The sequence below is a fragment of the Mus musculus genome, chromosome X (genome assembly GCF_000001635.26).
Source record: "Mus musculus strain C57BL/6J chromosome X, GRCm38.p6 C57BL/6J".
In the NCBI taxonomy this organism is placed as follows: Eukaryota; Metazoa; Chordata; class Mammalia; order Rodentia; family Muridae; genus Mus; species Mus musculus.
The window spans coordinates 123,095,712-123,167,800 of NC_000086.7; the positions used below are offsets into that span (position 1 = coordinate 123,095,712).

The 72,089-nt window shown below is 38.5% G+C and overlaps 1 protein-coding gene across 5 annotated transcripts; it reads left to right on the plus strand.

The window, feature by feature from the left end:
* Positions 1-7,811: 7,811 nt before the first annotated feature.
* On the plus strand, positions 7,812-49,943 carry Cldn34c1 (claudin 34C1). Of its 5 annotated transcripts, none has more exons than NM_028426.2 (4): positions 7,812-7,926; positions 21,743-21,858; positions 27,187-27,227; positions 46,899-49,943. In NM_028426.2, the coding sequence occupies exons 2-4, from the start codon at positions 21,856-21,858 to the stop codon at positions 47,557-47,559; spliced, it is 705 nt and encodes a 234-aa protein (NP_082702.1). In that variant the 5' UTR covers positions 7,812-7,926; positions 21,743-21,855; the 3' UTR covers positions 47,560-49,943. The 5 variants fall into 5 exon arrangements, with proteins under 5 accessions (NP_082702.1, NP_001297583.1, NP_001297581.1 ...); XM_011247709.3 differs by lacking the exon at positions 7,812-7,926 and adding an exon at positions 7,961-8,427; NM_001310654.1 differs by lacking the exon at positions 27,187-27,227.
* The last annotated feature ends 22,146 nt before the right edge of the window (positions 49,944-72,089 follow it).

A 72,089-nucleotide genomic window follows, 5' to 3' on the forward strand; every position in this document is an offset into this window, starting at 1 on the left:
ACCAGAGATTACCAGATGGTGAAAGGCAAACATAAGAATCTTACTAACAGAAACCAAGACCATTTAGCATCATCAGAATCCAGTATACCCAACACAATGAGTCCTGGATACCCCAACACACCCAAAAAGTAAGATTCAGATTTAAAATCATATCTCATGATGCTGGTAGAGGATTTCAAGAAAGGCATAAATAACTCACTTAAAGAAATATAGGAGAACACTGTTAAAGAGGTAGAAGTCCTTAAAAAGGAAACACAGAAAATCCCTCAAAGAATTACAGGAAAGCACTACTAAACAAGTAGAAGTCCTTAAAGAGGAAACACAAAAATCCCTTAAATAATTACAGAAAAACACAACCAAACAGGTGATGGAATTGAACAAAACCAATCAAGATGAAAAATGGAAGTAGAAACTATAAAGAAAATCTAAAGGGAGACAACACTGGAGATAGAAATCCTAGGAAAGAAATAAGGACTATAGATGCAAGCATCACCAAACGAATACAAGAGATGGAAGAGAGAATCTCAGGTACAGAAGATTCCATAGAAACCATTGACAAAAAAAGAAAATGCAAAATGCAAAAGATCTTAACTCAAAACATCCAGGAAATCTAGGACATAATGAGAAGACCAAACCTAAGGATAATAGGTATAGATGGGAATGAAGATTTTCAACTTAAAGGGCCAGCAAATATCTTCAACAAAATTATTAAAACAAACAAACAAACAAACAAACAAACAAACTTCCTGGGGCTGGAGAGATGGCTCAGTGTTTAAGAGAGCTGACAACTCTTCCAAAGGTCCTGAGTTCAATTCACAACAACCACATGGTGGCTCACAACCATATATAATTTGATCTGATGCACTCTTCTGGTCTGTCTGAAAATAGCTACAGTGTACTCACATAAAATAAATAAATCTAAAAAAAAAAAAATCTTAAAAAAAAACAAAACAAAAAAACAAACTTCTCAAACCTAAAGAAAGACATGACCATGAACATACAAAAAGTCTACAGAACTCCAAATAGACTAGACCAGACAAGAAATTTCTCCTGACACAAAATAATCAGAACAACAAATGCACTAAATAAAGAGAATATTAAAAGCAGTAAGGGAAAAAGTTCAAGTAACATATAAAGCAGACGTATCAGAATTACACCAAATCTCTCTCAAGAGACTATTAAAGCCAGAAGATACTGGACAGATGTTATACAGACCCTAAAAGAACACAAATGGGGATCAATTCATGTCCGGGCCAGCCATGACATCTTCTGCCTGAACATGGTGAACACTGCCAAGGGCCCCAGAGGACTACCCACACCACAGGTCCTCAGGATCACCTCCAGATCCCGGGTGAGTGGAACACAACATCAGTTCCAAAGAATTGCAGAAGGTCTTGTGCCAGAAGGAACAGGGACAAAGGAACCCCACCCAACTAGAGGCTCGGATCCATTCTGGTAGTATCCTGAGCTTATCCCCGTCCCACAGGAAATAAACACAGGACACGCCAGATTCTTCCGTGGTTAACTTTATTTCATAAAATATTGAGGTAGACAAAGAAGGCTCAGAAAGTGTGTGGCTTAAATACTTTTTGGTGACATGTCTAAACTAGGACTGGTAGCTACACCCATGAATCTCATGCACCCTAGGGATAGGCTAAACACCCCAGGGGTTGGGCTAGTGCCCTGGGGGATGGACCGGTGCCCCGGAAATGGGCTGGTGACGTTTGGCGGGTTTTTGCTCTTTGCACATGCACATATAGCTTGTTCTTTGTTTAGGTGGCATAAGGCACTGCGGAGCCAGCACTATCTTATGATGGTAAATGTTATTGTGGCTCTCCACATCTCCCCCTTTATGTTTTAATAAAAATGAGGCTGGTCTAGGCCTCTGTAGTTACGTCCATCTGCTGTGGCTCCTGTTTTAGGTCGTTCCTCCAATGTCACAGCCTTACCCGTTATCGGGTAACCCTATCACCACCGGACCCCATTGTCTTAGGTTGGTCTGTGCACGAGGAAAGTTGCCCGTCTCTGGATACCACAGTGCTGTGTGACTATAACTGCTAAATGGCCTAGGGTGAACTCTACAAAAGAGGCCAGCCAAAAGTGAATTAGTGGGGAAATCATGATCACCCTATCACATGCAATGAGGAAACCTCAGCAATGTACACGGGCTGATCAATGATCCTTGAGTTTCTCTCATCACAATGCAATGTATCCGCAAATTCGTGGAATGCAAAGGCAGAGAACTCAAATGCCAACTAATTCTTGAGAATAGATAGCCAAATTTCAGGGGAGGTGCCTTGCTCTATGGCAGCAAGTGCTTGAGCAATTACCACCTTGTCACGTTTTTGCTGAGATCTGAGTTTGCATACCAGCCATAGAAGAAACACTAGTCCACAACACAGGGTTGCGCCAAACGGAGCCACCCCCACCCATTCTTTGAAGTGAGAAAAATGCAGAGGTAAGTCAAGAGGTGAAGTCTTCAAGGGTCACTGGTTCCACTCTGGTTCCAATAAGGTTCAGGATCTGTATCTGTAGCTTCGTCTGCAACCTTTCCAGCTTCTGCGACCAGTTCCCCTTTCAGATAATTCGATAGATCTGTACTTTTAATAAAAGAATAATTAGTATATCCAACAGGAGTAATGCACATCTGTAAAGTTGATGCCACACAACTCATTTGTATGATCCTGAGGCAATATGAGAATCCACCCTTTGCAGGGTAAGCAATGCCTCAGACGTTTTTTCTGTTATCTGACTTATGGTATCAGCAATATTGACTTGATAGGCCATAGCAATTTCTGTAGTAACCGTGGATGCTGCGGACACTGCAATGGCAGTAACAGTGGTGGCTGTGATTCCAAAATCTCTCTTCTGCCGGACAAGACTCATGATTGGGAACTTCTTTGGATCTGCCTCAACAGGCACAAGGACAAAGGTTGGTAAATGTACCACTAAGGCTAAGAAATTAATTTCATTTCAGCATTGTATCAAAAAACAAGTGGCATTTGTAGAATCTAACCATTCTGTATTATATTGAAATTCAGCCAATATAAAGAAACGTGGAAAATTGAAACAGACTTCTATTGGAGGAGTAGTCATATTTTCGATAACTCTATTAGATGTCACATTATCCAAATGAGTAGAGATATTGGAAAGTGTGGCAGAAACATTCAATATCTCATCAAAGGTTCTAGTCAACAGTGCAAAGGTTGACAAACTGGTACTAGCATCTGCCTCATTACTTAAAATCTATTGGTAATATGGCCAAATATTTTCTTTCTCTGTAGCATCTCCTTTACCATACATAATAGCATAATCTAATGGTAATGACAAAACGAAACCCTTTGTTAATTCTTTTCGAGGAAAAACATTTGATTGACAAGGTGAAAAAACTGTAGGAAATTCGAAGTCTGAATGACCACGGCATGCTGCATATAGCAGTAGCATTGCCAACAGGCTATCGTGATCTTTTGGGAATAGTCACATTTCTCTTTATCCTGATAGTGGTGATGTTTATATATGAAGTTACATTATTTTCAACATCACCTGATCTTGGTTGTGGCCCTTGAGCAATTTGTATTAAAACATTAAATAACACTCTAGAGCTCACTTCATTTTGGATAATGGGATCTGCCCAATTAGCGAAAATCTTTTTCTTTAAAAATATATAGGGTATAAAAGGTTTACCCACATTATGCACAAAGCATAATGTATAATTTAAATGAAAACTAGTGCTCTTATACATCTATGGCTCTTGAGGAGTTTGCTGTGTATAAGGCACGTCTAAAAAACATTCCTTTGCAAAAAATAAAGGCTAGGTAGACGAATTGGACTGTACCTGTAAAGGTACTGGCCATGATCTTACTTTGGCCTACAAGGGTATACTTATCCCGGTTTCAATCATCAGGAGTAAGAGAATCAATCATCTTAGGGTTCATATTGTTCTTTCACAGTCCTTGTCAGTCGCATCGGGACCCAAAGTAGATTTTCTTCACCCTGTGGAAAAAACACAAATAGCTCCCCGGGATCTGATTAAGATAGGATCCGGGCCATACTATTTATTATCAAGGACATTTTTCCATTTGACCATTTCATTGGGTGATTGAGTCCATTGTGCATGCCTTTCAGCTGGTGATCTCCCAGCATCATCCAATTTTAAGAAATTAAAAGCAAATATTGCAAGGGGTAGAGCCATCTTAGTGTCATAGCCTCTATTCCCCCTCTTTGTTTTAAAATTATTGTTTCAAAGTACGATGAGCTCTTTTTGTGATGTCTTGGCCCTGTGAATTATAGGGCAATCTAGTAATATGTTTCACTTGCATTGGTTTGCAAAATTGACTAAATTTAGAAGAGGTATATATAGGACCATTGTCTGTCTTAAGGAGTTTGGGTTTTTCCCAAGCACTCCATGCCTCGAGGCAATGTTGTATAACATGAGAGGCTTTTTCACCTGTTAAAGGTGTGGCAAACATTACACCAGAGCAGGTGTCAATAGAAACATGTAAATATTGATTTCTCCCAAAGGAGGAAATATGCGTGACATCCATTTGCCAGACCTGTAATGGCCTGATGCCACGAGGGTTTATCCCCACATGAGGGACAGGTAAAAATTCACAGCAATTCTGACATTGAGTAACAATTTCTCTAGCTTCTTTTCTAGTTAATGCAAAGCGGCGACGTAAAGTCTCAGCTGTCACATGAAAGCGCTTATGGAATTCTTTTGCTGCTTTTGCCTGGGAAGACAGAGCAACAGCTATAACTTTGGTGGCTTTGTCTGCTAAATCATTTCCCAGAGACATAGGGCCAGGGAGGCCTGAATGTGCCCTAACATGAGTAATATAAACAAGGAATTTTTTATTTAATAAGACAAACTGTATTTGTCGAAAAATATTGGCAACTCTGCTGGAGGGTTTTATTACTCCAGCTGTTTCAAGAATGTTAACTGCATTTACTACATAGGAGGAATCTGATACGATGTTAAGCGGTCCTGGGAATGCCTTAAGAATCTCTAGTACCACTAAACATTCCACAACTTGAGGTGAGGTCTCATTATATTGCGTAGTTACTATCTCATTATTAACCACATAAGCTCCTATACCAGTTTTTGATCCATCCGTATACACCACAATCCCATCTGTGAGTGGGTCCTTAGCTGTTACTTGTGGAAACACTATAGCCTGATTCAGGGCAAACTGTAAAATTGGATGTTTTGAATAATGGTTATTTATTAAGCCAGAATAACTGTATCCAAAAATGGTCCATTCATGTATAGTAGCACACAATATTTGTATTTGTGTAGCAGCATATGGAATAATTATGCTACCAGGCATTTTTCCGAAGTGAGTGATTGAACTTTTAATATCTTTATGGGCCATATTTGCCACCATGGTGGGATAATGCTCTATAGTCTTATTAGGGGATAAATGTGGATGTATCCATACTAAAGGACCATCATGTCACAACACAGCAGTTGGCAAATTTATGGATCGTAATATGCATAGGCACAAAAGTTCTTGCTCATTTATGACTCAACTGTGCCTTTTGGATAGCTGTTTTCCCCTTTCTAAGAGTTTTAGAAGCCTCAGGTGTTAGTTGTCTCAATGAGGTAATGTGTGTTTCTCCTTTTAAAATTTGAAATAAAGGTTTTAATTCTGAAGTAGGGATCCTTAAATAAGGTTTAATCCAATTTATATCTCCTTATAATTTTTTTAAAATCATTCAGTGTCTTTAAATAATTTTTTTATACTAATCTTTTGTGGGGTGACACACCGTAAAGTAATGGTGGCTCCTAAAAAATGACTAACATTAGACTGCTGTACTTTTCTGGTGTAATAATCAAGCCATTATTTTTAAAGTTTCATTAAACAAGCCATAAGCTTGCTGTATATTTTCTTCTTTAGGTTCACAAATTATAATATCATTCATATAGTGACATACCATTAAAGAGGGGAAACCATCTCTAACTGGCTGTAAAGCCTTTTCCACATACAACTGACATATGGCATGGCCACCTCCCATTCCTAGGGGCAATACTCACCATTGATACCCTTACTTAGGCTCCGTACGATTAATAGAAGGCAAGGTAGATTTAGTTTTATCTTTTCCACTTAATGGAATGGAAAAGAAACAATCCTCAACATCCACCACTATAATTCTCCAATCCTTAGGTAGAGCTGAGAGTAGGGAGAGCCCTTTTTGTATAGGACCCATAACTTGCATTTGTGCATTAATGGCTCTTAGGTCATGTAACAATCTCCACTTATCTGATTTCTTCTTTACAAGGAAAATAGGGGAATTCCAGGGTGATTTTGTGGGTTCCACATGTCCCAGGTCTAATTGTTCTAGTACTAATTCTTTAGTTGCTTTTTTAACTGGAGAAACTCTACCTTGTAAGTTGTTTCCAAGGCCTAGTTCAGGTATATATCCATTTCTCTCATCATTTTCTTGCTTCTCTGAGAGTAATCTCTTCCCCATAGATATACAGGTAAAGGGAGTACATAAGGTTGAAAAAGTCCTGACTTTCCTTCTTTATCTTGTCAATGTAAAGATTTTGTACTTATAGGTGGGTAGCCTCATATCCTAATCCTTGTAAGTTATCTGATGATTGATTAACAGGCCAAGAAGCAGGCCACCAGTTTTCCTTCTATTTGTAATTGTAAAGTGGGATGATTATCTAAATCTAAAGATATGTAGGCCACATTAGTTCCTGTAGAACCAAGTCCTTTATCCCCTCTGGGATTCTGGCTACTTGAGAACATGTTATGTAAACAAGGAGGGATTAACAACTGAACAATGTGATCTCCAGGAGAAATGGCCACAATACCTCGGGGTGCAGAACACATAATCTTAACTTGTCCCTCATAATCTGAGTCTATAACTCTGGGATGTATTTAGTTGGCTCAGATGTCCAATCCTGCTGAACCTGGATTGGCTCTCCTAGGTCTTTGGGTGGCCCATGGACACTGTAGTCTGGAATGCTCCATGCATTTGAGTTTTTTGGCTGTTGCACTTTAAGCTAAGGTATTGACCTTTCTGTTATAACTCTGGTTGGTCTGCAATTATCTATTTAATATCTTTCTTTTCCACATTTTGAGCAAATGTCTGGTAATTTCTTTTTAAACCTATTCTTTTTATCCTTTGTACACTGTTTATGCACCTGACCTGTTTTCTTGTTGTTTAGAATGACTCCAACCCGAGTTCCCAATTTAAGCTATCCTTCTGTTACAAGCAAAAGGCTGCCTGCCCCTTTAAGAGCTGTAGCTGACTCCCAGCCACAGCGCCTTTTGTTGTGTAAATTGAGGCTGCTTTTTAAACAAGAAAGTTTTATTTTTCAACATGAAAAACAGAACAACAGTCATGTATTCATTCAAACGAAGAACATCGACAGATGACATGGACAATTTGTTTTGGTGCACCAAAAACAGACAATAGACAGACAGAGAATATAACTCGGTGTCTCAAATGGACACAGAAATCCCAACTAGAGCTAAGCTGCACAGTGGCTGTTTACTCTCGTTCAGCTGTTCTACCCACTGGTCTAGCTCCTTGGTGAATGCCTTGTCGTCTATGGCGGTGAGCTGCTCATCTCCGCCGCCTCCCCCTCCGCTGATCCCCTGGCGGGACCGCTAAGCTGCAGAGAGCGCAGCCCGCGCCCCGCCCAAGCCCAGCCATTATCTTCGGGTCCCTGCTGTTTGCCTCTAAGTCTGTGGCGGTTCCGTAGCTGTAGTGCCTGGCGGCCCCAGCCCCGCCCACGCGCTTCTGTCGCACCGCCCCCTGCGCTGTTGTCAGAGCGCGGGACACAGTGAGGGAGGGGGGAATGGGCGAGCGGTCGCGCCGTTGGGAGGAGCAGTCCGGACCCATGCCCGTGCAGGCAGGACATGGGGAGAGCACGCAGCGACAGGCATCTGGCTTTCTGAGCCCTGGGATTTGGTGAGCGAACACTCGGAGTGGGATGGTTCGGCGCGCGCTGAGACCCGCTATCCCGGCCCCCGCCCACCTTTCCCAGCGGGCCTTTCCAGCGGTCCCGGGGCGGTCTTGGTGTACTGCCATGGTGGGTGGAGGTGCGCTTGGGGCCTGGTCGCTGGCCAGGGGGGGCAGTCCCCCGCCGACCCCAGCCTGGCCCTGCCCGCGAGCCCGCCACCAGAGCACGGGACGCAGGAAAAGGGGGCGGGGAATGACGCGCGGGTGGAGGAGTTTTCGCTGTGCGCCGCCAGCACAGTTGGACGTGCGCCTTTCTTTTTTGCTCCTTACCTTTGGACAAAAGCCTTAAAAGGGCGGATACTTAGGAGCTTAGGGTGGGGCCTTCTGAAAAAAGAAAACTCTTAAAATGAAAACAGTAACAGACAGGATGCAAGGGAAGAGCAAGGCAAGCACCAGTGCACCTCAGAGGCCGCCCGCACTCACCATCTGCACTCGCCTTTCCTCTGGATGGTATCTTTCTTTTTTATAGTGAGCTGCCTGATATTCTAACTCCTCTTCCTCAGAGGAACTAAACTCATCTGATTTTAAACTATCAAGCTTCAAAGCCTCTAGTTCCTTTACCAGATAACGGCTTTTCTTTTCCTGAACTTTCTCCTTATCTCTTTTCTCTCTCCAGGAATTTATTCCCAAACTTTTCACTTCCTCGGACTCAAGGTCTTTGGAAGGGCTTTGCTTCCTGTGCACATTTTTCCTTTTTAGAGCTCTTAACCTTTCGTACCACTCCGTTTCTGCCATACTGTCTTGTAACTATTCCAATATTCCCTGCCCTGTTATTATTGCTGGACTGCATCTCTCGTTCTCCAGGCATAATCTCACCAGTTTCCGTAATGGCATGGTCCCTGCCTTTAATTTCCCATTCTGTTGTTCCTTAGCTAAGTCTTCCCTTAATTTCTCCCAAGAGGAAAGAGTTAACGACCCTGAACACGGGTACCAAGGTGATATATGTTCAATTTCTCTGATGAATGTCTCTAAGGTTCTTGTAGAGATTTTTATCTCACACTGCTTTAAGACAGACTGCAGCGCTGTAATCACAGAATGTGAAGTTCCCATACTGCTCCTTTATCTACAGGAGAGGCTTAAATATGGGACAAGCACTGCGGCTTATCTACATCCATCTGACAGTGCTTAACAGCAGTTAAAATTTTTTAGCACCACTTCTGGTGAGTGCAGGATCAAACCAGGAGAAATAGGGTTAACACAGCCAGCTCGAGAACAAAAGGCTTTCAGTGCTGCCTTCCAGTTAAGGGGAGGGATTAAGAAGGATCAAAGTTACTCACAGTATCCTCTAGGAGTTGAATCCACCATGGTTCTGAACCTGCTCCGGTTGGTCTGGTCGGAGGGTCTCCTCTCTGGTGCTGCGCCTTGTTAAGGTGTTTTTCCCCAGGATTCGAGCACCAAGTATCCTGAGCTTATCCCTGTCCCGCAGGAAATAAACACAGGACACGCCAGATTCTTCCGTGGTTAACTTTACTTCATAAAATATTGAGGTAGACAAAGAAGGCTCAGAAAGTGTGTGGCTTAAATACTTTTTGGTGACATGTCTAAACTAGGATTGGTAGCTACACCCACGAATCTCATGCACCCTAGGGATAGGCACACCTAGAAGCTCCTTCATTGGAGGCCCTTGTTCCATCCAATAGATGACTGTCAGCATCTACTTTTGTATTTGCCAGGCACTGGCAGAGCCTCACAAGAGATAGCTATATCAGGGTCCTGTCAGAAAAATCTTTCTGCCTTATGCAATAGTGTCTGAATTTGGTGGTTGATTATGGGATGGATCCCTGGGTGGAACAGTCTCTGAATGATCCTTACTTCTGTCTCAGCTCTGAACTTCGTCTCTGTAACTTTTCCATGGGTGTTTTGTTCCCCATTCTAAGGAGCAAAATATCCACACTTTGTTCTTCCTTATTCTTGAGTTTCATGTTTATTGCAAAGTGTATCTTGTGTATTCTAGGTTCCTGGGCAAATATCCACTTATCAGTGAATATATATCAAGTGACTTCTTTTGTGATTGGGTTACCTCACTCAGGATGATACCCTCCAGATACATCCACTTGCCTGAGAATTTCATAAATTCATTGTTTTTAATAGTTGAGTAGTACTCCATTGTGCAAATGTACCACATTTTCTGTATCCATTCCTCTGTTGAGGGACATCTGAGTTCTTTTCAGCTTCTGGCTATTATAAATAAGGCTGATATGAACATAGTAGAGTGTGTGTCCTTATTACAAGTTGGAACATCTTCTGGGTATATGCCCAGGAGAGGAATTGTTGGATCCACTGGAAGTACTATGTCTAGTTTTCTGAGGAACCACCAGACTGATTTCTAGAGTGTTTGTATCAGCTTGTAATCCCACCAGCAATGCAGTGTTCCTCTTTCTCCACATCCTAGCCAGCATCTACTGTCACCTGAATTTTTGATCTTAGCCATTCTGACTGGTGTGAGGTGGAATCTCAGGGCTGTTTTGATTTGCATTCCCTGATAATTAAGGATGTTGAACATTTTTTCAGGTGCTTCTCAGCCATTCGAAATTCCTCAGTTGAGAATTCTTTGTTTAGCTCTGTACCCCATTTTAATGGGGTTATTTGAATTTCTGGATTTCATCTTCTTGAACTCTGAATATATTGGATATTAGTCCCCTATCAGATTTAGGACTGGTATAAATTCTTTCCCAATCTGTTGGTGGCCTTTTTGTTTTACTGACAGTATCTTTTGCCCTATAGAAGCTTTGCAATTTTATGAAATCCCATTTGTCGACTCTTGATCTTACAGCACAGGCCATTGCTGTTCTGTTTAGGATTATTTCTCCTGTGTCCATATCTTCAAGGTTTTTCCCCACTTTCTCCTGTATAAATTTAAATGCCTCTCGTTTTATGTGGAGTTCTTTGATCCACTTAGACTTGAGCTTTGTACAAGGAGATAAGAACGGATCAAATCTCATTCTTCTACATGATAACCGCCAGTTGTGCCAGCTCCATTTTTTGAAAATGCTGTCTCTTTTCCACTGGATGGTTTTAGCTCCCTTGTCAAAGATCAAGTAACCATAGGTGTGTTGGTGTATTTCTGGGTCTTTAATTCTATTCCATTGATCTACCTGTCTCTTACTGTACTAGTACCATGCAGTTTTTAATCACAATTGCTCTGTAGTACAGCTTTAGGTCAGGCATGATGATTCCCCCAGAGGTTCTTTTATTGTCGAGAATATTTTTAAGACATAGCTTTCATAGTAAAGTTTTGCTTTGGGGTTTTGCCTCCGGGTATAAGAAGTTAGAGTACCTAGTATAGGAATCACATATAACTATATGAAAATATAATTTAATTTAAGGAGAGTAATGAAAAGAAGATAAAATTAATTATAGTAAAGAATAATCAATTCTTTTAAACCAGATGCATTCCTATTTTTCTCTCCATGAAATTTTAGTCATAAATATATACAGTTATAGACTATAAGTGATTAAAATGTTTTGATTCTACATCACTGTGAAAGTTGGAAAAAATTCACATATTCAGTATCTTAATAAATCTATTGCTATTGCCATTTTTGATATATATGAATAAGTTTTGTCACTGATAATAGTTCTAAAGCAAATAAAATATAAAAATCAAATTTGAATGCTCTATTATGTTAGGAATCAGTAATGCGTATCCATAAATATATATAAATTAAAGCTATCATTATTCTTGGCTTTAAGAAAACTTCCAATGATATTTGACTTTTATGATAAATAATTAGTTTTAAAAATAATTATTTTCTTTTTGTTCCTTTTTTCTTTTCTTTTCTTTTCATTTCTTTTCTTTTCTTTCTTTCTTTCCTTCCTTCTTTCTTTTTTTTTTTTTTTTTTTTTTTTTCCGGGACAGGGTTTCTCTGTGCAGCCCTGGCTGTCCTGGAACTCATTCTGTAGACCAGGCTGGCCTTGAACTCAGAAATCCACCTGCCCCTGCCTCCCGAGTGCTGGGATTAAAGGCATGTGCCACCAATGCCTGGCTCTCTTTTTTGTTTAATTGTAACTTTCTAGTATGCTTAATTACAACTCAGTATAGAAAAATAATGTCAGCACATAATTTCATGTCCATATTAAGTAGACATTAATATTCTTTTACATACTTCTATGATATCATGTTTAGAGACATTTCAATCATAAATTTATAATTTATTAGAATAAAATTAGTTGAGTAAATGGGTAACAAAGCATGAATTTGGGAAAAATTAATGTGAAATTTCAAATTGTTTCATTTTTTTAATTAGATATTTTCTTTACTTACTTTTCAAATGTTATCCCCTTTCTTACTTTCCCCTCTGAAAAATCCCCTATTTTCTACCTCCTCCCCTCTTCCCCAACCCATCCTCTCTGATTCTTGGTCCTGCCATTCCCCTATACTGAACATAGAATGTTCACAGGACCTAGGGTCTCCCCTCCCATTGATGACTGACTAATCCATCCTCTGCTACATATACAGCTACAGCAACAAGTTCTACCATGTGTTTTCTTTGATTGGTGATTTAGTTCTAAGGAGCTTTGGGGGTAATGGCTAGTTCATATTGATGTTCCTCCTATGGGACTTCAAACCCCTTTAACTCCTTGGGAACTTTCTCTCGCTCCTTCATTGGGGACCCTGTGCTCTGTCCAATGGATGATCGTGAGCGTCCACTTCTGTATTTGCCAGGCACTGGAAGAGCCCCTCAGGAGACAGTTTTATCAGGTTCCTGTCAGCAAGCTCTTGTTAGCATTTAGATTTCGTGGTTGTTTGTGGGGTAGATCCCCATGTGGGGCAGTCTCTGGATGGTTTTTCCTTCAGTCTCAGCTCTGAACTTTGTCTTTGTAACTCCTTCCATGGGTATTTTTGTTTCCCCTTCTAAGAAGCATTCTGAGCTTCTGGGCTAATATCCACTTATCACTGAATGCATATCATGTGTGTTCTTTTGTGAGTTTTAAAAAGCTTGCTTATATGGTTTTTAAAAATATCAATAATGACCTAAAATAGTCATAGTAGTTATAATTGTTCATAATATAGAGACTTGTGAACCCTTTTTAAAACACTGCAATTTATATTATGAACAGATTTTGCTTCTATTTAAAATATTAGGGAAAATTTTTATGTCACCCTTAAATTATTAAAGGAAGGCATGCTACTTTCAAAATTCTTTTAGGAATATCTGGAAAGATGGCTCAATATTTAAGATAATTTGATACTTTTGAAGAAAAGCTAGATTTGTCTTTTAGTAGCAACATATTGCTCACACCACTTTTAATTCCAGTTAAAAGGGATTTGCTACCCTCTTTTGACATCTTTGGGTTCAAGGCACACATGTGGTGCACACACACACACACACACACACACACACACACACACACGTAGGTGTTGGTGTAGGTGTAGATAATATAGATGTGAAATTTCAAATTGTTTCATTTTTTTAATTAGATATTTTCTTTACTTACTTTTCAAATATTATCCCCTTTCTTACTTTCCCCTCTGAAAAATCCATTTGGTGTTAAGAGCTCTGTCAGACGTTGTGTAGGAGCTTGGAAGATAATGTTGAAAACAGTGCAGAAGATGGAGGCCTGGCTTGTGAAATTTCAGAGGGAAAATTAAAGACTTTTCAGGGCCATTGTTACTTTAGTTGTGAAGATTCTGTGGTTCTGGTTAGCTGGGGCTGAAGAATCAGCTGTGATTAACAAGATACCAGGACTACTAAAGCAAAAACTTTGCATTACTGGGACTATTGATGCTGGTTAGCTGGAGCTAAGAAATTAGCAGTGATTAAGAAGAGACCAGCATCATTGGGGTGACATCTTCTGGGTAGTGTTTTCTGAAAGCACAAAGAGGCTGTGTTCCAGAGATAGCCAAGGTTGTACCTTGTGCTGTGGCTGGACTTGGTAATGTGTAAGAGTCACCCAGGTGGTACTGGTTTTGAAGGCATGAAAAGGTCATGCAGAGCAGCTGAGGCTCGGCACTGTGAGAGGCCATGGAAGGCCATTAAGTGAAGGTGCAGCCTCAGTTGAAATTGACAGCCCAGGACTGAAGGGGACATGCAGGGTTTTGGAGATGCCAGTACCATGAGATGACCACCAAGAGCAGCAGCAGTGGAATACAGGCATCTGGAGCCTAGAGGACGACGTGTGTGCTACAAACAGCATGGTTCGAGAAGCGACCCAAGCCCTTGGAGGAACCTAGAAGATCATGAGTTGGATCCCAGACATTGGACAGTTGGAGATTGATTTTTGCTTTTGATTGTGACTGTGCCATGATATTTTCCTCTTGAAGGAAGAAACTATTTAGTGGATCCCACAGTTAAGAGACTTTTAATTGTAAAAAACTTTTTATTTTAAAAGAGATGAATATTTTAAAGAGATTGAAAATTTAAGAATATGTAAAGACTGTGGGACGTTTAAAGTTATTTAGATCTTGGGGATGAATAAGAACTAAGGGTTGAGGCTTACTAGTGATGTGTTTGTGTGTCAAGTTGACAAGGGGTCAATTGTACTGGCTAGTTTTGTGTCAACTTGACACAGCTGGAGTTGAGGAAATGCCTCCATGAGATCCAACTGTAAGGCATTTTCTCAATTAGTGATCAAGGGGGAAAGGCCCTTTGTAGGTGGAACCATCTCTGGGCTGGTAGTCTTAGGTTCTATAAGAGAGCAGGCTGAGCAAGCCAGGAGAAGCAAGCCAGTAAGGAACATCCCTCTATGGCTTCTTCATCAGCTCCTGCTTTCTGACCTGCTTGAGTTCCAGTCCTGACTTCTTTGGTGATGAACAGCAGTATGGAAGTGTAAGCCAAATAAACCCTTTCCTCCCCAACTTGCTTCTTGGTCATGATGTTTGTGCAGGAATAGAAACCCTGACTAAGACAGACATCTAGCTTAAAAGTTATCTGAGGTTAGGTGCTTCTCTGTCATTTGGTATTCCTCAGTTGAAAATTCTTTGCTTAGCTCTGTACCCCACTTTACAATAGGGTTACTTGGTTCTCTGGAGTCTGACTCTTGACGACTTAGTGTATATTGGATATTAGCCCTCAATGGATGAAGGATTGGTAAAGATCTTTTTCCAATCTGTTGGTTGCCTTTTTGTCCTATTGACAGTGTCCTTTGCCTTACAGAAGCTTTGATGTTTTATGAGGTCCCATTTGTCAATTCTTGATCTTAGAGCATAAGTCATTAGTGTTCTGTTCAGGAAATTTCCCCCTGTGTCCATGTGCTCTAGATTCTTCACCACGTTTTCTTCTATTAGTTTCAGTGTACCTGGTTTTATGTGGAGGTCCCTGATTCACTTGCACTTGAGCTTTGTACAAAAAGTTAAGAATGGATCAATTTGCATTCTTCTACATGCTAATGGCTAATTGAGCAAGCACCATTTATTGAATATGCTGTTTTTTTTCCCACTGAATAGTTTTGCATCCATTCTCCAAGATAAGGTGACCATAGGTATGTGGGATCATTTCTGCATCTTCAATTCTATTCCATTGATCTACCTGCCTGTCACTGTACCAATACCCTGCAGTTTTTATCACAATTGTTCTGTAGTACCTCTTGAGGTCAGGGGTGGTGATTCCACCAGAAGTTCATTTATTGTTGAGAATAGTTTTTACTATCTGAGGTTTATTTTGTTATTCCTGATGAATTTACAAATTGCTCTCTCTTTCTCCGTCAAGTCTTGAGTTGGGATTTTGATGGGGATTCAAAATCCTTAGTCATCATGGAAATAAAAATCAAAACAACCCTGAGATTCCACCTCTCACCAGTAAGAATGGCTAAGATCGAAAACTCCGGTAAGAGCAAATGCTGGCAAGGATGTGGAGAAAGAAGAAAACTTGTCCATTGCTGGTGGCATTTCAAGCTGGTACAACCACTCTGGAAATCATTTTGGTGATTCCTCTGAAAACTGGACATTGTACTACCAGAAGATCCAACAATACCACTCCTAGGAATATACCCAGAAGATGCTCTAACATGTAAAAAAGACAAATGTTCCACTATGTTCCCAGCAGCCTTATTTATATTAACCAGAAGCTGGAAAGATCCAAGATGTACCTCTACAGAGGAATGAATACAGAAAATGTGGTATATTTATGCAATGGGGTACTACACAGCTCTTTTTTGTTTTGTTTTGTTTTGTTTTTGTTGTTTTTTTTTTGTTTTTTGTTTTTTGGGTTTTTTTTGGGGGGAGGGGTTCGAGACATGGTTTCTCTGTATATCCCTGGCTGTCCCCTGGAACTCACTTTGTAGACCAGGCTGGCCTCAAACTCTGAAATCTGCCTGCTTCTGCTTCCCAAATGCTGGGATGAACGGCGTGCACCACCATGCTCAGCTCATGTGTAAATGTGTTTTGTTTTTTTCTTGTTACACAGCTCTTAAAAGCAATGAGTTTACGAAATTCTTAGGCAAATGGATGGATCTGGAGGATATCATTCTAAGTGAGGTAACACAATTACAAAAGAACTTACACATGATATACACTCACTGTTAAGTGCATATTAGACCAGAAGCTCAGAATACCCAAGATACAATTAATAAACCACATGAAACTCAAGAAGAAGAAAGACCAAAGTGTGGATACGTTGATCATTCTTAGAAGTGGTGATAAAGTACCCATGGAAGAAGTTACAGAGACAAAGTGTAGAGCAGAGACTGAAGGAATCACCATCCAGAGATTGCCCGACCTGGGGATCCATCCCATAAACAATCACCAAACCCGGACACTATTGTGGATGCCAATAAGATCTTGCTGACAGGTGCCTGATATAGCTGTCTCCTGAGACGCTTTTCCAATACCTGACAAATACATAAGTGGATGCTCACAGCCATCCATTGGACTGAGCACAAGGTCCCCAGTGAAGGAGCTAGAGAAAGGACCCAAGGAGATGAAGGGGTTTGCAGCCACATAGGAAAAACAACAATATGAATTGAACAGTACACCCATAGCTCCCAGGGACTAAACCACCATCCAAAGAGTAGACATGGTGGGACTTGTGGCTCCATCTGCATATATAGAAGAGGATGGCCTAGTCAGTCATCAATGGGAGGAGAGGCCCTTGGTCCTGTGAAGGCTCTTTTTCCCCAGTGTAGGGTAATACCAGGGCTAGGAGCCACGAGTGAGTGGGTTGATGAGCAGGAGGAGGTGGCGGGATTTGGGGGTTTTGGACGTGAAGCCTGGAAAGGGGCTAACATTTGAAGTGTAAATTAAGATAATATTTAATTTAAAACTTTAAAAGTTGTTCTTCTATGGGTCTTTTATTACATTGACAGCTAGGCTAACTGCAGCTTGACAGCTAGAGAAAAAACAACCAGCTCCTAATCCCAAGTAAACTACCACCATATTAGCTCTTTAGTCAATTCATTAGCTAGTTAAGGATTCTACATCTCTTATCAAAAAGACAAACAGGTTTGACTTCCCCACAGGCTTCATGATAAAAGACACAACAGTTTTAGATGTAATCTTTCCCAGATGTTACATTTTGTTACTCTCTTATCTAAAAATATCAGTTTGCAGTGATGGCTTCCCAATGATCAACTACTTATATCTCATGGTAAATAATTGGATGGAAAAAGATGTAAACTTTATGCAAGGTCTGAGAATAAGAAAGCTTAAGATATGAGGGTCTAAGAATATATTTGAAGGTCTAGGAAGATGTTTTGAGTTTGGTATTTATAAAACATAAAGTTTGGAGGACATATAAACCTAGGGTGTTTATAAAATAATTGATTTGTTACAAAATGCTTCAAATTTCTTCTCCTTACTATGCCACAGTTATATTAAGACTTCAAGAGTTCAGAATCCTAATATTAGTCAGTGGAGTTATGATAAATTAGCCTAACTCTAAACATTCTACTATTCACTTTTATAATCACAAGTTCAAAATTTTATATTTTCTTTGGTTGTATTTTAACTATAATCTTAAGGTGTATCTCATGCTAAATTTATAGGATCAACTGTCATAATTACAAATTCAAGTTTCTTTTGCTTGTCTCTAAAATATAAAATAGAAAAAAGGACTCTCCATCTTCTCTGTCTGTCTCTCTATCTGTCTCTGTCTTTGTCTCTCTGTCTCTCTGTCTTTCTGTCTCTCTGTCTCTCTGTCTTTCTGTCTGTCTGTCTCTCTCTCTCTCTCTCTCTCTCTCTCCCCCTTTTGAACCAAACCTGTTTCCTTCTTCCTTTCTCTCCCCCTTCTTCCCTCCCTCCTTTTCAACCCCTCCCACATCATTTTCCTTCTCACCAATAAACCTTGTTTATATTAGGTCTGTCTAATGGCTTCATTTCTCAGAGGGAATACATTTGTATCGGCCTGCCCAGTTGCTTCTTTCTGCCACTTTACTGCTACCATTTTATAAAACACAACAATCCTGCCTTTATAAATAAGGTGTAGAACAATTGAAGAAGGCATATATCATCAAAGTCAAGCATCCTCAGTCATTCACACATATACACATTCTCTTGTATACACTCATGGAATCATGCACACAGACAGGCATGCACGTTGAAAATACACTCAGTAAAAAATAAAATAAAATGGAAGTCATTTATTATTATCAGGTGGTGATTCCACAAATATCAGGAAGTAAAAAACAATAGAGGAAAAACAGTCATTTCTGGAGGAACTAATAAGAAAAAGATACAGTTTTGGATATCTAGGACATTGCTTTAGAGAGAAGAATGATTATTGGTAAGTGAAAAATAAGACTGATTCAGCAGGGGCCTATTAAGGGCATGAAGTTTTATTGCCTTCATGGAGTTCTGTAATTGAGTGGTGAGATGTGTTATTTCTTTTAGCTAGTAGAGTCTATTAGATCTAAATGATATAGGTTAACAAATTTGCGTGTATGAAAGCCTAACAGAATCAAGAAGGAATGAGGTCAGGATGAAACACACATAGTATCTGTCTAGGATATTCAAAAGCAAATGTGTCAATATTTGTGCCAAGCTAGAGTTCTTAGGGAAGCCAATATTAATAGAAAATTAAATATTGTGCTAGTAAGTTTTTTAAAAGATAAAAATTGAAGTAACAATTGACAGAAATAAAAATTATTTAATTAGAACAGGTGAAAATATTATGCTTGATATATAGAAGTGTATACTTATTCACCACAAATCTGAAGTACATTTCTTTCCTGAAAATAAAAGTATAGCTGGAAAGGAGATTGTTAATGCATAGGATAAAATAGTTAATCTCTATTTTCAATTTGAGATCTATAGTCAGCTAGAAGATAAATCTCTAATCATAGGTGTAAGGAATTGTATTCATTATGTTAATTGAGGTATGAAAAAATGTTCATAATACATGGTAGCATTTACTGGAATAAAATTCTAAACTGTATAAAAAGGACAAAGTGAACTGTTCATAAATATTTATTTCTGTCTGCTGCATTGACAGCAGGGTCAATATAACAAGCTAATTGTAGCTCTTTCTAGCTGGTATCCCATATCAAGATGAACTACACCCCCTGCAACTCTGAGTGAAATAAGCTTTATCATTTTTTTCAGATTAATCTATTATAAAATAGGAAAAGAAGCAAGAATAGATATTTGGTTTCTATAAATAAGGTTGTTACTGTGGCAAAACTGACCTTGTGGTGGCTCTACAATATTTGGAAATGGTTTACTAGAGGAGTGTAGAAAAGTTTGGGATTTCTGCCTATAGAACATACCAAAAGATCTAAGCAGAGCTTAGTGGTCAGATCAGGTAGAACTTGGACAATAATGAGTGCTAAGAGAAATGTAGACAATTGAATCCTGGTGTCTATTGCCATGATAAAATGCTACGACCAAAATCAACTTGGAGAAGAATAGTTTATTTCATCTTACAACTCTCAAATAAAACTTGATAAACTGAATGGAGACAAAAGAGAAACTTAAAGCCAGAACCTTGAATAGGGAACTGAAGGAGAAGACACATAGAAGACTTCTACTTACTACCTTTCATTTCAAGACTAGCTTCTCATTGCTTTCTCTGTTTTCTAGGACCAGGTTTCAGGAGTAGCACTGCCTTTAGCAGGACTGACCCTTACACATCAATCATTAGTAAAGAAAACGCCAGTATAGACTCATCTACATCAATCTGATCAAGTTATTTTCTCAGTTGAGGTTCCTCTCCCAAATAACTCTAACTTCTGTCAAGTTGACAACAATTAGGTAGAACACTTTTCTCATGAGGTTTCAGAAGATTACAAGCACTATAATATAAGGGTGATTAGCGACCATCTGATATTTTGAACAAGAATCTGGTTTTAATGTGCTTATTTCCTGAAAACTTGAATAAAGTATAGTGTAAGGAAACAAAATAATTTATTTGGCAGAGGACATTTTAAGATGAGAAAATATTGAAGGTTGTACTGAGAAATCATATTTAATTGTTACAGAGATCAGCAAAATTAAAGATAAACTCTCAACATTGCACTGTGCCAGCATGTATGATGTCCTGATAGAAAAATTCCTCCCATCAGAAGCCCATCTTATAGTGAATCAAATATATTTGAAGAAAGTAAGGATAAACTTAAAGGGTTTCCTGTTTCTCAAAACTAATTGCATAGTGAAGTTTCTTCAATACCGTTGTCACAGAGAAGCTGTCATACTCATTTTGCGAGAGGGACAACATAGATCTCAAGCTAGAAAATAAACTTGGCAGCATCTTTCACAGGTACAAGTGTTTCAGTCTTAGTCTTATAAGAATCATGATTTAGGGTAATATATAGTCTTATTTCTTTGTTTTGTTTTAAATGAGAATGTCCCCTTATAGCCTCAGATTGTGGAACACTTGGACCCAAGTTGTTGACACTGCTGGGAATGTTTCAGCAGTATATCTGGAGGAAGTAAGTCACTGGAAGCAAAGTTTGAGAGCTTAATATCTCATACAATAGTCAGTTCATTGTCTTTTTACTTTATTTATACTTGCACTTGTGGATATGGTCTCTCAGCTGTCTGCTTCTACTAATATGCTCACGGCCATTGTCTTACTGTAATGATTGGTAATCCCACTGAAAGAGTATAAGGCCATCAACACAAACATGTTTCTTTTCAAATTAAGCAAAATTTATTTTCTTTTAAACATGGCTATCTCCCTAAAGTGAGATTTGAAAGAACAGTCCTGAAAATAGGATATGTAGGTCATTATAATCCCCAAATTAAAAGGGTAAAGGTTTTCCAAGAATTGGAGGATTAGATTAGCAATCAATAATTGGAATCTCACTATGAATAAGACAAAATATCAGCATATAGATTTGGAAAAGGTCTTCATCAAACCTTCATCTAACAGAGGGCTGATAGCTAAAATACATAAAAATCTCAAGAAATTAAATAACAACAAACCAAGTAACAATTTAAAGAGAAGTACAGAGTTAAACAGAATTCTCAACATAGGAATCTCTAATGACTGAGAGGTTCTTCAAGAAATGTTCAACATCCTGAGTCATCATAAAAATGCAAATTACAATGACTCTGGGTTTCTTTCACTTGTCAAAGTGGCTAAAATCAATAACAGAAGTGGCATCTCATGATGGCAAAGATGTAGACCATAGGAATATTTCTCTATTGCTTGAGGAAATGCAAACTTGTACAACCACTTTGCAAATCAATGGGAATAATTCTACTTCAAAGCTCCTGGTTATATACTCAAAGGATACTCCATCCTACCACACAGCACTTGATCATATATGTTCATGGCAGCTCTATTCATAATAGACAAAAACTGGAAACAACCTAGATGTCCCTTTACAAAAATAGAGTTAAAGCTAAGGATAAAGAAATAACGATAAAGGAGATGTATTATATTTACAGAATGGAATACTACACAGCTACTAAAAACAAGGACATCTTGAAATTTGCAGTCAGATGCATGGAACGAGAAAAGGTCATCCTGAGTGATGTAAACCAGATCCAGAAATACAAACATGGTATGTACTCACTTATAATTATTTATTTAATTATTAGCCATAAAGTACAGTATAACCATGCTACAATCCACAATTCCAAAGAAGCTACTTAAAAAAAGAAGTATCTAAGGATGCGTGTTTGAATATCACTGAGAATGGGAAATAAAATAGACATTTGGGATGGATGGGGAAAGAGAACTGGGAGGAACTAGGGGTTGGGAGTATAACAGGAGGGATCAAGTATGGGGAGGTCAGAAGGAGAGAGAACTGGAAGATAGGACTCAGAGATTGGTGGGTAGGCTATCTCTGGGATGAACTAGAAAACTACCAAAAGAAAAACTCCTAGGAAATTATGAAGGTGAACCTAAGATTCCTAGCAAACAGGGGATAAAATATCTAAAATGACTACCTCCTATAATCAGGCTAGAGTTCCAATGAAGGAATAGGGATAACAACACAAAGAAAAATTTTGACTAACAATTTTTCCTGCCTAGAGGATGTACAGAAATAAACATGGAGGAAGGACAGTAAGCACATATAATGTACTTCTTATTTTAATAAGGGTTTAAGGTCCCCTCTAGCCCACCACCCACTAAAGGTAGTCGGAAATAATGGTTATTAGGATATTATTCTATAAAATACTTTTGATAATAGTATTTTATATAGTGAACTATATAATATAGAAAATTTTACTGGTTAGGGGTGTATTTCTGTGAAAAACATTACCATGTTTTTGTTTTGTTTTGTGTATTTTTTTTTTTTTAATTTTTGTTTGTTTTTTGTAGAAATGGAGTATTTGGAACTTTGGAGTAGAAAAGTAGTTGAATGATGCAAGCAGAGCATAAAAGTCTTTTCTAGGAGGAGACTGGAAGGCAGTAAATTCTGATAACAAATCAAATTATAGAGAAAAAAACAAAGACTTAAACAACTGGGCTCCTGGTCATTCTTGTGATATTTTGCCAAAGTATTTGAGGTTTCCTCCTTTTATCCTAAGAATATTCCAACTGCTAAGTAAAAAAAGAACTGAACTGATTTCTTTGGCAAAAAGAAAGTTTCAAGAAAACATACTTCTGATTCTGTGGCATGGTTGTGACTTATGATGCTTATGTATATTTAGAATAAAAACGAGTGAGTGGTGAAGAAAGACATAAAAATTTACAGTTTAAAGAGAAATAAACAGTGAGAAGCTTAATGTTGTAGCCCAGAAAATGTTAGGAAAGTGGTTTTAATTGTTAAGGAGATTAACACCAGTAAGAAGAGGGTTTTGTTTTGTACTGGAACAATGGGAAAAGGAAAGAAAAGACCACACTAAACTAAGCTTCCAACTTTTGAAAGAGATCAGAAGATTTGTGTTCCTAGAAAGGAACTGAATAAAAGAAAGAAAGAAAGAAAGAAAGAAAGAAAGAAAGAAAGAAAGAAAGAAAGAAAGAAAAAAAGCATGTCATTGGCACTCAATGGGGTCACATTGTATTCAAAAGATTCTATACTTAAATCCATGAGTACAGGAATCAAGGGGTCATGGGTTCTTCCTCCATCATTACAATAGCATTAAAACCAAGCATTTTTAATCCCTCAAGCAAGAAAAACACCAGTAACCCAAAGTTTGAGCCAAATTTGAAGTGAGTTTTATTAAATACTAGCCAGGAAAATCTTCAATGGCCAGGTTCAAAGCTGGGGTTCCAAAAAAAAAAAAAAAAAAAAAAAGGCAGTATGTGTTTATAATGAAAAAACTCCCCAAGGCTTCAAGGCTTCATGCTTCATACTTCCTGTCTTCATCCAATGGAGAGACAGCATATATCCTGACTCACATCCTGCCTACTTACCTCTTGTTTATGTGGGATTTAGCATATCTTGTGCAGTTAGGGCAACAAAACTTGTTTATAGAAGTGAAAACATATTGCTTGTTATCTCCCTTGAAGGTGGCATTCCAGGAATTTGTTTCTCCTTGGACAAGTGAGGCTTACATGTTAGAAGCATTTTTGTTTTATAGATATCTTAAGCACAGAAATTAAAACTTAAAACAAAACTTTAGCCCTCACACATTTATAGCAGTGAGAGTAACTGTATGAAAGCACAAAGAAGTCTCTGAAAGTCATTAAATGAAACAATGAAAGTAATGCTAACATTACTATTAGAAACCCCAGATGGTGGAGGTGACAGATCTATAGATATCTGACAGTAGGAGATAAAATAAGTGAATGGTGTCAGCCCAAGGGAGAGGTCAAAAACCTTTGAAATTATACATAGATCTACAGAATCCTGTGATGTCCCTGCTGATTACAGTTTTGCTTTGGCTCATCATTTATTTCCTTTCTATGCCTCTATTCTTCCTTTTGGAAATAATAACCAATATCCTGGGCCATTATATGTTGGAATATATAATTTGCTTTTTGGCTTTAGAGTCAGTTACAATTAACAGATTGCCTTGAATATCAGAAGAGACTTTGGATATTTGAGGTGGTTTGGTGACTTTAAATTTGGATTAAACACATTTTTATACTATGATATGATCATAAGGAACATGAAGCGGGGCACAGATTCAGCATACAGTGGAATCCAGGAACATATAACATGTTTGGAGTCACTGCAAGATATTTCTGAAAGAGCATTTTTGTAAAGCTGTGTGATGGGGCAAGATATAGCAAAAATATTTTCATCTTGTATTATCATTTAGATTTAACTAGAATGGAAAATCCCAAAGATAATTACCCATCCCTATTCTATAAATCAAAGGTCAGGATACCTTTGCTAACTTATCTTTTGCTAAACAACCTGATTTTATGGACCCCCTTCTACCTGTTTGTATGGACCCCCTTCCACCTAATTGCTTGTCTTAGCTTATATTAAAACTGCTTGCTTTTATAAAACCCTGTGTGACTGCTGAGAGTGATACCAGACCATGATTTCTGCATTTAAAAACCTTGTGTTCTAGACACTGAGGGCCATACTTAGATCCTCAGGTGCCTGCTGTAGTTGCAGCTAGCTGGAATGAAGTCTTCAAATGGCTATAAATTGTATCTGAGTGGTCATTTCTAATGGGCTACCAATATATTTTAGAGGTCCCAACTGAAATCCTAGAGAATGGGCCTGACACATAGAGGCCTTGGGAGATCTGAGAGTTCTCAAGAGTTGACAACTACCAGAATTTCTCTTTAGAGGCTAAGCTCTAGGGTTCAAAGTCTTAACCAAAATATCTCTGCTCTATATTCTTCAAGACAAACACCTAAGCTACAACCAAGATTAAGAAAACAATTTCTAACAACTGTATTTCAGGTACCCTGCAAATACCTACTCCCACATCAACCTGTGAGTAGTTGAATATTGCTAGCTATGAATAACAGGATTTGTCAAGACAGTCAAGCATCTTTATGCCAATATTAGTGATGTGTGGCATTTAGAATGAAGTGAGACTGAGAAGAACTTTAGCACCTTTAAAAATTCCTAGGTTTCTGTCCTGGTCCTGGTTCTTACAGATATTACTAAGCCACTTGTATAAATATAAGGCCAGAAATCATTGCCTAAAATTTCCTCATACAATCTCTGGGACATGGGAAAAGACAGACATCAAGTATGTTCAGAGACTTGACCTAGTCACAACCAGATTGCTAACATATATAAGGTCATGACTGTCTCTAGTAAAAGAAGCTTAGGAATTAATATTAGGGCATGAAGTGTTCCTGACAGCCTCATAGTCTGTTGCTACTCTATTGAGCAGATGGCCCAACACATGGATGTCTAACACTAATGTGACTCAATACCAAGCCCTGCTTCTTGATAAAGTTTAGATTTGTTTCCACAAGATCTCAGCCATAAATCCTGCCAGTCCCCTGACAGACAATGACTTTATTGGTCCCATGAATAGTTATATTGTGGTGACTGATCTGATAGCAGGCCTGATCTTACTGACTTGCCACTCACAATACCAGATGAATTATTACTCACACATGGGAGTAGTTTTACCCAAGATGATATCAAGTATATTTCAGCAACAGGACTGGCCCAAGATAAGTCAATCTGAGCACAATCTTTAAGCAGGGGAACCTCAGCTCACTGAACTGAACCTTTATCTTTGACCAAAGCATTCCACTTTGCAGAGAAATTTTAATCATGGAGCTCGGCTGCTCTGATAAGGGATCACTTCCATAGACCTTCTAGGTCTGTATGATCCTGCCAGAATGAAAATATCCCCTAGACTATATATAGTATGATCTGGCTGGAATACAGACACACCCTTAGTACAAATCTTTAATTTCTGACAGTGAAGTTAAGATTAATTTATAGAATAAAGTAGCCATGTTTTAAAGTGACATCCAATTGAGAGGCAGTTAAATAAATCAGAGAAAGGTTTGATAGAATAAGTCAGAGATGGAATATTCCCAACTCTCAGAACAAAACACTAAAATGAGTCTACTTAAAAGCAGAGAGAGTGTTGGTGTGTGTGTCATATGTGGTATGTCGTGTTTGGAGTTTGGTTTGGTGTTTGGTGTGAGCTGCATAGTATATGTGTACGACAGTTTTACTGAGACAGTTTTACAGAGATACACTGCAGAGAGAACAAAATAGACACAGGTGAAGACAGAATGAGCCAGAGAATAAAAAGTAACTTGAAGATTAGAATATATTGCTAATGTTAGCATGACGTCATGCAGAACAATCCAGTCAAAAGGTGAGAGAAGCTCTATTGAATCATTCAGCTTCAAATATTAGATTGTAAGGAAGCTAGAAGCTTCTAGGCATAGGCCTAGAGATAGTTGGAACAGAAAAGGAAATGTTCTTATATCAGCCCAAGTCATATATTAGCTTACGTTGGTTGCAACTCTCATTTCATTACTTCATCTGAAGAAATAAAAGTGTATTGATGCACTGGAGAATAGACAAAACCATTACCATATATGTAGATACCCAAATGCTTTCATTTTACCATGGCCCATGTCCACAGAGTTTTACGCAGGGAAAGAAGATTGTTAACCTCAGCAGGAAAAATAATCAAAAATAGAGAAGAAAACCATAGCAACTATTGGAAGTTTTCAGATTACCCAAGAAAGACATCATATCATCCCAAAACCTACCCCCCCCCAAAAGAGATTCTATGTAAAATGGTCTATGTTATCCTCTAGGTATATACCCATAAAAGAGATGGGAAAGAACCTATAATAGCCAAGAGTCATTGTTAACAAAGGTTAATTTTATTCTTGATCAGGGCAGGTATAGTCACTGCAACTGCCATAGCCATTCAACTGCCTTAGCACTGATTATTGATAATGATCCTAGTCTCTAGAATCTGAATTGAAGGAACTTTTTAAAAGTTGAATATATTTTTAATACCTTTTTTGGTATTGTTTTGCCCAGTTTATCAGCAAGAGAGCTGCAAGAAATAGGACCCTTGCTGGGTGAGTATGTAGGGTCTGTAACTTCCCATGGAGTCCTATTACCTTCTATGAACAGGAAATGAGGTGGTATTCCAGTACTTCGTCCCAGTCGAGTTTCCAGCAGGTTTCCTGGAAGTTCGGTACACCATTGCTCTAAGGAAGGGTGAGGGAAAACTTACACATGCTGTCTGACAGTCCCCTTGAGTACAGACATTGCCAACTGCTTTAAAGAAGGAAAGAAAGGAAGCCATGAGATATAAGTGAAAGAAAGTGGAATAGAGAAAGAAAGGGAAAAAGAACAGTTAAATGGAAAAATGTAATGAATGATAGAACAAAAGAAGATGGAGAAAATGTAAAAAAAGAATTGTTGATATGGAGTGAAAAAGAAAAGAATATAAATGTGAGAGAGAAAAGAAAGGGAAGAAGGAAGGAAGGAAAGAAGGGAGGGAGGGAGGGAGGAAGGAAGGTGACGAGTATCAGATGATTGGTATCAGTCTATTTTTACCAGGTCCTCATAACTATAATCATTAGCTGCTCCATTAATTTTTATTCTGATCTTGTTAACTGTGGCATTGTGTATCCTCACCTTCATGACTAACTATTCACTCCTTGAACAAGATGAGTCAGTAATTTGACTTATACCCATAGAAGGGGTGGGGGAATGTGACAAGGTCAAACAAAACTAAAGGTCAACATATCCTAGATAACTTATCTTATGTTAAACTGCCTGTTTGTGGGAATCCCCTCTAGTTAGCCACTTAGCTTCTGTTAAAGCTGATTCCTTTAAATTCCATGCTTTTGTAATTACATCTGTCTGCTGAGAGAGATGCCTGGACATGGTTTCTGCTTTTAAAATCCCCATTTTCTGGACACTTGGCTCCATACTTCCTTTAATCTGATCATTTCTTGTGTGTCAAATTCCTCCATTTGTTTTGTTTATTTAGTTTGGTTTCTTAAATTTATTTATATATTTATTTGTATTCTAGCCTTTGCCACCCTCCATGCCCCCCTCCCAAAATACCTCACCTCTGTCGCAAAGAGGATGTTCCTTCAACACAAGGATTCCCCACTACCAGGGACCTCAGTCTCCAGAGGATTCTCTGGGCTTATTTTCTCCCACAGAGGACAGAACAGGGAGTCCTCTGCTATATATGTACTAGAATCCTCTGGCCAGCTCCTGTATACTGCCTAGTTAGTGACACACTGTCTGGGAGCTCCCAGGGGTCTTAGCAAGTTGAGCCTTTTTGTCTTTCTATGCTTCTTCCTTCCTTCTCCTAATTCAAACATAGAGGTCCCAACTTCAGTCCAAGGATTCAGTGTAAGCATATGCATCTGTCTCAGTCAACTGTTGGTCTAGACTCTCAGAGGACACCCTTGATCAGCCCCTAAGCACATCATAGCATCAGTAATATTTTCAGGCCTTGGTATCTCCCATGAGGTGGATCCCTAGTTGGGCCTGTCACTGGAGCTCACTTCCAACAGTCTCCTCTCCGTTTTTTTTTTTCCATTTTTATTAGATAGTTTTTTTAAATTTACATTCCAAATGCTATCCCTTTTCCAGGTATCTCCTCCAAAAATTCCTTATCCATCTGTCCTGCCCCTGCTCAACAACCATCCACTCCTGCTAATGGGCCCTGACATTCACCTACACTGGAAAAAAGAGCCTTCACAGGACCAAGGACTTCTTCCATTGATGACCAACTAGGCCATCCTCTGCTACATATGCACCTGGAGCCATGAGTCCCACTTTTGTACCCTTTGTTTGGTGGTCCCTGGGAGCTATGGGTATACTGATCAGTTCATATTATTGTTTCTCCTATGGGTCTGGAAATTCCTTTAGCTCCTTGGGTACTTTCTCTATCTCCCTCATTGAGGACCCTGTGCTCAGACCAATGAATGGCTGTGAGCATCCACTTCTGTATTCATGAGACATTAGAAGATCCTCTCAGTAGACATCTATATCAAGTACCTGTCAGCAAGCACTTGTTGGGATCCACACTAGTGTCTGAGTTTAGAGATTGTATATGGGATGGATCCCCAGGTGGGGAAGTCTATGGGTGGTGACTCCTTCAGTCTCTGCTCTACACTTTGTCTCTGTAATTCCTTCCATGGGTATTTTGTTCCTCATTCTAAGAAGACTTGAATTATCCTCACTTTGGTCTTTAATTGTTTCCCAACCAAAATAAGAAACCCAGGACCAGATGGGTTTAGTGCAGAGTTATATCAGTCCTTCAAAGGAGACCAAATATCAATACTCTTCAAACTATACCACAAAATAGAAACAGAAGGTACTCTACCCAATTTGTTCTATGAAGCCACAAATATTCTGATGCCTATACCAAACATAGACCTACAAAGAATATTTCAGACCAGTTTCCCTTATGAATATCAATAGAAAATTCTCAATAACATTCTCCCAAATGAAATGCAAGAACACATCAAAATGATCATCCATCATGATTCAGTAGGCTTCATCCCAGGAAAATCCATTAATGTATCCCACAAAATATATAAATTAAAAAAAAATGTGGCTCACAGTCGGCTATTGGATGGATCACATGGCCCCCAATGAAGGAGCTAGAGAAAGTACCAAAGAAGCTAAAGGGATCTGCAACCCTATAGGTGGAACAACATTATGAACTAACCAGTACCCCGGAGCTCTTGACTCTAGCTGCATATGCATCAAAAGATGGCCTAGTCGGCCATCACTGGAAAGAGAGGCCCATTGGACACGCAAACTTTATATGCCCCAGTACAGGGGAACGCCAGGGCCATAAAAGGGGAGTGGGTGGGTAGGGGAGAGGGGGTGGGTGGCTATGGGGGACTTTTGGTATAGCATTGCAAATGTAAATGAGCGAAATACCTAATAAAAAATGGAAAAAAAAATGTGAGCATCTCATTAGATACTGAGAAAGCTTTTGACATAATCTAACACCCTTCAAGAGAAAAGTCTTGGAAAGATCAGCAATTCAACGTACATACCTAAACATAATAAAAGGAATATATAGCAAACAAGACTCAGCATCAGAATCAATGGAGAGAAACTTGAAGCAATTCCACTAAAATCAGACAACAAAAGGAGATCAAGTGGATACAAATTGGAAAGGAAGAAGTCAAAATATCACTACTTGCAGATGATATGATGCTATACTTAAGTGATGCCAAAAACTTTACCAGACAAGTCCTAAGCCTGATAAACAACTTCAGCAAAGTATGTGGATATGAAATGAACTCAAACAAATCAGTGGCCTTCCTCTACACAAAGGATAAACAGGCTGAGAAAGAAATTAGGGAAACAACACCTTTCACAATAGTCCCAAAAAATATAAAATACCTTGGAGTGACTCTAACTATGCAAGTGAAAAATTTTTATAATAACTTCAAGTTTCTGAAGAGATTGAAGATCTCAGAAGATGGAAAGAACTCCCATGCTCATGGATTAGCAGGATTAATATAGTAAAAATGGCTATCCTGACAAAAGCAATCTACAGATTCAATGTAATCCTCATCAAAAGTCCAACTCAATTCTTCACAGAGTTAGAAAGATTAATTTTTAAATTCATATGGAATAACAGCTAACCTAGGATAGAGGAAACTATTGTCTACAATAAAAGAACTTCTTGTGGAATCACTATCCCTGACCTCAAGCTGTACTACATAACAATTGAGCTAAAAGCCACATGGTATTGTTACAAGGGCAGGCAGGTAGAACAATGGATTTGAACTGAAGACCCAGAAATGAACCCACACTCCTATAGTCACTTGATGTTTGACAAAGGAGCTAAAACTATCCAATGGAAAAAAGGACAGTCTTTTCAACAAATGGTGCTTGCTCATTTAATGATTAGCATGTAGAAGAATGAAAATTGATCCATTCTCATCACCTTGTATAAAGCTGAAGTCCAAATGGATCAAGGACCTCCACATGAAACCAGATACACTAAAACTGATAGGAGAGAAAGTGGGGAAGAGCCTCAAGTACTTGGGTACATGGGAAAATTTCCTGAAAAACAACAATGGCTTATGTTCTAAAATCAAAAATAAACAAATACAACCTTATAAAATCGTAAAGCTTCTGTAAGGCAAAGGACACTGTCAGTAGGAGAAAAGGGCAACCAACAGATTGAGAAAAGATCTTTACCTATCCTAAATCTGATAGGGGCCTAATATCCCATATATAAAAAGAACTCAAGAAGTTGGACTCCAGAAAACCAAATAACACTATTAAAAATGAGGTACAGAGCTAAACAAAATTTCTCTACTGAGGAATACCAAATGCTGAGAAGCACCTGAAAAAGTGTTCAACATAATCATCAGGGAAATACAAATCAAAAGAACCCTGAGATTCCACCTCACACCAGTCAGAATGGCTAAGATCAAAAACTCAGGTGACAGCAAATGCTGGAGAGGATGTGGAGAAAGAGGAACACTCCTCCATTGCTGGTGGATTTGCAATCTGGTACAACTACTCTGCAAATCATCTGGCAGTTCCTCTGAAAATTGGACATAGTACTATTGGAGAATGCAGCAATACCACTCCTTGGCATATACCCAGAAGATGTTCCAACTTGTAATAAGGACATATGCTCCACTAGGTTCTTATCAGCCTTATTTATAATATCCAGAAGTTGCAAAGGACCCAGATGTCCCTCATCACAAGAATGGATACAGAAAATGTGGTACATTTCAGAATGGAGTACTATGCAGCTATTAAAAACAATGAATATATGTAATTCTTAGGCAAATGGATGAATCTGAAGGATATCATCCTGGGTGAGGTAACACAATCACAAAAGAGCACACATGATATGCACTCACTGATAAGTGGATATTAGCCCAGAAGTTCAGAATACCCAAGATAAAATTGACATTTTACTCTCCACTTTTTTCCTGCAGTTCTTTTAGAAAGGAATACTTCTGTGTCAAAATTTTTGACTGTGGATTGGTAACACCATCCCTCCTCTTGAGGCATTTACTTTCTAATGCAGATGTACTCTTGAATTTCTCTTTACCCTATGTTGTCCACATCATCTAAGGTCACTTCTATTGAGTCCTGGATGTCACCTATCAGGTCTCTGGTACTTTCTAGAGGGTTCTGTATGTCCCACCTTCTGTGGCTGCAAATTTCCATTCATTTGACTGGACCTCTGGGCTTCCTTCTGTCCCCTACACCACTCATTATCTTATCCATTTCCCCTTTTCCACTCCTTGTCTCCTCTCATGCTCAAGTCCCTCCCTTCCTATGCCTCCTATGATTATTTTCTTCCTCTTTCAAAGCAGGATTTAAGAAACTTCATTTGGCCTTTCTGTTTATTAAAGTTCTTAAATTCTGTGTGTTATATCTAAGGTATTCTGTACATTTTAGCTAATATCCACTTATTAGTGTGTACCTACCATCTATGAACTTTTCTGTCAGAGTTACCTCACTCAGGACGATATTTTCTAGTTCTACCCGTTTGCCTGCAAATGTCATGAAGTCATTTTTAATAGCTGCATCGTGTTCCATTGTGTAGGTATAGCATCTTTTCTGGATCCATTCTTCACTTGTGGGGAATCTGGGTTGTTTCCTGTTTCTGGTTATTACAAAGAAGACCACTATGAACATCATGGAGCACATGTCCCTCTGTTATGGTGGGACAGCTTTTGGGTATATGCCCAAGAGTGGTAGGTGTTTTTCCAGTTTTCTGAACAATTACCAGATTGAACTGCAGAGTGGTCATGGCAGTTTGCAATCCTACCAGCAATGGAAGAGTGTTCCTCCTTCTGCACATCCTTACCAGCATCTGCTGTCACCTGTGTTTCTTATCTTAGCCATTTTGATTAGTCTAAGGTGGTATCTCAGGGTTTTTGATTTGCATTTCCCTGATGACTAATGACTTTGAACACTTCATTAAGTGCTTCTCAGCCATTCAAGATTCCTCAGTTGTAAATTCTCAGTTTAGTTCTATACCCCATTTTTTGATTGGGTCATTTGGTTGTTTGGAGGTTAGCTTATTGAGTTCTTTATATATTTTGGATATTAGCCCTCTATTAGATGTCAGTAGGTGAATTTTTTCCCCAGTCTGTAGATTGTCTATTTGTTCCATTGACTGTCCTTTGCTTTACAGAATCGTTTCAATTTCATGAGGTCCTATTTATAAACTCTTGTTCTTAGAGCCTGAGCCATTGGATTTCTATTCAGGAATTTTCTCCTGTGAAAATGAGTTTGGGACTCTTTCCCACTTTCCCTTCTATTTGATTCAGTGTATCTGGTTTTATATTGAAGTACTTGATCCATGTGAACTTGAGCTTTATGCAAAGTGGCAAATATGGAACTATTTTCATTTTCAACATACCACCTGACAATTAGACCAGCATCATTTATTGAAGATTCTTTCTTTTTTCCATGTACTTTTTTGGCTTCTTTGTCAAAGATCAAGTGTTCATCATGTATGGGTTTATTTCTGAGTCTTCAATTCTACTCCATCATTCAGCATGTTTGTCACTGTACCAGTATCATGCAATTGTTATCACTATTGCCCTGTAGTACAGCTTGAGGTCAGAGATAGTGATTCACCCAGATGTTCTTTTATTTTTAAGAATGGTTTTCGCCAAGGTGGTTTTATTTTTATTTATTTATTCATTTCTAGTTTTTCCACATGAAATTGAGAGTTGTTCTTTACGTGATTTGAAAGACTGTGTTGGAATTTTGATGGGTATTACATTGAATCGGTAGATTGTTTTTGGTAGGGTAGTCAGTTTTACTCTGCTAGTTCTACCAATCCATGGTCATGTGACATCTCTCCATTTTCTGAGGTCATATTTGAGTTCTTCCTTGAGAGACTTGAAGTTATTGTCATACAGGTTTTTCACATTTTTGGTTAGAGTTAACCCAAGATATTTTATATTATTTGTGACTATTGTTATGGGTATTGTTTCTCTAATTTCATTTTCAGCCTATTTATCATTTGTATAAAGGAAGGTTACTGATTTGTTTGAATTAATTTTATATCCAGCCACTGTGCTAAATTTGTTTTTCAGTTCGAGAAGTTCTCTGATCGAATTTTTGGGGTTGCTTGTTTATACTATCATATAATCTGCCAATAGTGATACCTTGACTTCTCCTATGCCAATTGTCCCCCTTGGTCTCATTTTGTTGTCTTACTGCTCTAGGTAGAACTCTGAGGACTATATTAAATAGATACAGGGAGGGTGTTCATCCTTGTCTTGTCCCCGATTTTAGTGGGATTGCTTCAAGTATCTCTCCATTTAATTTGATATTCGCTATTTGATTTGTGTGTATTGCTTTTATTATGTGAAGGTAAGTGCCTTGAATTCCTGATCTCTCCAATACTTTAAACATGAAATGGTATTTTTGTTAAATGCTTTTTCAGCATCCAATGATCTGATCATGTGATTTTTTTTCCTTGAGTTTGTTTTTATAGTGGATTACATTAATGGAATTTTGTATATCGAACCATCCCTGCATCTCAGGATTAAGCAGACTTGATAGTTGTGAATTATTATTTTGACATGCTCTTGGATTCAATTTTTTAGAAGTGTCTTGAGTATTTTTGCATCAGTATTCATAAACAAAACTTCTCTTTTTGTTGGGTCTTTGTGTTTTAGATATCAGAGTAACTGTGGCTTCATAAAATTAATTGGACACTGTTCCTTCTGTTTCTATTTTAAGGAATAGTTTGAGGAGTATTGGAATTAGCTCTTATTTGAATTCTGCACTAATGTCATCTGGCTCTGTGTTTCTTTCTTTATTTCTTTATTTTTTTTTTTTGGTGGGGGGGAATTCATGACTTCAATTTCCTTAAGGGATATGGAATTTTCTAGTTCGTTTACCTGGTTTTGATTTAACTTATGTTTTCGTATCTGTCTAAAAAGTTATCCGTTTCATGTAGATTTTCCTATTTTAGTTTTCCTCAGTTTCTGTTGTTATGTCTCCCTTTTCATTTCTTTAAAATGGATATGTTTATAGAGAGTAATTTTAGATTTAGAGTATGTAACTTGTTTTTGAATTTACAAAAAATCACAGATAACATATTTACTTGAGTTTCAGATAATACAGCTTTGCACTATATTTAGAATTTTTAAAGATTAAGGAGACCCTTGAAATTGTATTGTATTTTGCATTTTGTGATTAATTTTAGACTTCACAGTAGGGGAATTAAATTATGATTTAATGTATTTTGTTTTTGAATCAAGTTGAAAAACATTAGAGTTATGTTGACTAACCTGCAATATTAACTTGACAACATCAAGTTAATATAATAACAAAAAGGAGATGGGCTTCAGAACTTGCATTTGTGTCCAAGCTGAGGTTAGCCTATTTCCTAATAAAATTATGAAAAAAATATAGAAAGATGAAGTGAGTTAAGCACAAGCATTCGTTTCCTTTTGCTTTCTAATTGTGACTGCTTTGTGAGCAGTTTCCTTATACTCCTACAGATATGATTCCCCTGCTATGATGAACTGTATTACAGAACTCCGAGACAAAATAAACCCTTTTTCCTCCAAGTTATTTTGTCGAGGTATTTTTATCACAACAGTAGAAAACTTAACTAGAGATATAAGTATATTTCTACCAGCCATGTATGGTTGAGACAATTAAAGAATCAGAGTTATGGATTAGACCCTGTCAGAATATGAAAGTTGGTTTCATCAAATATCACAAAAAGGTAGAGTATTTCCATGCTCATACATTGATATGAGCCAGGCAAAACAGTAGACACCATCTTTTAGAGAAAATTAGAGGTACAGAAATATACAACTGAACCCAGGCAAGCAACAGTACAAATTATACAAATTAGATAGAAACCACAAAGAAGGATCAGCTCGTAAAGTGTTTGACATGCAAATAATAACTATGAGATTTCAGATTTTCAGCACCCATACACATATCTTGGTGTATTACCATCCACCTGTAATCTTTTCCTTTTTTATTAGGTATTTTCTTCATTTACATTTCCAATGTTATCCCCAAAGTCCCCCATACCCTCCCCCCCCACTCCCCTACCCACCCACTCCCACTTCTTGGCCCTGGCGTTCCCCTGTACTGAGGCATATAAAGTTTGCAAGAAAGATGGGCCTATGGACTATAATCTTAAAGCTGGGAAAGCTAAGATAGTAAGATTCTTGAGGATTCCCAGAAAACCAGTCTATCCAAATTAGCATGTTTTAAGTTCAGTTAGATACTCTGTCTCATTTAATAATTTGGAAAATGATTGAGGAGTTTATCCCATGCGGATCTCTTGCTTCTATACATATGTAGCCATCTACACACTTAGAAGGCAAATGGTCAGAAAAAAAAATTACTTGAATATGAAGGGCAAGTTGGGATACTATTTTCTACTTATTCTAATGTGCCTTACATTACTGTTTTGATAAAACAACTGATTCATTGGTGAGATAATTTCACACTGTATTAGGTTGTATTAACGTTTATTTTTAGCACTCCTTTACATATTCATGGTGAAATAATAATTACTTAGAGTTGATAATGATGAGCCTTCAAAGATCCTGTCCATTTTCTGAAAAAAATATTATCTATCACTGACCCACAATTTATCTTATAAATTTGGAAGAAAATTAATATCTGGAAGAATAGTAAAAAGAAGAAAATAGCATGCATACTTATCTTGCATAGTTATATAAGGTCATTACCATAGGAACCACAAAGTCTTGGGGAAAATATCCCAGCGCTAATGTTAGATTATTTAAATATAAGTTGTTTTTTAGGATGTCCTTCACGGCAATAGAAAATTATAGCAGGGGGTTCTCAAATGTCCTAATGTTATGAACCTTTAATATATTTCTTTATGTATGATGATCACAAACTGTGAAATTTTTGTTGCTAATTCAAAAGTGTAGTTTTTCTAGTGTTATAAATAATAATTCAAATACCTATGTTTCACTTCATCTTAGGCGATCCTTATGAATGTGTCATTCAATACCAAAAAAGTTGCTATTCACTGATTCCCAACTGCTACCCTATAGCTTACTATTATTGCTGTTAGTTACACTGAAGAAATAAATGATTCTCCAGTGATCAAGACACACATTATTTGGCAGCAGGACATGAAAATGTCAGTCAGGGGATGAGCTAGTAGTTTCCACATTGGTGGCTGGCTCTCATAGTACTAGTACCTATCATCAAATTCACTAAAAGGGAATTGTCATCAACCACTCTGATAGATTTTCATCTCTTAAAGCTATACAACATAAAAGGCAATATATTATGGCTGGTGAAATAATGGCATGAATTCATAGGATACAGTAAATATTTTCTAATTGAATTTAAATCTCAGTCCACTATAGTAAACTCACATCTATTACTACAAGGCAGTACAAAAGTGTGTAGTTTGATGGTTTATACAAGCAACTGGGGAATCAAGGTTTACTTGTTTGTTAAAAGGGTTTAGTATTCTATACAAGTACCTTCTACAACATTTCTACCTGTAGATCATTGTTGCTGTAGTTCTTGGTCTTGGAAGAAAACCTCAATTTTGTCCTACATGGGTGGTATCTACTATAAAGCTTTAGCACATATCAAGCTCCTGAAAATAAATGATGGTATATGTGATTTAGTGGTCACATTCTCAAGAATAAAAGTAAGAAAACTATCAAATATAAAATCAGAATTTCAATGTTCAAGGATGGGACAGAAGTGATATAAGAGCCTGGGAAAGGAATAAAGTGTTTTGTAGTCATTTACTGTTAAGTGAAACATTTGTTCCCTACTGGAGTAAGGAAGAAAGTTTGTAAGATTCAGAAAACTAATAAACAAACAATCTATAAAACCTTAGAAGGCACAGAAAGTTCCTGAAGTTTATAATATATTCAAAGATAAACACATGGTTTTACAAATAGACACCTTCCTAGAAAAAGATTTCTAAGTGGTTGAGCTGCCTGAAATTCCCTCACAGAGCTCCTTTTATGTTCCTATTAATTGTTGCCACTGATAAATGCAGAAAGTATTGATCATCTATCTGCTTTTAGATGAGCAACTCCTTATCAATGCCCCTATAAATAACCATAATATATAAGTTTCTCACTGAACTAGGCTTGGACTCAATCATGTTTATCAGTCATTACTGACATTAAAAACATATTTGTATATATCTCCAGAAGAAAATTGCACCTTAACAAGTATAGAAATTTGGCATCCTTATGATTTTGACCATATTGTAAATTCTCTCTAAAGCCCAGGTTCTCTTGCTTTTAAAAGAGAACATGCGTCATAATTTACTTCAAAGTATTTGTTTTCTGTTTAACTTGATGTATTATTTTACTCAAAACCATATTTCATTCCTCGGAGTCTGGGACTATTTGACACAGTTTAATGCAACTACAAACAAAATTTTAACCTCATGAAATTTCTATTATTTTTGAAATAAAGGACAGTAAATACTAATTGTAAAAATGACTATATGGTAATGACTGCTGTAGAAATAAAAATAATAATAGTGAAAAGTAAAAGCAGTGGGGGATGTCTATTTTAAGTATATTTTATATAGTGATTAGAGAAATCATTTTTAGTGTGTTGACATTTGAATAAATAGTACAGGGAAATGAAATTACAAACTGTGCATATTTACGAAAGAACATTTTAGGCAGCAGGCACACCAAATGCAATAGCTCTTAGGTCTGGTTGGCATTTCTAATGAATAGCAAAGACCCTAATGTGGAGAGAAGTTCACAGAAGTGACAGAAAGTAAGATGTTATAGGGCACTATATGCCCTGTATTTTAATTAGATTGCACAAACCTTCATAAACGTGGAAGAACCAAGGGCAGAACTAAGAAGACTGCTCAGAATTGTGTTGTAAATATTTCCATCAGTAATCTTACTTTAGAAAACTAGGTTTAAATTGCCTAATAAATATCTAAAAGGAGAGATCAGTTTGTAATATAGAAATTCAAGTTTGTAGCTTAGAAAAATTTTTTATAATACTTAGATAGTCTTTAAAGTGTTCAGGGAACATGGAGCTAAAGGAAAAATATAGAAATATATGGATTGTGACATATGCATTTTGGATCACATAGGTAAAAAAGAGGGCAGCAGACAGAAGATTGAAGAGAAGCATGTGAAAAAGAAAATATGCATACAATTTCAAAACTCTAATAAGTTAGTATATATAGTGTTAGGTGTGTTAAAAAGCTTCTCACATCTTCTGTTTTCTCAATTATCATGGGGTGGATCAGCAACCACAAAATTGGGTTTCTGAGGAACTTCCAGATTGATTTCCATAATGGAAATCAATCAAATCACTTCCCTTCCTCCCTTTTCTCTCTTCTCCCTCCAAGTCTGCCACATTTATACCCTTCTCTTTCTTCTATTTCTCTCCCTTGAGAGAGAGAGAGAGGTGTGATAAAGAGTGAAAAAGAATGAGGCATAGAGTGAGGAGAGGAAGAAAGATAAAAGATAAGAGCTAAAGAGAGATGGGAACAGAAAGAGATAAAGATACAGATAAAAGATAGAGTATAAGAATAGGAGAACAAGATATATATTACAGAGGGAAAGAGGTTAGAGTGAGAAAGAGAGACAATGGGAGAGATATAATGGATAGAAGGGAAGAGACACAGAGAAGCAAATAGAGATGGCGAGTGAGAGAATGAGAAGGAAGTAGAAGTAGAGAGAGGGACTAAAGAGAGAGTTGGAGACATTATTCAAAGATGGGAAGATAGAAAGGGTAATAGACAGAGTAGTTAAGAGAGAAGTGATATAGAGAGGAAGAGAGGTGAAAGAAAGTGAATACCTTTTTAAAGCCTCTCTCTACTCTCTCTCACTTTCTCCTCCCAAATCCCTTCTATCTTTTTGTCTCACTTTCCATCATTGTCTCTCTGTCTTCCTCCTTTATCTTTTCCCTATCCCTTTCTATGTATCCATTTCTCTTCCCTTTTTTATCCATTCCCTATTCTTCCTCTCCATTGTTGTGTCTCACTCTTCTCTTTATCCATTCTAATCTCTACCCTCTCTCTCCATCCATGTTTATACTCAATTCCATCCCTGTTTCTATTCCATTCCTCTCACTCTCTGTTGATTCCCTGCTCACTTATCTCTCTCTATCAGCTCCCACTTTATTACTATGCCTTTCTCACTAACTCTCCCTGCTTTGTATTTATTTTTACCACATATCCGTCCCTATCTCTGTCTCTCTTTCCATTTAACTCTATCCTATTTTCTTCCTCTCTATTTTCTCCCTCCCTATTATCCCCTTGTCTCCTATCCTCTTTATATCCTTTCCATATTTGCTCACTAGCTAACTTTTCTACACTCTTTGTGCTCTTCTTTTTTTCCTCTCTCACTTTTCCCTCTTCCCCTCCATTTCCATAAAGTGATGGAGTAGAATGAGATATGTAAGAGATATAAAGAGCTATAGTAGAGAGGAGGGGAGGTAGAGGAAAAGATAAGAACTGTAAGAAACAGTGAGAATTACAGAGAAAGATTCAAGATGACAGGGAGACAGTAAGAAAAATATAGAAGATAAGGTAAGGACTGATTAGAGGACAAGACAGAAAAAGAGGGAACAGAGGAATACAGGGTAGTAGAGGGAAGTGAGAATGTAGGAGGGAGCAAGAGAAAGAGAGAAAAATACAGATAGAAAAAATTAGAGGGAGAGAGAAAATAAAGAGGGATGAGAGAAAGTGAAGTAGAGATGAGATAGAAGAAAGAAAGAAAGAAAGAAAGAAAGAAAGAAAGGAAGGAAGAAAGGAAGGAAGAAAGGAAGGAAGGACGACAGAAAAAGAGGATGAATGTGACTGAAAGATACACAGAGGGTGATAAATAAAAACAATGACAGAAAGAGGATGACAAAGATTTTAAAATATATGGTTGGAGAAAGAATGAGGAAACATGCTGAGAAAGACAGATGGAGGAAATGAAGTGGGTTTTTCCTCTTCCTCTCTCAGCCTCTCTTCCTGCTCTACTCAATCTCTCTTCCTTTCTAACTCTCTCAAAGCCCCTCATTTCCACCCCTCTATGTCTCTTTCTCTCTCTCTCTGTTTCTTTTTTTCTTTATCTCTACTCCTGCCTCTTTAACTCTAGCTCTATTACTGTGACACTAGTAGTCTCTCTTTTTTTTTCTTTCTACATAAATTTCTTACCCATTCTCCTCTTTCTCACTCTCTCCCTTGACCCATTTGATCAATTCCTTTTTTATCATCTTCCATATTATCTCTACGTCACTCTTTATTTTTCCATTTTCTTTTTACCTGTCTCATTCTCCTTTTCTATCTTTGTCTCATTCTATTCATACCCTTCAACAATGTGTTTTTCCCCTATTATCCCCTTTTCTCTGTCCCTTTATCTCTCTTTGTTTTGATCTCCCTATCTTTAATCCCTCTGTTCCACTCTCCACCACCCCCACCCCCACTCTTTCCCATTTTTTGTCTCACTCTCTTCTGTCCTTCACTCTCTATCTATCTCACATATTCCTTCACTCACTCTCAATTCCTCTCTCCTTCTTTTTACCCCCTCTCCCCATCTCTCCCTCATCTCACTCTATTGCTTTCTACCATATTCCCTCCTTCTCTAACTCACTGTATATTTTTCCTGTCTATTCTTCTGTCTCTCCAGTTGTCCCTCATATATACTCATATATATATATATATATATATACATATATATATATACACATATATATATACCTCATATATATAATATATATGTGTGTGTGTGTGTGTTAGTGTGTGTTTGTGTGTGTATAATTCCTTCTATTTCTTACTTTCTATCACTCTGTTTCTCTCTAACTCCCTATTTTTTAATTCTTCATCTCTCCTTCTTTCTCCATTTCTAGCTATCTTTCAGTCTTTTCCTCCTACTCTCTCTCCCTTCCTCTCCATCTCTTTACCTCATTTTCTTTCTCTTTCTCATCCAACAGTTATCTCTTCATTTGCTTTCTCTTTGCCCATTCTCCCCAATCTCTCTCCCTAGTCTCTCACACTCTCTCACTCATTTTCTAATTTCTTTTCACCCCCGTCTCATTCTCTTCAATATGAAAAAACATCACACTTAACAAAAGTAAGAGTATTAGAGATTTTTGGGAGGCAAATACTGAAGAATAGAAAAGTAAGCAAGAGAGTGAGAGAGATAGCTGGAGAGAGAAAAAGATAGTGTGACAAGATGAGGAAGAGGGGAGAAGTAGAGAAAAAGAAAGTGGAGGGGAAGATAAAGAAATGAAGAGAGAGGTGGTGAAAGAAAAATGATAGAGATAGAAAGGGGCCTGGAGAATGAAGGGAAGAAACAGAGAAATCAGAGATGAGGAAGAAATTAGATAGAGAGGGTAGAAAAGTGGGGTAAAAGAAGGTGAGAGGAGATAAAAAGAAGGAGCTTTGAAGAAAGAAAAGGAGGCAGGAAGCATGAAAGAGAGACATGCAGAGATAAAGCTGGAGGGATAAAGGATGAAATAGGGAGAGAACAGGTATAAATGGAGACAGAGGTGGTTTAAGTGGGTGAAAGCAATAGAAGGAAAGATAGGAAAACAGAGGAAAGGAAGCAGTGCAAAAGAAATGGAAGTCTCAAAAAAGAAGAGGCAGAGACAGAGAGGTCAAAATGTAAGCAAGTTTAAGAGAGTTAAGAAGATAGAAATAAAATGATAGAGTAGAAGACAGGGAAGACAGGGAGATAAAATGCAGTGAGGGTTGACAAGGAGAGGGCAAGAGCACATAAAACAGAGTGGAGAGGTAATGGGAGAGAAGGCAGAGTGAGGGGAACAATGGGGAGAAGACAGCATAAGGAAGAGAGATAGGGAGAAGAGAAAGAGTACAGTATGTGAAGGAAGAGATTGAGAGAGAGAGAGAGTTAGAGAGGTATATAAAGGGGTTATAAAAAGAGAGGATGGGAGAACGGAGAAATAGAAAGGGAACAACAAAGACAAAATGGGAAAAAAGAAGTAAGAAAGTGCAAGAGAGAAAGAGCAGGAGAGAGAGAAAGAGAGAAAAAGAAGATAGAGATAGAATTAGACAGGAATAAAATGGGAAAGACAGAGAGACAGCATGGTACTCTCACTCCCATACTTCTTTTTCTCTCCTGTCTTATTCTATCTTTTCCTCCTTTATCTCTGTCCTAATTCTCTTCATTGTATCTGTCTTCCTTTCTCCCTGTCTCTTTTTTACCATATCTCCCTCATGTTGACCCCCTCTCTTCCTTTCTATATACCTACTCCCCTCTCATGTCCCCTCACTTCCTGTTTAACTCTTTCTCTCCCAATCTACCTTTCACCCTTATCCTCTCTCCTCTCTGACACTCTTCTTCCGTTCTTCTCTGTCTTCCTCCATCTGTCTCTCTTCTTTATATTTCACCCTTTATATATCTTCCTCTCCACTTATATTTTCCTCTATCTCTTTCCCTTTCTATCTTCTCCCCTTCCTTATTTCTCTTACCCTCTGTATTTATCCCCACTTCCATCTCTTCTCTTTCCTTCTCTTTATTTATTATATTCACACTCCTTCTTTTGCTAACCTATCCTACCTTCTCCATTACACCTTGTCTTCTTTTTTCTACCCTAATCCCCACTCCTCTCTTACTTGTCACTCTCTAAAGGTCATTCCCCCTCCCAATTTATTTCTCATTTCTCTCTCTCTCTCTCTCTCTCTCTCTCTCTCTCTCTCTCTCTCTCTCTCGATTTTACTTTCTTTTTCTTTCTCTCCTATGCACTCTCCATTTATTTATCGGTAGTTCTTTCAGTGTTTTGCTCACCCAAGATTTTTCTAACTCTCCCTCCCTCCCTTCCTCTCTCCTGTCTTCCCCACACATGCCCTTTCTTCTCCTGTCATTCTCTCCTCTTATCTCCTTCACTCTTCTCTTTTCACCCTACTCTCTTTCACTTTCCTTATTTATTCTCACATCTCTTTCTTCCTATTCATTCCCTTATCCCTCTCTTTCTCTTGTTCTCACTTCATCACGATATATTTCTTTCTTTCTCCAACACCATCTTCTCTTGCCCTCTATTCCATTCCCCTTACTTCCCTTATTCTCCTATCTCTCCCTCTGTCCTGGTGTTTTCATCCGTCTAGAGAATGATATAGTTAAGTTTAGGAAGAAGAAAGTGGTAAAGAAAGAGCAATAAGTAGGGAGAGTCAAAAATGAGGGAGAAAGAGGAGGAGAGATGGGAAAGAAAAAAATGGAGTGTGTAGAGAGGGATAGCGAGAGAGGGGAAGATATGGTGGGCAAGATTTAGATGGAGAGGGGAGAAATAGGTAAAATTAAGATCAGAGACTAAAAGAGAGGGTGTGAGTGTAAGAGACAGGAGAAAGAGGGGGGAAAGAAATGGTGAGAAAAAGAGGTGAGATAAGAGAGAGGAAGAAAGGGGAAGGAGAAGAGAAGGTAGAGAAGAGATAGGGGAGAGAAAAGAGGACTAGGAGAGGAGAAGGGGACAAAGACAGAGAGGAGATTGAGGGAAGGAAATTTGGGATAAAAAGTGAGACAGAAGGGAGAGATGGAAGAGAGGAGAGTGTAAGAAGGAGAGGCAGACAGAAGAGAAAGATGGGAGAGCTAGGGGGAGGGAGGGGGTAAAAGTAGAGAGGTGACAGTAGGTAGTGAAAGAGTGAGAAAGTGAGAGAAAGGAGAAAGCTCGTGAGAGAGGGTGACAGAGAAGAGGGTAAAAGAAGGAAAAGAGAAGAGAGAGAATAGAGAAGAGAGGGAATAGAAAGGAGAAGAGAAGGGCATAGAAAGAGGAGGATGAGAGAGAGAAGTTGGAGAAAGGTGACAGAGAAAAGGAGGGAGTAAAGAGGGTGAGAGATGGGGGACAGAAAAGAGGGGAGAAAGAGAAAGAGAGAAGAAGAGAAATAGAGAGTGGAGAGGGGTAAAATTAAGGGGAGACAGGGAAAGAGGGGGAAGAGAGAGGGATCAGAGAAGAAAGACCTAGGAGGAAAGGAGGAGAGAGAAGAGAAAGGTAATGAGAGGGAGAGAGGGGGCAGAGAGAGTTAGGGAGAGAGGGGGATGGTAAGGTCACAAAGGATTGGAATTTTGTGATGCAAAACAGGGCTCAGAGCTTGGAGCAAGTTCAACAGTGTGGTCAAGAGCACACAGCTAGGAGAGACACCTTTGTCCTTCCTGACTCCATTGGACCAGATATCAGATGTTCTTGCCAAGTTACTAGACACGAATTAACTTGAAGATAGCATTGCTGGTTAGTATATACCCTTGCCTTCTTTATTGCATATTCTACTTAATGTGGTTAAATATAGGTATAAATATTTAACAATGACTATTATATATACAGTTCCATGGAAATAAAGGGTACCTGTACAACTTAGGCATCCTCACCCAGGGGCAGTACCACTTTCCAAAAATGGTATTTCTAAGTACATTAAAATCACCCCAAATTCCACTTATGTCGGCGACCTTATGTTTGAGGCTACACCATGTTCTGAGCTTGTTTCTTCTGGTCTCCACACATGAAGTCCACTATACTGGAATCTTGTGATCTTTTTTAACTTCCTTATGTTTCTTACCCACTCGACTAGACACATAGCTCCTAGAATGTTATTTCTTAAGGATTGTGTCAGAAAGACTTGGTAGGGAACTAAAATGTCTTTTTTTTTTAAATCTGTGCATATGATTTGAGTATAATGTTTTCTGATGGGAGAAGCAGAAATAATGTTAAGTAAAGGGCATTCTGGGTCACACAGTGTTTGAGGCTACCCTAATGAACCTAGTGAGGTATTAATTCAAATAAAACAAACAAATAAAAACTTCAGGAAAGCTTTCTTAGAATACATATGAATTGCAAGACCAGTTTAAGTATCTTACCAAGAACCTGTCTCAAAACCTGCCTCAAAACAAATTATTTTTAAGAGAGATGGGAGTTCCATGGCAGACAACTTGTGTACTATGTACAATATTTTAGCTTCAACCTACAATATCAGACCATAATTTAGCAGCATCATCTAACCAAAGAGAAATATAGTTATTTGTATGTTCTCTACTAGTGTTGCTCTGGCAACGGGAAGTCATTTTAAGAATCAGCATTCAAAATCCCTTATCCTATGGACCAACTGATAATAGTCCTACTAGAACCAACAGGCATCCTGGTATTCTCCACTGTCAGAATTTTATTTCTTCTCTTGTCTTATCCTTCATTCATTTGAATCCACAGTTGTCATCTGGATTTTCATATTACTATGTGTAGTTTGAACTTTCAGTTTAAGCTACGTCTCAGACATATGGTTCATTGTCTCTCTAGCAAAAATATTTCAAACACACACACACACACACACACACACACACACACACACACACAAAGATACTAGACTTTTAACATAGATAAAAGAAAAAACACTAGCCATCTCAGAATTCAAATGTATATTGTTTTGTATTTTACAACACATTTCATGACAAATGAAAGACAATAAGTAAAAATTATAGTGCAATTTGTACTTAATCTCTCTTCACTGAAGATTTGTTTCCTGGTAAAGATTCCCCCAGTTTTTAATTGCCAAATTTCATCTAGTTAGATGGGTAATGATAGTTAAAGGGTTGCCTCTAAGGTAATGTATGCCAAATAGTAAAGTGCATGTACTAGAATCTGATAATCTTTGATTATTGTGAAATTCTCAAACCATACTCATAACAGCATACCTTAAAGAGAAAAGGCTACATTTTTTTAAACACAAGTCTATCATTTTGGAACTACTAATCTAAAGTGCACTGCTAAAGGCTGAAAGAGGACCTTTATATATCCTTTCGTTTCTTTTTCAGTTTCCACATATTTGATGCCAGCATGGTCCTGCTAAACAAGTCTGCCAATCACCAAATAAGAGGTTTCACTTTAGCTACAATAGCATGCATAATGTGCAATACCTCTATGGCCCTTCCAGAATGGCGAATTTGCTACTTGAACAACTCCATGCTTTCCTACCCAAGTCTGGCTTTTGTGAATATTTGGGAGGCCTACATCTGCCACCACAACCACAACTCAAGCCACCTGAGAGATTGCCATTACTACACCTGCCATAACAACCTTGTTCCTTTGGATATCCGGGTATCTCAAATTCTGCTCCAGGTTGCAAATGTTGTTGGTCTGGTTGGGACAGTTTGTTCTGTCTTTGCTCTACAGCAGTTATACACAGAGGAACTGCATAAGAATAATGACTACAATCCATTTGTTCTTTCAGCTGTCCTCAATGCTATTGCTAGCACCTTTATTTTTCTTGCTGTTATGTGTAATCACCTCTCCGTGCCCAGCAAGGAAGAGGTATCTTTCCTGCAATCTTTCCAAATGCCAATTTTTTCCAATGCTCAAAGAGCAGGCAGAGCCATGGGATTGGCATACATATCTGCCATATTGTTTTTATTAAGTGCTATAATTTTTATTTCTTACTGTCCTTCAATGGAAATCAAAATGTTTCCCCGTGTCTGAAAATAAATTTGCAGCATACATAACCTTGAAAATCAAAATGTCTTGGCAATGGTTTTGGGGACCTAGACTGAGATGTAATGGGAGATATTTTTAAAATATTAACTTAGATTTTCTAAGGACATAAAGCCCTACCCTATGTATCCTATGACAGAAAATGGCAAAATGACATCAAGCATTCTTTCCTATTTGGTTTATTACTTCTTTGGTTGAATTTTTTGGTTTAGTTTTTTTTCATGTTTTTGTTTATTTGTTTGTTTTGATTTTTGTTCATTTTTATCATTCCAACTTGCCAATTTTGTTTTATAGAATCTAAATTTTAAATATTGTTTGTCAAGGTAAATAATCAATAAATATAGTTGTATTAGTCATGGATCTCTAAAGGACAGAACATATAGAATCCATCTCTCACATACAACTTTATTCTCTCTCTCTCACTCTTTCCCTTCCTCTCCCTTCTCCCCTTCTCTCTCTCTCTCTCTCTCTCTCTCTCTCTCTCTCTCTCTCTCTCTCTCTCTCTTCAGATTGCAAAGGGAGATTTCCTTGTCTGGCTACATTATTTCTTTTAAAGTTTAAGAATTATCCACTATGTTCATAGCAACCTTATTTATAATAGCTATAAGCTGGAACGAACCCAGATGTCCCTCAAGAAAGGAATGGATACAGAAAATATGGTACATTTACACAATGGAGTACTACTCAGCAATTAAAAACAGTGAATTTATGAAATTCTTAGGCAAATGGATAGATTTGGAGGATATCATCCTAAATGAGGTAACCCAATCACAAAAGGAAACACATGATATGTACTCACTGATAAGTGGATATTAGCCCAGAAACTTAGAATACACAAGACACAATTTGCAAAACACATGAGTCTCAAGAAGAAGGAAGAGCAAAGTGTGGATACATCCTTTCTTCTTAAAATGGGGAACAAAATACCAATGGAAGGAGTTACAAAGGCAAAGTTCGGAACAGATCCTGAAGGAACAACCATCCAGAGACTGCCCTACCTGGGGATACACCCCATAAACAACTACCAAACACAGTCACTAGGTAGATGCCAATAAGAGGCTGCTGAGAGGAGCCTCATATAGCTGTCTCTTGTGAGGCTCTGCTAGTGCCTGGCAAATACAGAAGTGGATGCTCACAATTATCCATTGGACAGAGCACATGGGTCCCAATGAAGGAGCCAGAGAAATACTCATTGAGCTGGAGGGGTCTGAAGCCCTATAGGTGGAACATCAATATGAACTAATCAGTACCCCCAAGCTCCTTGGAACCATACCAACAATCAAAGAAAACATATGGTTGAACTTGTGGCTCTAGCTATATATGTAGCAGATGATGGCCTAATCAGTCATCAAAGGAAGGAGAGGCCCTTGGTCTTGGGAAGGCTCTATGCCCCAGTACAGGGGAATGCCAGGAGTAGGAATCAGAGTGGGTGGGTTGGGGAGTAGGGGGATTGGGGAGGGAATAGGGGATTTTTGGAGGGGAAACTAAGAAAGGGGCTAACATTTGAAATGTAAATAAAGAAAATATCTAAAAAGAAAGAATTATTCATTTAAAATTAAATTCCCGGAAATGTTATTACCCCAGAAAATATCATTTAATTTTATTTGCATCTAATTTGCACAATCTGCCTCTTAGGATTATAATTCACACTTGTACACATCATACACACAAACACAAACACACACCACACACATTTGTGTAGTGTCCCCATCTGCCTATTACCCATGACATTTTAATAATTTTGGTTTGCTGAACAAATTTAATCAATGTCTTCTCAGTTAACTAACTCTGGTTGAGCTCTTTAGAAAATGTACTTTCTGGGTGATGCCATGTTCTTTGTACTGAATGTTAATATATAGGTGTCTTATAGTACCTGCCTCTTACTGATACAAGGTTTGATACAATTGTTGGTAGATCCTTGAGGAGAAGACTTAATTTCACTTAAGCTGAATGGTTTCCCCAACTAAAAGTTTCATCTCCATGTGGTCCCTGTTTGTAGCAATGGAATATTAGCATTCCATGAGGTCATTGGTTGATGTGTTTCTAATTAGCAGAAAGGATTTTAGAGAGTTTGAACTACTATGTCTATTTGCTCACTCTGAATTCTTATGTATATCAAGAAGTTGGAGTAACTGCTTCATTCTTCCCCTCTACTTTCAATAATTTATAAAAGAATTTGAAGGTATTATTTAGATTTTGTTTGTACTTTTTGGTTTTTGAATATTGAAGTAGTTGGTGTTGTTTCATGAGTTAACTTTCGTCCATTTTTACGTATGTAAATAATCAAGATCTTGAGGTGTATTTACAGAGAGCAGTGATTATTCCACTGTGTTTCATTTCAAGCACTTAATAAATGAACAAACAAATGCTAAGGTGTTTCCCAGTCGTTAAAGGAAGTTGATTTTCTTGGTGAGGATCTGGGGTTTGATTTCTAGCCAACACGTGGCAGCTTACATCTGTCTTTAACTACAATCCCAGGTAATCTGACACCATCTTTGAACTTGAATAGGCACCAGGCATGTTTATAGTACACAAATATAGATATAGACAAAATATTTGTGAATATCATATAAAATAAGATTTTAAAAAATGGAAATTTTTTTCATTCCAAATATAGACCTTAGTGAATGCATAACCAGACATGATTATTATACAATGTCTTCTGTCTCAACTCAAGTCTTAGATTAGCTAGTGATATATCCCTAGCATGTATATATATAGTCCAATAAAATTTTACTATATAATGGATATTGTACACACAAAGACAAAGGAGGTTCTCTCTTTACCCGCCTAGATTCCCTCTTTTCTTTCAGTTCCAAGATGCATCCCAGGCTTGAACCCAGACATGAGAGCTGCAGACTGGACCAACAAATTGGTGTCCCACGCAGGATCTGGGAAATGGCAGAGGACACGGGAAGGAACACTGCTGGTTTGGAGCTCCATGGAAGAAGAAAATAATTAAAGAAAATTTGTACCAGAACATGAGAAGAAACAGGCATAAGGTTGCCAGGTGTGGTACAGTCTAAGCTGGAATGGCGCTAAACCTGCATGCTGAATTCACTTAGGTTCAGCAGTGAGATTATCAGAATCTAGGAACATAAAAGTCAGTTAGCGACAGCTTCCAGAGCTGCTTCTTAGGTTAGAGAGAAAAAGGGGTTTAGATTTTATAGTTAGTTGGATTGGTCACAGTCAGAAACTGCATCAGGTGGGAGGAAATTGTCCCAGAAGCAGAGAGAAATTTTAGGGGTGCCCTGACTTGTTATTTCTGGGACCTACAGCAAAAGTTCTCTGCCCTCTTTGAGTTTTTTTTTTTTTTTTTTTCCTAAGGTCTTGACTAATGTCTGGTGCAGCAGTCTGTCCACATGTTCGATTCATGTATGTTCATGTCTAGTCTGAATGAATGAATATTCTGTGTTTTCATGTTGGAAGATAAAAGATGACTAAAACTTTCTCAGCTGGTATAGCAAAGCCTAGAGGGCCACAGGCTTTAGCCAAGATCAGGCACACATCAGGAGGGCCCCTGCTGTAAAAACTGTTCTTTAAAAGAAAAAAGAGAGTCTGCAACCTTGTGGTATTGGGGCGAAAATGCTGATAGATGTTTTATTCCCTAAGAAAATTCTCTGCATTCATAATTATTGTGTTTATCTGATTACAAAGTGTCTTTTATTTTATAATTATAGCTAGAAAAAATTAATATTCTCTGATTGATCTAAGTGTAACTGCTTCTTTTTTTTTCTGATAATGTGCTCTGCGTGTCTTCACAATCAGCTCATAAGTTATTGTTATGATTAAATAATTGTTACGTTGATAACAGAGGGTTAGCCTTAAATTGGCAACTCTAGAGTTTTTCAAACAGGTGACATAAGCAGGTCAAAAAACTGGGCCTCCTAAGAAACTTCTAACTGAGATAATATTTAATGTGATTCTTATCCAAGAAAGTAGAAGATAAGATTTAAAGCAATGACTCTTTAATGAAGCATTAAAGATTGCACTGTCATGTATTCATAGGTATAAACTGGCAGCCAAACTTCATAATATGATAGTAATGCTTCTAATATTGATTCTAAAGGTGATAAATTGTTTTGAAATTGGGTTTTGCTTTCCCAAAGTTATAGTTATAATCTAATGTTGCAAAAGAAAATTAGTAATTCTAAATTCTGTCCTCATGGCAGGAGGAACTAAGCTCAGAGTAGCTTCTGCATGGTTTGTGTGACTTTCTTTTGTCTTGCAAATGGTGCCTGGGCAAGCTCTGGAAGCTTGCCTCCAGGGGAAATCTTTGGGAAATCTTCTTTTAGCTAAAAGAGCACCTTTGCAGATCTAGCTAAATGTTGTTTTAATAAAGTTCAAATTCATAGTTTATAAAGGGTCAAACACACTGTAGAATTTATAAAGGCATTACAGTCTGGCTTGCCTACTGTTTATATAGTTATTATAGATCCAAAAGTTTTGTTTTTTTGTTTTTTTTTCTTTGCATCTTAATGATTGTAAAGGTTTTGCTTCTAGTGAGTTTGTAATTACTGGAATATTTTGCCTCTAGGTATGGCTAAATATAGGTCTACATTATGTGAGGAATTTTTATCATTTCTGCTTTATACAAGAAGCCAAGAGTTTGAATCTTTCAGTGTATATTGTTTTCTAAGTAGAAAATATTTTATTAGCTAATGCCTCTCAAAGGAATTTTGCTTAAAACCTTAGGTGTCATTAAGCTAACCCTAGGCAGAGCAGCTTTATCCTTACTGTAAACATTTATTTGGTTCCTGTTAATACATTTGAAGTCATTCCTTTGTTTCGAGTCAGGTAACTTCTAAATATTTTGCCTGCTGTGACTTCCTACCCTCTTTAATTTCTGTATTCTCTGGCTCAGGGCCAGTGACTGCTGGCAGCTGTGGGGCGAGACCCTTGGGCACACAGCTTTCCCTGGGCATGGTGATAAGAGAAGCTGGCAAAAATCGGGAGGCCATGTAGCCAACTCAGGGGGGAGGGCCTTGCCAGCCATTGGCCCATGAGCCTCTGCATGTAGCCATATTTTTCCCACTAAGGCCCGGGGTGCTCAGACACCCTCCCTTGGGTTTCCTAGCCTGAGAGGAAGGCCAAGGTGGCTGCAGTGGTGACAGAAGTGGCTGATACAGCAAGGTCGACTCTGCTGCCAGTGCCAGGATGAAGGAGCTGCCACTTGACATCGCTGCAGCAGGCACAGCGGGCATGCACCACCTCTGTTTCAGAGATGTGGGGCTCAACAGCAGGTTAAAATCCAGAGTCCTTTTCAGAGTGACTCTGCATTCCAGGGTGGCAGGCGGCCAGGGACGAGGAGGACTTAGGGCAAACTGCCCCCCCCCACCCCCCCCCCCACCCCCGAGGTACCCTGTGGGTGTCATGCCCGAGACCATGGTGAGCCACAACAAGGCAGGTGGGCGGGGCCGAAGTAGTACTCACCTCAAAGCACAGTTTCAAAAATCTATTAAAACTATTGTGGTGCTAATAAAGAATTGTAAGATATATTCGTGTATTTTGGCAAACCTATAACAAAAATAGTGCCTTAGGAACCTGACAAAATGTCTGTTCCTTGTTCCAAACAGCATTTAATGTGGTTATTACAGAATATTAATAATTAATCTATTATATACCATCATTTTAAATAAAATTGACAGTATCCCAAAGGTAAGTTAAAATTTGTTTTTATGCATTTTTTGTATCTTCTATAAATTCATGCATGCAAGCATGCATCCCAATTATTGTGTTTAAAAACAACCCCTCTATGGGAAATAGTACATGTGAATTGAAAGACCCACAACGTGAGGACTCCCCCACGTTCTGACTCAGGACAGGCGACACCCCAAAATCACCAACGAGAAAACGGTCTTGTTGCAAATTGCAAGAGGATTTTTATTCAAGAGCGCTCTCGGGCCCACGGTCATACACCACGCAGGGGTAGAGGACTGTGGCGCGCCGAGTAGCTGGGTAAGGGGGTATTTAAAGGAAGAAACCGAAACTTAAGGAAGTGGGAAGGGCTTTGTTGGAAGATACCAAAGATACCAGTTAAGAGTCACAAGGAAGTGTAAAGTTACAAGAGTCACAAGGAATACCTGGTAATTGTTAACTCTCAAGACAGCTTCTAAGAGCCCCTAACAATAGCACATTTGCATTGCAGGTTCTGGTAATGGCCAGGGTGACTTTCTTTGAATGAGCACTCTTTGAACCCAGGAAGCGGGTGGGTAGAGGAATGTCGCTATCTCTTTTATGATTAGCATACCTTTACAAAGGCCACATTCCCAAGCCTGGGCCTAAAGGCCTAGAATTCTGTTTTTACGTTGTTATACTTTCATTCCCCCCTTCTACTTGTTAGTAGTTCTAATCTTAGAACTAGACACAATTTTTTTCTGACATACTTGATCTTTTACTTTAGGGCATGGTACTGTTGTCTTAAAACTAAAAGCCACACTGCACTAATTTCTGTTTTAATAAAGGTGACTTGCCTATTTAACACACATGGACCTATAATTAAAAGCAGAAGCAAAATCAAAAGGGGTCCCATAAAGGTAGAAAGTAGGGTCGTCAAGAGTACAAGATAAGGGCCTTTCCACCGGAGTCTCAAGGTTTTCTGGTGGAGACGTCTAATGTAGCAGGTCTTCTTCTCGTGAGTAGGCCTTCTGGAGCTGCTTTTTGCTCGCTGTCTCACTCACTGGAGCACCTTGAGCCTAGAGAACAAAGGCTGGGAAAGCAGCATGTCAGCACTAGGTACAAAGGCTATTTTTACCAGTGGAGGGGGGCCCCCTGTAGAGTAATTTATAGGGGGGTCAGTCTAAACTGTCCAGGGGTGTTTCTATCCCTGAAGAGCACAAAGGGTAGGAGAGCTATCTAATCATAGCGCCAGTCTCCGCTGTCAATTTGGTAAGGGTCCCTTAATGGTTCTATTAATTTTTTTACCTGTCCTGAGCTTTGGGGCCTGCATGCACAATGTAACTTTTAACTGATCTCTAATATCTTGGCCAGTCTCTGATTTACCTGGGCAACAAAGGCAAGTCCATTACCTTGGGAAGATTTCTTTTAGAAATTCTACCTCATTATAGCACAGGCCTTGAAGCTTTTGACTATTTCTTCTGCCAAGTCAGAGAGTCCTGTAACATAGTAGTCAAAGGACCTAACCACACCTTTGAATTTCTTGGCCCCCAGGCCAAGTCAAATACTGTCCATAACTTGATAGTGCTCAGCGACGTATCTAAAGCTGGTCTCTCTGATGTCATAATAATCTTTAGGCTCCTTGACTGCCAGGATCACTGCTCCTTGGGCCACCTGATTGGCGGTTAGATCTGTCACCTGAATTTTTTTAGCCACAGCATCTTAGGTCTTTTTCTGCAGATGTCAACAGCCCTCTTTGTATATTGCCCCGTACAGTGGCAAAAGCATACCTGTTGTCAGTGTAGACTTTTCTTTGCCATTTATAGAGCTTGTCTTAAAGTCACAAGTTCAGCTTTCTGGGCCGACGTCCCTCAGGAAGGCTGCTGGCTTAGATCACTTGCTTTCTGTTCACCACCATACTGCTGTCCCCGCCTTCTGCTTACCTTTAACCTCGAGGCTACTGTCCTCAGACCAAGGCTGATCTGATCCTTCAGATCATTTCTTCTGCCAGAATGTCAGCACAGTGATGAGTAGGTGCAGTCTCACGCAGTGGGACAGCAGGTGGAATGAAGCGAAGATCACTCATTTAGACAACAAAAAGCTCTGATGTGTCACAGGAGCGTTGGTAATGCTTTCAAGAGTGTGGGATGCCACTACAGTTATTTGCTGTCCCAGAGTGAGCTTATCAGCATCCTTGACAAGCAGATTATGGCAGCAATAGCTTTCAGGCAAGAAAACCACCCGCTGGCAACAGGGTGTAACTTCTTGGATAGGTAAGTCACTGGCCTTTTTCAAAGTCCCAAAGTCTGAGTAAGGACTCTTCTGGTGACCCCTGCTCTCTCTTTTACATAAAGAGTGAAAGGCTTGGTTAGGTCAGGCATAGGCTGGCCATCAGTAGGGCCTTTTTAATCTCTTTAAAGGCTTTTTGGTGATCTGGGGTCCACACAAACACCTACCTTTCTTGGTTAGGGGGTACAACTGGGCAGCTAAGGTCGCCAACCCAGGTATCTAGAGTCTGTAGAAGCCAGCAGTACCTAAGAATTTTCTTGCTTGCCTTGGTGTAGTTGGGGTGGGGATCTGAGTTACAGTCTTTTTCTGGCTTCTTTTAGCCACTGCTTTCCACCTCGAAGGGTGTATCCCAAATAAGTCACTTCAGTCTGACACAGCTGAGCCTCTTTAGCTGAGGCTCGGTCTTCAGTTGCCTAGGTTTTCTGTCTAGATCCTGTCTTTTCTTTTTCTCTTACCACTGTGGCAAATTTCTTTCTTGTCTACTATCCCTCCTGTTTTCTCTTTCTTTTGCCTCCTGTCTCTCTCTCTCTCTCTCACACACACTTTCTCTGCCTCTTTTACTAGATCGCATAACTGTCTCTTTCTTGTAATACACCTTTTAATCTCTGAAGTTTCTTTCTGATATCGGGAGCTGACTGCCTTATGAAAGGCCATGGCCACTGAGGCCTTTTGGGCTTCCGAGGTAAGATCAAAGGGAGTGAACCGCCTGAAGGCTTCCATAAGCCTTTCAAGGAACACAGAGGAAGGTTCGATCGGCCCCTGCATTACCTCTTACCTTAGCCAAATTAGTGGGCCCGTTTTGAGGCACCTTGGAGACCGGAGCCTGGTGATAGATTTTTAAGCTCTCCCTACCTTTAGCCACGTTGCAGTTTCAACTGGGGCGAGTCAAAGGGAATCCCATGTCGATCTCATTTTGTAGCTGTGTAGACCGCCCGTTGGCTCCCAGGCTATTTTTCTAGCCTCTAACAGAATTCTCTCTTGCTCTTCGGTTGTTAAAAGCATCTGTAACCGCTGTTGACAGTAATCTCAAGTAGGCTGATGAGAGAACATAAGGAACTCCGCCAACCCTGTGAGGCGTTGGGGATCCTGAGAAAGGGGGTGGTTAGTTTTTTAGTTATAAATACCAGCAGAGGAAAATGACCAGTACTGAAGGGTTTAAAGTTTGGGTGGGTCCACCAGAGTCCGCCCGGACTCTGCTCTGCAGGTCCCTGTGGCTCCATGTACTCACAGCGGTCCGCCTCTCAACGCCCCGAGGGGTTTGGGGTTCCCTCGGCGGCTGGGGTCGAGGCTGTGGATAAGGGGAAGGTTATGGACTAGGCCACTCAGGAGGCTTTATAGATTTTAGAGGAGCCAATTTAGCTGGTGGCTCCAATTCAGGAGAAGCCTTCAATTTCTCTTGTAACATGAGAGCACAACCACAATTTTGAGAAGCAAAACCCAATTTTAACAGTGTAAACAATCTATTTTCTTTAAAAATGAACTCTAAAAACATTACTTGCTACAAAGTTTTGGCTGTCCGTTCCTGCACACAAACACAAGAAGGTGTAGCTGCCAATATATCTATTATAATCGGGTTTCTAGGATAAGAATTACACAGAATATTACCCAATTCAGGCGTATCTTTAGAGACCTGTTCCCATGGGTTGTCTCATGTTGCATGTTGTAGTTCTAAATTACTCTAACCCAGAGTTACCAGTTTTAAGTCAACTTTTTGTTACCAATGTTACAAATTTTTAATCATAACCAATAACTTATGAGCCACTAATCTATAACCAAGACATATAAAACATATTTATACTTTTGAAACTATTTAGAAACAAAAATGAAATGGCCGTATACATTTGCTCATTTAAACCAAACAAAATTCTTAATTTTTCTAGCTGTAATTTCAAGAGAGGAGCACCTTGTCACCTGATGAATCCAATTTTTGTAGGAAAAACAGCCATCTGTTCCCTTACCATAGAACTTTGAGAAGCTGCTGGTCCCTATAAGAACAGCATTTATAATCAGCGCCTAGCAGGGCTTCTCCAGCCACACTAGATTCCTAACTACAGGTGCAGGGTTCCAAAGACCAATTAATACTGTTTATTTTATTTTATTTTTTTATTACCAAATTATCTCCAGATAGTCGGAGAGTACTGCTTTTCTCAAAACCCATTTTCTCACATCTCAGGTGTAAACTATCTCTAGTCAGGGTATAAAGCACCTATGAGAATTACATTTGTTTCTCTAGATTTTCACATAGCTCTAAACACGTACACAAAAACACATAAAACAGAAACCAACAAATCCAGACACACTCAACCCTTTCTTGTCCTCCACAAGCAGGCAAAAGAATTAGACGATGTTGGAGGGGGAAGCTTCCGCTTCAACAGAACTCGGTCCCTCTGACCGATCTCCGGAGACAGCCAGGCATCCCTGACTCTCCCTACCTCCCAGGGCGTCCCCCAGGGCCACAGCCTGTGGTCCTCTTAGCACGTCTGCCGACCACAGTCCTCCGGTCCTTACGGCCCAAAAGGACAGCTGCAAATACAGATGCGCGCATTTCAGAAAACCCCATCACCCCATCGTCTACAAACACCATCGTCCACTTCTACCTAGACAACCAAAACCAGAGAATCTCACTTGTTTCTCACTCTGCCAGGTGTAAAACCAAAGCACGAGGTGGGACTCGAACCCACGATCTCGTAACCCTGAAACCAAGACACAAATTCAATAAACTCAGATGGATCTAAACTCAGACTTTGCCGTTTTTCAGAAACATAGGGCAAGACACAAACAACCCAACACAACAAGCACATGTTCCAATGTTCGTTTCAGAAAACAGACACTCAAAACAGAGACACCGGCCGGCACACACGCACGCAAGAGGGGATCCCCATACCTCCAAGTCGGTTCTCGGGTGTGAGGGGTGGTCGCGTTTCCCGGCCAACGCACCAAATGAAAGACCCACAACGTGAGGACTCCCCCACGTTCTGACTCAGGAGAGGCGACACCCCAAAAACGTTGTTATACTTTCAGAATTAGATCACGCGCATATTCTTTTGAGCTTCCCCCTGCTTCAGCACAGATAATTTAGTTGTGTGGTGTGGATGATGTTTTAAAATGCTGAAAATTTAAACCTTAATTTGGAGTCAGTATTATATCTCAGAGCTCACAATTGCTTAAGATTGTTTGACCCCCAGATGCTATTAATTCTCAAATTTGCAATTGCTTATGCATATACAACTTATAAGAAAAAACGTAATCCTTTTAAGAAGGCTGTTTTTAGACATTTAATAAACTGTTCTGGATTGCCTAGACATCTTAAAACAATGCCATGCTAGATTTACCTCTCAGGCAATCTATAGGCCCTACATATAAGATAGGTTAGATATATAATCTTGTTCTTTACATATTCAAAACAGTTGTGATTTAAGATAATATTTTAATATTCATGGAAATTGTGCATGTCAATTTCTTTGCCATTAGCGTCCTCAGTTACTACTTGTTTCCACATAATAGTGTTAATTCTGGAGAACTTATACTTAATAAATTGCTGCAAATAAATACTCTCATTTCTAAGTTAATGAATAAATAAATTATGCACCTGTGACTATTAACAACTTTTCAAGTTTTCTAGTTACAACCGCTCTTTCAGAGAAACAATTGAAAGTGCTATTAGTCACTGCCCATGTTACATGAATACTGACTATAACAGTCAAGCATTTGAGATATTTTGTCAACAAATTATTAATTCTCAAGGACAAGGTATTGCAGAACTTTAAAACTTTAACTTTTTAAAAGACAAAGAAGGGAAATTATCCCCATGCATATTATTTAGTGCATTCCCATGCACATTATTTAAATCATACTTTTATTTTAGAATTTTGAAATTTGGATGTCAAAGAACTTAATAAATGCCTTATAGTATCTTAAAAGGATCTACTTATAGGCATATGGCTTGATTCTGAACAGCTACCTTATTAGGGAAAGGAAAAACATATGATCTCTCCACAGAACGCTGCAGAAGCATGATGGCTAATTTGTGTGACAAGCTGGCAGGTGAGTTGGCTCAGTGCCCTGACTAATGTGACAAGGAAGCTAAATTGGGTACATGTTTTCGACCCATCCTTGTTTACCATTTATTTCAGTTTGGACTAGTGAAGCTGCCTTGCTTCAAGCTTTTTAACTTTATGGCAAAAAGAACATCAGAGACTGCAAATTCTGACTTAGAAAGATCAGTCCTATAATATAGTCATAATGATTTTTCTCTTTTCTCCATTGTGACCATTTATTCTAACTCAATCTTAGACTGGTCTAGTAATAATTCCAATATTAGAGATTCATATTGAAGATAGCTAAAATTCTTAATTATCTAGAAAAGTTAATTTGGAGCTCAGACTCCAATTCCAGAGAATCTCTGGCCTTTCTGCTAATTCTCAAAGCCAGCTCCCTCACACCTGGAGCTCAAAGCCTGAGCTTGGTTGTTGCTAATTTGCAACTGAATGGAGTACCTGGACTTCTTCAAAGAAGTTTTATACTTTTGTCTTTCACAGTCACACCTTTGTTTTTCAAGCAGGTCAGTTAATGCAGTTAAGCCTGTCTGCAACAGATGTAAAACCTGGCCTCCAACAACGCAGGTGGCAGTTATTATTATTGTTCATCAAGAAGAATTCTAAATACATATTGTGGCTTTGGTCTGCTTTGGGAATATGGTGTGCGATGAGGCCCTGACAGTCAGTTGAAGGGCAACCAGATCACGTAATCATACCAATCTAATACAGGGGTACATGCCAAAAGGTCGTGGTTGTTGATAAGACACCACAGTGCCATGTTTGTGTAAATTATTACACATACAACTGCATGTAGCCCCCTATGATGGAATTGGATGGTTCGGGAGGATCTGAGATCCCAAGACAGGCAGAGCTGCCAGCCACCATAATTCCAAGGCATGACTTCAGAGCATAAATAAATTTTATGCCTCATTCCAGTTTTATTTAATATTATTTAAAGGGGGGGAAATATTACCTCCTTCCGGCCTAGCAAGACTGGCTGAGACCAACTGCCCCTGAGGCAATTCCACCTGCTGTGTTGCTTCTCATCCCTCTCTTTTGATATGCCACTACCTGCCACCTGCCTGAGGCTGAATCACTTCTCCAAGATCTTCCAGAGTTAACAAGGAACTGTGATTTTCCTGGGTTCTTAATAAAAGGCTGATCTGACAACTTCGAAGGAACCTTTTGTGGCTGGGAATGGGCCTCCCCTCTTCTTTATAAAGCGTGTTTGCCTACATTAAAGTTGAGTCTTGATCAGAATTCAGTCTTGACTCCATTTCATTCTTTACCCGCCTAGATTCCCTCTTTTCTTTCAGTTTCAAAATGCATCCCAGGCTAGAACCCAGACATGAGAGCCGCAAGCCGGCCCCAACAGTGGGAGACTTCAACACCCCACTGTCACTAATGGACAGGTCATTGAACCAGAATCTAAACAATAGACACAGTGAAACTAAAAGAGGTTATGAAACAAATGGATTTAACAGATGCCCACTGAACATTTCACCATCCATTTGCCTAAGAATTTCACTAATTCATTGTTTTTAATAGCTGAGTAGTACTCCATTGTGTAAATGCACCACATTTTCTGTGTCCATTCCTCTGTTGAGGGACATCGGGGTTCTTTCCAGCTTCTAGCTATTATAAATAAGGCTGTTATGAACATAGTGGAGCATGTGCCTTTATTACAAGTTGGAACATCTACTGAGTATATGCCCAGGATAGGTATTGCTGGATCTTCCTGTCCATGTCCAATTTTCTGAGGAACCACCAGGATGATTTCCAGAGTGGTTTTACCAGATTACAATCTCACCAACAATGGAGGAATGTTCCTCTTTCTCCACATCCTCGCCAGCATCTGCTGTCACCTGAATTTTTGAACTTAGCCATTCTAACTGGTGTGAGGAGGAATCTCAGGGTTGTTTTGATTTGCATTTCCCTGATGATTAAGGATGTTGAACATTTTTTCAGGTGCTTCTCAGCAATTCAGTATTCCTCAGTTAAGAATTCTTTATTTGGCTCTGTACCCCATTTTTTACTAGGGTTATATGATTTTCTGGAGTCCAGTTTCTTGAGTTCTTTGTATATATTGGATATTAGTCCCCCATCTGATTTAGGATTGGTAAAAATCATTTCCCAATCTGTTGGTGGCCTTTTTGTCTTATTGACTAGTGTCTTTTGCCTTACAGAAGCTTTGCAATTTTATGAGGTCCCATTTGTTGATTCTCGATATTACAACACAAGCCATTGATATTCTGTTCAGGATTTTTTTATCCTAGTTCCCATATCTTCAAGGCATTTCCACACTGTCTCCTTTATAAGTTTCAGTGTCTTTGGTTTTATGTGGAATTCATTGATCCACTTAGAATTGAGCTTTGTACAAGGAAATAAGAATGGATAAATTCACATTCTTCTGTATGATAACTGCCAGTTGTGCCAGCACCATTTGTTGAAAATGCTGTCTTATTCCAATGGATGGTTTTAGTTCCTTTGTCAAAGATCAAGCGACCATAGGTGTGTGGGTTCCTTTCTGGATCTTTAATTCTATTCCATAGATCTACCTGTCTGTCACTGTACCAGTACCATGCATTTTTTATCACAATTGCTCTGTAGTACAGCTTGAGGACAGGCATGGTGATTCCACCATATGTTGTTTTATTGTTGAGAATAATTTTTGCTATCCTAGGTTTTTTGTTATTCCAGATGAATTTGCAAATTGCCATTTCTAACTTGGTGAAGAATTGAGTTGGAATTTCCATGGGGATTGCATTGAAACTGTAGATTGCTTTCATCAGGATAGCAATTTTTTTTTCTATACTAATTCTGCCAATCCAGGAGCATGGGAGATCTTTCTTTCTTCTGAGATCTTCTTCAATTTCTTTCTTCAGAGACTTGAAGTTTGTATCATACAGATCTTTCCCTTCCTTAGTTAGATTCACACCCAGATATTTTATATTATTTAGGACTGCTGTAAAGGGTGCTGTCTCCCTAATTTCTTTCTCAGCCTGTTTATCTTTGTATAGAGAAAGACCACTGATTTTTTTTTTTTAGTTAATTTTATATCCAGCTACTGCATAGAAGCTGTTTATCAGGTTTAGAAGTTCTCTGGTGGAATTTTTGGGGTCACTTATAGATATGATCATATCATCTCCAAATAGTGATGTTTTGACTTCTTGTTTTCCAATTTATATCCCCTTGATCTACTTCTGTTTTCCAATTGCTCTGGCTAGGATTTCAAGTGCTATATTGAATAGATAGGAAGAAAGTGGGCAGCCTTGTCTAGTCCCTGATTTTAGTGGGATTGGTTTTAGTTTCTCTCCATTTAGTTTGATGTTGACTACTGGTTTGCTATATATTGCTTTTATTATGTTTAAGTATGGACCTTGAATTCCTGATCTTTCCATGACTTTTATTATGAATGGGTGTTGGATTTCGTCAAATGATTTCTCAGCATCTAAGGAGATGATCATGCGGTTTTTGTTTTTGAGTTTGCTTATATAGTGGATTACGTTGATGTGTTTCCTTATATTAAACCATCCCTGCATCCCTGGGATGAAGCCTACTTGATCATTATTGATGATCTTTGTGATATGTTCTTGGATTCGGTTTGCATGGACTTTATTGAATATTTTTGCATCTATATTCATAAGGGAAATTGGTCTGAAGTCCTCTATTTTGTTGGGACTTTATATGGTTTAGGTATCAGAGTAATTGTGGCTTCTATAGAATGAATTGAATAGAGTACCTTCTGTTTCTATTTTGTGAAATAGGTTGAGGACAGTTGGAATTAGTTCTTTTTTGAAGGTCTGATTGATAGAACTCTGCACTAAACCCATGTGGGCGGTCCTGGGCATTATTTGGTTGGGAGACTATTAGTGACTGCTTCTATTTCTTTAGGGGATATGGGGCTGTTTAGATCTTTATTCTGATCTGGATTTAACTTTGGTACCTGATTTCTGTCTAGAAAATTGCCCATTTTGTCCAGGTTTTCCAGTTTTGTTTAGAATAGCCTTTTGTAGTAGGATCTGATGATGCCTAGGATTTCCTCAAGTTCTTGTCTTATGTCTCCCTTTTCATTTCTGATTTTGTTAATTAGGATACTGTCGTATCTTATATCTTGGGTATCCTAAGTTTCTAGGCTAATATCCATTTATCAGTGAGTACATATTGTGCAAGTTCCTTTTTGATTGGGTTACCTCACTCAGGATTATACCCTCCAGGTCCATCCATTTGCCTAGGAATTTCATAAATTCATTTTTTTAATAGCTGAGTAGTACTCCATTGTGTAAATATACCACATTTTCTGTATCCATTCCTCTGTTGAGGGGCATCTGGGTTCTTTCCAGCTTCTGGCTATTATAAACAAGGCTGCTATGAACATAGTGGAGCATGTGTTCTTCTTACCGGTTGGGACATCTTCTGGATATATGCCCAGGAGAGGTATTGCTGGATCCTCCTGTAGTACTATGTCCAATTTCTGAGGAACCGCCAGACTGATTTAGGATACCCAAGATATAAGATACAACTTGCCAAAGGCATGAAATTCAAGAAGAACGAAGACCAAATTGTGTACACTTTACCCTTTCCTAGAAATGGGAACAAAACCCCCATGGAAGGAGTTACAGAGGAAGAATTTGGAGCTGTGACGAAAGGATGGACCATCTAGTGACTGCCATATGCAGGGATCCATCCCATAATCAGCTTCCAAATGCTGACACCATTGCATACACTAGCAAGATTTTGCTGAAAGGACCCAGATATAGCTCTCTCTTGTGAGACTATGCCGGGGCCTAGCAAACACAGAAGTGGATGATCATAGTCAGCTATTGGATGGGTCACACGGCCCCCAGTGGAGGATCTAGAGAAATTACCCAAGGAGCTAAAGGGAACTGCAACCCTATAGCTTGAACAACAATATGAACTAACCAGTACCCCGGAGCTCTATTCTTTAGCTTTATATGTATCAAAAGATGGCCTAGTCGGCCATCACTGCAAAGAGAGGCCCATTGGACTTGCAAACTTTATATGCCCCAGTACAGGGGAACACCAGGACCAAAACGGGTTAGTGGGTGGGTAGGGGATTGGGGGTGGGTGGGTATGGGGAACATTTGGGATAGCATTGAAAATGTAAACGAGGAAAATACCTAATTAAAAAAAATGTGTAGCCCAGACTGGCCTCGAACTCGTGCTTTGCCTCCTTCAGCAAATCCTATCTGCGTGCACCACTACAGGCATAACAACAGATCCTGAAGAAATCCAAAACACCATCAGATCCTTCTACAAAAGGCTATACACAACAAAACTGGAAAACCTGGGCGAAATGGACAAATTTCTCGACAGATACCAGGTACCAAAGTTGAATCAGGATCAAGCTACTCAGCTATTAAGAAACAAAGTCATCCTGAGTTTTTCAGGCAAATGGGTGTAACTCGGAAATATCATTCTGAGTAAGGTAACTCAGAACCAAAAGGACATGCATGGTATATACTCATTAATAAGTGGATATTAGCCAAAAAAGTGCAGAACACCCAGTATACATTCCGCAGAACTTAAAAAGGTTATCAAGCCACAAGGCCCAAGTGAGGACACCTCAATCCCACTTGGAAGGGAGAAGAAAGAAATCACAGGGTGGGGGTGGGGTGGGGGGAGGGTCTCAAGTGGGGAAGGGGACCAGGAGTACTAGAGAGGAACATGATCAGGTATTGGGTAGAGAAAAAAAAAAACTGAAGCCCTGAGGGCCAGCAGAAAGAATGAAAACAGGCAACCTATGGAGGTATGACATTGGGGGACCCTCCAGAATGTACCAGAGCCCTGGGAGGTGAGAGACTCTCAGGACTCAAATGGAGGTACCTTAGATGAAATGACCTACAGTGGGGAGTAGGAACTTGTAGATGGGGAGTAGGAACTTGTAGAACCCACATCCAGTAGAAAGATAAGGAAGGCATCAAGTGAGTGATGGGATTGCCATCCCACATCAAAAGCTCTGACGCAGAAATATTCCTGTCAAAAAGACCTTCAGGAACAAAAACAGAGAAGTCCTGATGGAAATGATGTACAGTGAAAGGATCAAGGTGGGGCCCAGCTTTGGGAAAGGCCCCAAGGCCTTACACTACTACTGAGGCTATGGAGTGCTCACAAAATGGGGCCTATCATGACTGTACTCCGAATGACCCAAAAAGCAGCTGGAAGAGTCAGGTGCAGATATTTACACCCAACCAATGGACAGAAGCTGCTGATCCCTCTGTTTCAATGAGGGAAAAGCTGGAAGAAGCTGAGGAGGAGGGCAACCCTGTATGAGGACCGGCAGTCTCATTTAACCTGGATCTCCAAGACCTCTCTGACACTGAGCCACCAACCAGGCAGAATATACCAGCTGACATGATGCCCCAAACACATATACAGCAGAGGACTGCCAGGTCTGGGTTTAGTCAGAGTAGATGCACCAAACCCTCAAGAGACTGGAGGCCACAGACAGTCTCTTGGGGAGGTCTGGTGAGGTGGGTGGTGAAGACAATTTTGTGGAAATGGTGGGCAGTGGTATGGGATGTGGAACAGTCGGAGGGTTGACCTGGAGGGGTATAACACCTGGAGTATGAAGAAAAGATTAAATAAATCAAAAAAGCTAAATAAATAAATAAATAAATAAATAAATAAATTCTGAATGAACACTGGCCTTTAAAGAAAGTTTCTTTCTTTTGAGTATATCCTCTCTCTCTCTCTCTCTCTCTCTCTCTCTCTCTCTCTCTCTCTCTCTCTCTCTCTTTTCTCCTCTTCCTTTTCTTCCTATTTCTCACTTGCTGCTTTGCTCCAGAATATTTCTCAACAGTCACCTATTATTCTACCTGTGTTTACAAGGGAGTGAGTCTCTGCCTCTTTAAGGTATCTAGGGGAGGTTTTTTTTTTTTTTTTTTTTTTTTTTCCTACAGAATTAAAATGATAGTATTGGCCTGGAATTTACCCAATGCTTGTTTTGTAGTGTGTGGCACTTTCCTGATACTTCCAGAGGAGTTCCTATTGATTGAAAATTTTGTGTCTGTGTATCAGAGGGAGAAAAATAAATGGAGAAAGAGAGGATAAGGTGGGAGTACTCATTGTTTTTTAATTGCTGAGAAATAATCTATGCATTAGACACACCAGTGCTTTGGTCATTTCCCAGATAAACACCTGCTTTTAGCTAACAACAATTACAAACAAATATATTAAAAATATGTAAGTGTATTTTTGTGAGAATATGTTTTCCATTGATTTAATTATCAGGAATAGTATTTTTCAGTCCTATACTTAATTTGTGTAGCCCCTAGATATGATTCCCTGAAATATGTGTACTTGGGCTTTTGAAATATTTTGAGATAGCTATCCAGGCTCTATTCTAATCTATCAGAACAATGTATGTCAGTTATAATAAGTATATAATATCCCTAATAAATTACTGAATAATATATAGATATACCAAGGCATCAAACTTTAGCCCTTAGAGATGCCCAGACAAAGATAGCTGATAATAAATAGCTCTGAAAAGATAGTTAATAAAATTTATATTTGTCAACTTTGGTGAAGTAAAACCCCTCTGCACAGATATTACTTTTATGATAGGGAATAGAGGTCCTAACTGTCACAGGAACAGATTTATATAGTTTGTCAAGAATTCTTTACATGATTACAGAAGAGGTCGAATATACATGACATAGTCTTTAGTTGAATTGAACTTTTATAAAGAGAAATTTGACAAAAAATAATATTTACTCTATGGGTGTTTTCAAAAAATAGAATGGTTTGTATGGAACAAGTTAGTATTGGAAGGATTAGAAGTTCCAAGCTATCCTTGGTTACATACTAAGTTGGAGCCAGCCTAGGCTATATGACAACCTGTCTGAAAATAGGAAAATTACTGGAACCAGTAGTTTACCAGTACTTTGGAGACTGAATCATGAGCAATATCAGAAGTACAAGGACTATCAGTGCCAGAAAGTATAAACAGAATTTCCCCAAACAAAAATAATTTAAGAGTTATACTTAGGGGCTTGATTATGTTGCCAGGGAATAAAAGCACTGAGATGAGAGTGGTCAGTAATGAGGAGTGAGTATTGCTCTTGCAGAGGGCTCACGTTGGGTAGCTCACAGTCACCTTCAGCTTGAGCTTCAGGAGGCCTCTGGCACCTGTGGGCATGTGCATTTACTTACATACGTATGTACGTACCAACACACACACACACACACACACACACACACACACACACACACACAAACTTAAATAATATGGAAAAGTACTTTGTTTTATCTATCAGTTTAAAGGAAGTTTGAGTTGAATGTACTTAAAAGAGGTGCCTCATAACCAAAGTATGAAATCTGCTAGTCTTCCACAAGTTAGGTGACTAAGAGCCACTAGTCAAATAAATTACATCCTAGACATGGGCAGCCATGAGGTCCACTGGATAACTGTGGATAGAGATCGATGGTAGAACTATTAGATTATGTAAGGGGAGGCTTAAATAAAAATGAGAGATTCACAGTCTCATGTGATATAAGCTGGCTTTAGTTTGTGTGTTGGTATTATATAGTATTATAATCCTTACTTGCTTTCGAGATATATTCCATATAGTTCAGACTGTCCTTTATCTCACTTAATAGCAGAATATGACTATGAACCACTGATCCTCCTGCTTTCACTTTCCAGAACAGCTAGGATTAAAGAGAGGTACCAGCATGCCCTACTTGATGCAGTGTTAGAGATCAAATCCAAGGCTTCATGCATGAGAATAAAGTACTCTACCAATTCTACTTCTGTAGCTGCAAGCCTTCCTGTTAAGGATAAGTCCAAGACAACATTTCTTATCCTTAACACATCATGCCTATGGCTGTATACATTAAAGCCCTCTGCTGTCTTATTTAATATCAACTTCACACAAGTCAGAGCTATTTGAGAATATTGAATTTCAATTGAGAAAATAACCCCACCAAACTTTTTCCTGGAAAAGTTTTTGTTGAATTTTATTAATTAATGATTGCTATGGAAGGATATACCAGTTGGCAGTATCAGCTCTGGACTGTTGGTACTGGATGCTATAAAAAAAGTAGGCTGATCAAAACATGGGGAATATGCCAGTATGCAATTTTCCTACATGTCCTCTACTTCAGGTCTTACCTGCTCCAAATTCCAGTCTAGGGTTTCTGGTGTGACTTTTATGTATGATGAATTACAAACTGAATTATGAACCAAACCATTTTCTCTCCCTGTTGATGTTGTTCATGATGTCTTATCACCTAAATACAATACCTAACTAAGGCAAGTTAGTATGCCAATGTAGCTCATATGGAATACCAAGTACTGGATGTTCACAGTGGGCCAGATAGAGCATAGAAATAATGAACTTTGCTGGTCATGATAATGCATATCTACTATCTATGTACCTGAAAGACAGGAGGATGAGTGTAAGTTCAATGCAATGCTGAGCTACATAGGAAGGTTTTGAGTCCAAAACAAAACAAAACAAAAACAATAACAAAAACATAGAAACACAAAATGGAAGGTTAATGAGACGCTAAACAAATAAAGCACTTGCTAAGCAAGTGTGATGGCCTTCATTCCATTCTCAGAACATACATGAATGTAAAGAGGGAACTGCATTCAGCAAAGTGATGCTCTGACTTCCACATGTGCTCGAGATCACATATGCTACCACATAATAATAATAGCAATAATAATAAATAATAATAATAATATATTTTTAAAATGAAAAGAAAAATTTATTCAGTCATATTATATTAGGCTTATTTAAAAAAAAAACTAGCACTGAGGAAGAGAAAATGGAGTAGTATTGAAAGTTTGAGGCAAGCATGAACTACATTAAGAAGGTTAGCACCTTATAACTTTCTGTAGTTATCCTGGCCAAAACAAGGTACATGAAAGTTTATTTTACACACAAATTCAGACTATAGTCCGTCACTGTTGGGGCATCAGTGCAACAGGAAGTAGAAGAAACTTGACACAAGTCAAGAGTAGAGATCAAGGAATTGATGTATGTATGCTTACTAGAGCTTAATTTGCTTTCTTTATTCTCATACACTCCAGAATCCCCATCGTAGATAACGTTGCCACAACAAGGGAAGTTCTTCCCGTATAAATTAAAAGTAATCAAGATGCAGGCCCACAACCATGCTCACAGACTAAGTAGTATAGACAATCCTTCATTCAGATTTCCCTCCCAGGCAATTCTATATTGTGTTAAGTATATAACATTAACCATCACAGCTTCATTCATTGTTAACCTGTCACATAGACACATCACATTATGTTTTAGACATAACCTACCAACCCTTATTTCCAAAGTTCTCTGTGTGTTTAATAATGCAAAATACAGTCCAACTTTAAAAGTCCTCATAGTCTTTAAAAACTTTACCACATCAAAAAATGTATTGTGATATCCTGTAGAAAATTATGTTATTGCTATGCATGATAGAATAATGTAAAAATTCTTATCCCAAAATAAAAATAAGTATCTAGGAATAGCAAGTGATGATTATACAAAAAGCCAAAATCACGCAGAGAAATGAAATCCTCCAGTTCTGGGGCTTTTCATGGAGAAATCAGCTTTGGTGTCCCAATCCCTCTACATATGCTATCTTCAGCACACACAGATTTTCTCAGCATTGGAACTGATTCCATTTCTTACCTCCAGATGTCCTTGTCCAGATATTAGATCATGTCCCATCATCCTGGCATTTCTAATACTCTGGAATCTCTACAGTAGCTTAAACTTTACCTTCATAACTTCATGCAACATCCTCTTGGGGCTTCTTTGCCAGGATTCAAAATCTGTCACACAGCTCTTGGCCTCAGCTGTTCTTAAAGACTCTCTTAGTATTGCATCTCTCATATATTAAATTTAGAAAAAATGTAGACATTGCCACCAAATTTCATGACTGGCCCAAGCGGCAACCTAGTTTCATTGGACCATAGCTGTATCATCTTCTCTGTGCTGACCATTAGGAAACACTATCCTATGGGCAGGTCATCTTTGTCTTAAATGGTACCAATCTCTTATATTGACAGCTGCTTTATTGTCTGTATTCTGCTTGTCCTAAACTTGAAGCTTTCCTAGCTACCTTTATTTCACAAACTAAATTAATTAATTTTCTTCAAATCCAAGCTCTGTCTCAGGTCCACCAGATAGATACAGGCAGAGTAAGCCAGATTCTTGGCCAAAATATCATAGAAGTAAACCTTAGCCTTATTCTGGATAAGAGTCTATTTTCCCTTGAAATATCTTGAGCTGGTTCCCAATGTCTGCATTTCTCTCAACATTCCTATCTTTCAAACTCACATTATGACAATCTGTAACATTTCTTTAAAAGCATTCAATGGCTTTTCTACCAAAAAGTGCCAAATTCTTCCACATCCTTAGCACAAAACAGTAACAAAAGCCTCATAGCCACATAGTCAGCTTTAATGCTTTAAGTCATTCTTCTCTGATTGTGAGTATGGATATAATATGACTATAGTAATTTTCCTACTTTAACCCTTTTAACTTTTTTAGGTTTGAAGTTGGTCCATAGAGTTGTGAGTTTATAATATTCTCTTAAAACTTTTTAAAGATTTTTCACACAAAATGAAGATGTTTTATTTCCTTTTTTAATTTTATTACATTTAATTAAAATATAATTACATCTCTCCCCCTTTTACCTTTAATCCCTCCAGTCTCTTCCATGTTACCACTCACTCTCAAATTCGAGTATTTTTTTCTTGGATTATTATTGTTATACACACACACACACACACACACACACACACAATGCTTAATCCAGGTTTATGTTTTGTATTTATGTGGTTTCAGGACTGATGACTTTATATTGGTCAAACAATCACGGGTCTTAGAGAGATCAATGCTCCTTTTCTCCCTAGTCATTATCTACCTGTAATACGTTTTCTGTGGTTGGGAACACTGAAATTTTTCTTCTTCCACATTAACATGTTTATTGATACTTTTATTATTCATGATTTGGTTAAGCAGACATTACTAGGAGAGGTGGTCTCATGGCAGAAGTCCTGAAATTCTGACTCATACTGCATGCAGGAGTTGTGCTATTATATCAGTTGAGGCTAGGCTTCGCATGATATCTTGATCTTTGCATTATGCCCAGTGTGGATTTCTGTAACAGGTTCCATTTATGGTAAAGAGAAATTTCTTAGATGAGGGTGAGAAGTACACTTCTAATACAATACTGGATTTTCTTCCTGTTGTGTGGACCCTGTGTTCAATTAGATAGCTGCTTAAAATCTTTTAATCTAGATTTATTTAGCTATAATTTAACATATAATAGTCCCAGTTACCAGATCTATACTTTTTCACTAAGTATGTTATCTTTTGTAATCATATCTAAAGTTAATGTATCTGAAAAGTTTGACCATGTTTCATCAGCACTAGTATCATTGGCGAATGTAAAACATACAGAGTTCCCAAAGCTTTTTAATCATTCCCAATTCTAAGATATGCTAATTTTAGTTTTAAACAAATTCAACATATATATTTTTGGTATGAACTTCATTTTACAAAGTTCCATTTCAAGGTCTTGTGGCTTTCT

Excerpts from the sequence above, each read along its gene's own strand:
- Cldn34c1 (NM_001310652.1), top strand. The coding sequence starts at position 7,814 with ATGGGCGAGCGGTCGCGCCGTTGGGAGGAGCAGTCCGGACCCATGCCC. Across the intron at positions 7,927-46,898 it reads TTTCTGAGCCCTGGGATTTG|TTTCCACATATTTGATGCCA; the intron begins GTGAGCGAACAC and ends TTTCTTTTTCAG.